Source organism: Mercurialis annua, linkage group LG5, assembly GCF_937616625.2.
Source record: "Mercurialis annua linkage group LG5, ddMerAnnu1.2, whole genome shotgun sequence".
In the NCBI taxonomy this organism is placed as follows: Eukaryota; Viridiplantae; Streptophyta; class Magnoliopsida; order Malpighiales; family Euphorbiaceae; genus Mercurialis; species Mercurialis annua.
The window spans coordinates 10,412,065-10,482,511 of NC_065574.1; the positions used below are offsets into that span (position 1 = coordinate 10,412,065).

The 70,447-nt window shown below is 33.0% G+C and overlaps 11 protein-coding genes across 14 annotated transcripts; 6 read left to right on the top strand and 5 right to left on the bottom strand.

Moving 5' to 3' along the window:
- The first annotated feature begins 936 nt into the window (after positions 1-936).
- Positions 937-3,673, top strand: LOC126680958 (mitochondrial arginine transporter BAC2). The gene is made up of 2 exons (XM_050376278.1): positions 937-1,718; positions 2,817-3,673. The coding sequence occupies exons 1-2, from the start codon at positions 1,482-1,484 to the stop codon at positions 3,507-3,509; spliced, it is 930 nt and encodes a 309-aa protein (XP_050232235.1). The 5' UTR covers positions 937-1,481; the 3' UTR covers positions 3,510-3,673.
- On the bottom strand, positions 3,624-4,843 carry LOC126680959 (pyridoxal 5'-phosphate synthase-like subunit PDX1.2). The gene has a single exon (XM_050376279.2). The coding sequence runs from the start codon at positions 4,608-4,610 to the stop codon at positions 3,708-3,710; it is 903 nt and encodes a 300-aa protein (XP_050232236.1). The 5' UTR covers positions 4,611-4,843; the 3' UTR covers positions 3,624-3,707.
- Positions 4,844-13,094: 8,251 nt separating this feature from the next.
- On the top strand, positions 13,095-18,066 carry LOC126680682 (kinesin-like protein KIN-13B). The gene is made up of 12 exons (XM_050375849.2): positions 13,095-13,482; positions 13,667-13,891; positions 14,320-14,514; positions 14,770-14,871; positions 15,129-15,206; positions 15,310-15,391; positions 15,884-16,043; positions 16,124-16,426; positions 16,599-16,817; positions 16,920-17,277; positions 17,365-17,430; positions 17,626-18,066. Exons 1-12 carry the CDS (start codon positions 13,285-13,287, stop codon positions 17,803-17,805), a joined length of 2,166 nt encoding a protein of 721 aa, XP_050231806.1. The 5' UTR covers positions 13,095-13,284; the 3' UTR covers positions 17,806-18,066.
- Positions 18,067-18,199: 133 nt separating this feature from the next.
- Positions 18,200-19,474, bottom strand: LOC126681443 (putative F-box/kelch-repeat protein At1g15680). The gene has a single exon (XM_050376984.1). It carries the CDS (start codon positions 19,472-19,474, stop codon positions 18,200-18,202), a length of 1,275 nt encoding a protein of 424 aa, XP_050232941.1.
- Positions 19,475-20,041: 567 nt separating this feature from the next.
- LOC126680685 (uncharacterized) lies at positions 20,042-20,952 on the top strand. Its single transcript, XM_050375851.2, has one exon. It carries the CDS (start codon positions 20,131-20,133, stop codon positions 20,878-20,880), a length of 750 nt encoding a protein of 249 aa, XP_050231808.1. The 5' UTR covers positions 20,042-20,130; the 3' UTR covers positions 20,881-20,952.
- Positions 20,953-36,280: 15,328 nt separating this feature from the next.
- Positions 36,281-37,543, top strand: LOC126681444 (putative F-box/kelch-repeat protein At3g22730). Its single transcript, XM_050376985.1, has one exon. The coding sequence runs from the start codon at positions 36,281-36,283 to the stop codon at positions 37,541-37,543; it is 1,263 nt and encodes a 420-aa protein (XP_050232942.1).
- A 6,358-nt stretch (positions 37,544-43,901) lies between these two features.
- Positions 43,902-46,381, top strand: LOC126680684 (putative Peroxidase 48). The gene is made up of 4 exons (XM_050375850.2): positions 43,902-44,451; positions 44,924-45,112; positions 45,191-45,356; positions 45,605-46,381. The coding sequence occupies exons 1-4, from the start codon at positions 44,125-44,127 to the stop codon at positions 46,219-46,221; spliced, it is 1,299 nt and encodes a 432-aa protein (XP_050231807.1). The 5' UTR covers positions 43,902-44,124; the 3' UTR covers positions 46,222-46,381.
- Positions 46,382-46,800: 419 nt separating this feature from the next.
- Positions 46,801-47,792, bottom strand: LOC126680686 (uncharacterized). Its single transcript, XM_050375852.2, has one exon. It carries the CDS (start codon positions 47,633-47,635, stop codon positions 46,976-46,978), a length of 660 nt encoding a protein of 219 aa, XP_050231809.1. The 5' UTR covers positions 47,636-47,792; the 3' UTR covers positions 46,801-46,975.
- A 1,351-nt stretch (positions 47,793-49,143) lies between these two features.
- LOC126680681 (uncharacterized) lies at positions 49,144-54,735 on the bottom strand. 3 transcript variants are annotated; one of them, XM_050375846.2, is made up of 10 exons: positions 54,479-54,732; positions 53,750-54,391; positions 53,575-53,663; positions 52,551-52,904; positions 52,005-52,187; positions 51,885-51,914; positions 51,532-51,777; positions 51,061-51,282; positions 50,161-50,731; positions 49,144-49,735 (listed from the first exon to the last, which is right to left on the bottom strand). In XM_050375846.2, exons 1-10 carry the CDS (start codon positions 54,624-54,626, stop codon positions 49,521-49,523), a joined length of 2,700 nt encoding a protein of 899 aa, XP_050231803.1. In that variant the 5' UTR covers positions 54,627-54,732; the 3' UTR covers positions 49,144-49,520. The 3 variants fall into 3 exon arrangements, 2 of the variants coding, with proteins under 2 accessions (XP_050231803.1, XP_050231802.1); XR_007641261.2 differs by adding an exon at positions 49,850-49,949 and having other exon boundaries at positions 49,647-49,735; positions 51,885-52,187; positions 54,479-54,735; XM_050375845.2 differs by having other exon boundaries at positions 51,885-52,187.
- Positions 54,736-54,909: 174 nt separating this feature from the next.
- Positions 54,910-55,954, top strand: LOC126680687 (60S ribosomal protein L37-3-like). The gene is made up of 4 exons (XM_050375853.2): positions 54,910-55,029; positions 55,122-55,257; positions 55,530-55,631; positions 55,716-55,954. The coding sequence occupies exons 1-4, from the start codon at positions 55,027-55,029 to the stop codon at positions 55,763-55,765; spliced, it is 291 nt and encodes a 96-aa protein (XP_050231810.1). The 5' UTR covers positions 54,910-55,026; the 3' UTR covers positions 55,766-55,954.
- A 2,740-nt stretch (positions 55,955-58,694) lies between these two features.
- Positions 58,695-69,646, bottom strand: LOC126680680 (uncharacterized). Of its 2 annotated transcripts, none has more exons than XM_050375844.2 (15): positions 69,254-69,646; positions 68,135-68,453; positions 67,868-68,042; positions 67,590-67,729; positions 66,292-67,504; positions 66,098-66,198; positions 65,776-65,920; positions 63,828-63,896; positions 62,331-62,376; positions 61,882-62,234; positions 61,556-61,635; positions 61,276-61,411; positions 60,039-60,273; positions 59,853-59,935; positions 58,695-59,053 (listed from the first exon to the last, which is right to left on the bottom strand). In XM_050375844.2, exons 1-15 carry the CDS (start codon positions 69,360-69,362, stop codon positions 58,919-58,921), a joined length of 3,339 nt encoding a protein of 1,112 aa, XP_050231801.1. In that variant the 5' UTR covers positions 69,363-69,646; the 3' UTR covers positions 58,695-58,918. The 2 variants fall into 2 exon arrangements, with proteins under 2 accessions (XP_050231801.1, XP_050231800.1); XM_050375843.2 differs by having other exon boundaries at positions 68,135-68,528.
- Between the last annotated feature and the right edge of the window lie 801 nt (positions 69,647-70,447).

Consider the following 70,447-nt stretch of genomic DNA (forward strand, 5'->3'; position numbering starts at 1 on the left):
CGGCACGTTTTCAGAGGCCAGCTCAATAATAACACAATGAATTGCTTCCACAACTTTCCTCAGGGCTTGGAAACTAGCTAAACAGATTACGTCGCATTTGCTTAACAAAGCAAAGCTGTATATTACGGTATATTGATGCCAAATTTATATTTTCTCATTTTTATCCTCAATCTAACTGCTTGATGTAAATGTAATGAAATAATATTAGTATACTACAACTAGGGATGTGTACAAAACTGAATTAACCAAAAATAATCGAATTGAACTGAAAATAATCGGTTTATATACTAATTCTTTTTAAAAGAAAAATTGGTTCAACTCAGCTTTAAATATTTTAAAACCAAACAATCTATTTATTTAGTAATTTTAAAAATGTAGTACTTTTTTCAAGAAATAATACTATTTTTTTTATGTATTTAAATGATAAATGATAAGATGCATAATGCGTAACAATCGATTCCGGCATTTTTACTTTCAAACCGAACAGGAAAACCGTTTGCACGCCCCTAATTACTACCCTTTCTTTAATCATTTAAACTTGAGTGCCATACAAAATGGATATTTCATTGATATAAAAATAAATAAACTGCCTTCACTTCAATGAAACTGATTCGATACCTGTGCTTAAGTCACCATTCACCAGACCAATGCTTAAGTCAGAATTCACCAGACCACCGATAAATCTATCAATGAAAAAGGATTGGGGGTAACGCTAGGCTGACAGGGATTATAGGTCAATTTTTATCTACACAACCCGCACACACATTATTTTATATCCAAACCATAAAAATATGCATATTTTACCATTTTAAACTACTTTTTTTTTTGCGGTACCATTTTAAACTACTTTTATAACTATAATATACATAGCACCAGATCTTTGACAAAAATAAAAAAATTTCCCATAATATTTTTATAGTTGTGACCACGTGGCAGGGTGCTATTGGGTACATGAAAAATGGACGTTGTCTGTTTCCTGTGCGGAACTTCACTTCCAACAAAATAGCAACCGGTGGCATTTGTTGTGTAGAGAACCGATTAATTCATCAATCAAAAAACGTGCTCTCTCCCCATTTCTTGCTATTACTTTCCTCTTCATTCATCCCTCTACTTTTCTTCTTCTCTACACAAATTCTTTTATCATATCATCTGCAAGTTTATTGAGTTGCAAGAAATTATAAACATAAAGATTTTTCTCTTTTAATCCGCTTTTTCCTCAGCAAGAATTCAAGATTTAGTGTCAGATAGTGATCTACAAAGAAATTTCATGACTGGTATTTTTTTTTTTTTATGATTCATATTATGCATGTGAAATTTAGAAAAAGCTGGCGGTGAATAAGGAAAAAAGTTTGTTTTGCTTGAATTAATCGATTTCATTGTTGGTTTTTTATATTAAGAAGATCAAGAATAGAGTAAACTTAGAAGAGATTCAAGATTTGTTGTGTTCATAGAGAATGAGAGCGTAAAAAAGGCGATAAGCAATGGATTTTTGGCCGGAGTTTCTTGCGAGTAGTTGGGGCAGAGAGTTTGTTGCGGGTGGTTTTGGTGGGATTGCAGGTATAGTTTCAGGTTATCCTCTTGATACTCTACGCATCAGGCTGCAGCAGAGTTCTAATTCCGGCTCCGCCTTGAGCATTCTTCGCCGTGTTGTCTCTACGGATGGGCCTTCTGCACTCTACCGAGGCATGGCTGCACCTCTTGCATCAGTCACCTTTCAGGTACTACAACAAATATCAACAGCTTTTTTTAAGAAATTTCAAGCTCGATAGATATTTTCTTGGTTATGTATTTTTGTTGTGGTTGAATTTAAACTTATCATTATTAGTCTTGTTATGATAATATTACTCATATAAGAGAAGAATTGTGTTTGGACTTTTGTTCTGTTTTTACTTTTTTCCAAAATGAGAATATCAAACTAGTTTTTGTTTATCTATATTTAGTTCTTAAATGTTCACTCTCACAAATAAATCCAATAATTCTACAATAATGGAGTTCTCGCAAACAAAAAATCCGATAAAAATCCCTTTGAACAGAGGTGTAGAGAGGCCGTGCTGAGGTGGGCAGCCGCCCCTCCTCCACGGCTTCCTACGACATATTGTTTGGCTCACAAATCTCCGGAAAAAATTGAGAGTTTGCCATAGCTTTTGAAATTGAAAGTGATGTTTGAGTGTGTTAGTAAAATACTTCACCTCGGCAGGATTGAGCTTGTGAGGACTAGAATATTGTATAAGTCTACGATAGTTGGGTTTGCTTTTTGGTCATGAAACACGTTTATGAGTTATAGTCTAAATTTTAATTTTTTTTTATCAAAGATGGTAATCGACTCTTTCGAGTCTCAATTGTTATTTGTTAGTTACGGAGGCGTGGTTCGAACTCACAAGCTCTTGATGCACTTAGAGGTGTCTTAGCTATAGACCCACATTGGCTAAATTTTAAATGATATCTCTAGTTTTGGTCTATATTTTAAACTTTATCTCTACTTATCTTTTGATATCATTATAGTATTATACAGATAGCTAGCAAATGTTATTATATGAAAAATATAGCCTATCAAGTTTCTGATGTGTTGTAGTCTTGGCCATTGTGGTCCACCTACTAGTGGATAACCTTTCTTGTTTAGTGTTTATAATTTTTATATTAAATTACAATCAGTAATCTTATCATCTCAGACTTACTATTACAGTTTCAAATTTTTATTAATTCGGACCCTAATTGAAATAATGATTGAATAATCTAAGGATACATTATTAGGGGTTAAGATTATTTTGCTAGGTTAAATGAGGTTATTGATGATATAACATGTTTGCTTGCTGCAGAATGCTATGGTTTTCCAGATATACGCTATCCTTTCGCGAGCATTCGACTCCTCTGTTTCAGCCAATGACCCTCCTTCTTACAAAGGTGTTGCTCTTGGAGGAATAGGCACCGGAGCTCTGCAGAGCATGATGCTTACTCCTGTCGAACTGGTGAAAATCCGCCTTCAGTTACATGACAAAAGTCGGACAAAACAACATCACTTAGATTGCCACAAAGGTCCAATAAGCGTTGCGAAAACCATATTCAGAACAGAAGGTTTACGAGGAATGTATCGAGGCCTAACAATCACTATCCTCAGAGATGCGCCCTCTCATGGCTTTTACTTCTGGACATACGAATACATGAGAGAACAGCTTCACCCTGGTGTCAGAAAAAATGGTCAAGAAAGCTTAAAAACAATGCTGGTAGCAGGCGGACTAGCAGGAGTGGCGAGTTGGGTCTGCTGTTATCCGTTGGACGTTATTAAAACTAGAATACAATCTCAAACTCCGTCTTCCTCCCCAAAGTACAACGGGATTGTAGATTGTTTTCGGAGAAGCGTTAGCGACGAGGGTTACAAGGTGCTGTGGCGCGGGTTGGGAACTGCTGTTGCAAGAGCTTTCGTTGTGAATGGAGCAATCTTTTCTGCTTATGAGATTGCTTTAAGATGTTTATTCAGTAATGGAAGCATTCAAACAGAGAACATAATCTAGGAGGTAGTAATTTTTCATCTGCAGCAATATATTCAAAACATATTCCAATTTAGATGCCCTTTTAAAGGGTTCAACCAATAAGTTGCTATTCAAAACACAAGGCTCAACATCAAATGAAGAACAAGTATAATTTTTATTAGTTTCATGCAAGTATTTCAACACAATGAGATGCTTTACACAGCATACAAGAACAAAACATTACGGTTCGATCCTGTCCTCTCCGAGGTTAAGTTCTGAAATCGACTCCTCCGACAATCCACAGCTACTCTCAACCAACACACGAGGATCATTATAATTCCTAACAGCCTGCACTAAACCCTTCACTCTCTTAAATGGATCAGAGCAATCAAAAACCTCACTCCCAACAAAAATTCCATCACACCCCAACTGCATCATCAATGCAGCATCAGCAGGAGTCACAATCCCACCAGCACCAAACTGCACAACAGGCAATCTCCCCATCTGCTTAGTCTGAGCAACAACATCATACGGTGCACCAATCTTTTTAGCAAAAGCAAACACCTCATCCTCATCCATATTACTCAAAACCCTAATCTCACTCATTACATTCCTCACATTTCTCACAAGTTCCGCAATATTTCCACTCCCTGATAACTCCCCTTGTATCCGTATCATCGCGGCGCCTTCTCTGACTCTCCGTAACGCCTCCCCGAGGCTCCTACACCCGCATATAAACGGCGTCCCGAAGTTATGCTTGTTGATAAAATTATCCTCATCAGCATAACTAAGCACCTCACTCTCGTCTATGTACTCGACATTAACAGCTTCGAGTATCTGGGCCTCGACGAAATGGCCGACACGGGCTCTGGCAACGACGGGAATGGAAACTGCGCGTTTAATCTGTTTGATAAGCGAAGGGTCGGGCATTCTTTGAATGCCATGACGGAGTGGTGCCTCTGATACTAGTACAGAACAAGCGCCGGCGTCTTCAGCTAGCTTTGCTTGGTGGGGATTTGTGACTTCAAGAATTGCTCCGCCGCGGAGTGTTTGAGCTAAGCCGAGCTTGATTGAGAATGGGTTCTGTTTAGAATCTGTAATGGCGGTGTTGTTGTAGACTGTCACGGTTCCTCCGTCTTCCATTTGTGAAAATGCCTCAATGAAATGGAGTAAAATATGCAGTGTGGAGAGTTTATTGTGGCTTGGGATTGGATTTTGGTTTTGGGTATCTCATCTTCTTTAAAATAGGAAGATCGGTAGGGGAAGAGAGTGGATTTGTTTGTTCGAGAAGAATCGAGATTGGTTGAGTCGGTGGGTGATGTGAAAATGTAGAAACTTCTCTTCTGATCATTCTTTTTCTTTTAAAACTAAAGTATGGACTATGGAGTCTACTTTTGTAATTCATATTATTGATCACTATCTAATTTCTCGATTTAATTGACAATTTGGCTCTTCAACTTATAAATAATAGACAATTAATATATAAATTAATTTTATAGACAAATTAGTCATGAATTTATTCATTATGGTAATTAACTCTATTTTAGCAATTTGCTCCCTTAACTTATAAACTAATTGTTATCCAAATTGGCAATTTACCTCCTCAACTTATAAACTAATTTACCTAGAATTAATTGCTCATAATCAAATTTGTGACTAGTTGGCCCATAAAATTAATTTATATATTAATTATCCATTGCTTATAAGTTGAGGGGACAAATTGCCACTTTAAATCCTAATTTCTCCGTGTCAAAACTTTTAAAAGTTTAAACTTGTAAAAAGTATAGAGAAAAATTTGAAATTTACTTTAATTATTGCATTCGATATTTTTTATATCTTAAACTAGTAACTTTTTCGGTGATTTATTAGTTTTAAATTTTTTATAAGATTGTCTTACTTTTTAAATTCTTTTATTCTTTTGTGTTCTAATATTTGAGATATACTAATTTCTTTTTAAAAAGAATAATATTTATTATTCTAGATATTTTTGTAGTTCTAAGTGTTTTTTTTAATTGTACCAACAGTATACACCGTATTTTTATAATTATTTTTTATTTTTTCGTATTTTTAAATCAACTGTGTATTTTTGTAAATAAAAAAAATCAACAAGTATTTTTTTAATTATTTTAATTTCTTTTCGATAAATGATGTAATTTCCTCTTCTGAAAAGTATATTTTCTATAAAGTTAATTATTGAAAAATTAGTATAAAGAAAATAAATATTTTCTTTACTTGCTTTACTTATTGATTTTACAAAAGTTATATTTTATTTTAATTAATTAATTAAAATTTAAAAATAATAGTATTTTCAATAATTAATTAGACTAATTAAATTAGAAGATATAATTATATTTATATTAATTTAATTAAGAAAGTAGAAGTTATCTAAATTTTTTAGTGAAATAGAATAAAAAAGTAAATCAAGCAAAAAATAAATGATACTTATTAGAGTTATACTTCATTAGTAAACTCAACCTAGTCAAGAGAGGCTTTAGTCTCCTACTAATTTTCTGATTGTAAATTTTTTGAATGAATAGAATTTTCCGCGTGCGCTCGCTCGTTGTTAAATATTAATGATATAAAAATTTATATATTATAAAAATTATAACTAAATTTCATGTCGAAATCTCCATATTATACCATTTTTATTTTAAAGTCTTTATATCCATTTTTGTTTAATAGGTATTTTTTAGACCCGCACTAACGGCAATTGAAACACATGCGATTATCGTCCATGAAAGGACTTAATAAATCAGTTGGGTTTAAGAGGTCTTTTTTGTTTGGTAATTTATTAGTTCTCAAATCTTGATACAATTGTCTTAATATTCTAATTCTTTTATATTATTTAGTGTTCTAATACAAATAGTCTTGAGATATACTAATTTCTTCTTAAGAAGAGTAATATAATTATATAATCATATACTCTTTTGAGTTCTTGTAATTAGGGGTTTAAAAGTAAACACAAGAGTAAATCTATCTATACTATATATAAAAGCACGGATGGGGGGGACAAGCACTTTTACTAAAACACCCTTTAAAATCTAGGCTTAATTACTTAAAAAACCCTCACCTTTAGTTTTGTTTTCGTTTATACCCTGACGTAGGAAAATTGGCACAAATACTCATGACCTTGTCTTTATGTTTCACCTCTACCCCAAATTTCAAAAAAAAAAGACGATTTATTAAAAACAACTAAATATAAGGGTTATTTTATATCCTTTTCTAATAAAAAAATTACAAACAAATACTTCATCTTTAAAAACGTTCAAATAAATCCTAAAATTAATTAATTTTTTTAATTTAAATAAAATAAAATAAATAAAATATATTTTTTAATTACAACCTACAATTATACTCCAATTTAAAAAACCGCTAATATTATTCCCTATTATTTATTAATAAAAAAAATTGATTTTCTAAACGGACGCAGGGAAAGGAAGAACAGCTGCTCTTCCATGGAAGGAGGACGACGGTTCCTCCTTCCACGGAAGGAGGATGGTGGCGGTGGGTGGAATTTTTTTTTTACTAAAAAAGAAGGACTATTTTAAATTTTTTTTTAAATGAAAAGAGGTAAATTTAATACCTCGATGGTAGAGGTGAAACATAAAGACAAGGTCATGAGTATATGTGACAATTTTCCTAGGTCAGGGTATAAACGAAAAAGAAGTTAAAGGTGAGGGTTTTTTAAGTAATTAAGCCTAAAATCTATTACTAATTGATGCTAAATTAAAGGTTATAAGGTCATTTACTATTTGATTATAAAATTATAATATTTATTTGAAAATACAATTGAAAGTTTAATTAAAGTAAACGACTACTCCTAAAATAAAGTAACTATTGTTTATGTAATTAAGGTAACTGTTACTATGCCTACTTCGCATACAAATACAATTCATGTGGATTGTTTACTTCTAAAAAGAGGTTTAAAAGAGTGGTTTGAGAAATTAAACTTCGTGAACAAATTTCCGTGACCAAAAATCTCAATAATTATTGTTATTTTTTCTTTACTTCTAAAACACCATGGTTCTTCCTTTTTAAACTAAAAACACATCAATGTGAAACAATTTGATAATTAAATATTTATCTCATTATTAAAATTAAAATATAGTTAGATTATCAAAATACATTAATCACCACTGCCACTTACATAATAATTTACTAAACACAATTAATTTTGTAATAATTGATATATTAAGTTAAAGTTTTATGACAATTTACAAATTAACCATAAATTAAATTATTTATTAACTATTAAAGATACGATACTATTGAGATAAGGAAGTTGTGAATTAATTTGATCTACATACGTAACTCATAAATTTCACATAATAATCAAATTAATAATTAATTTAAATATGTTTAAGTTTATTAATTAATTCTAATTTTTTTTTTGAGAATAATTAATTCTAAAATTAAAACATATATTATAGTCACTTATAATTATACTATTGAGATGAGAAAGTAGTGAATTTTAATCTAAATTAGTTGACGAGTCACGTTACGAGCCACGTGCGTAGCACGTAAAATAATACTAGTTATTATAAAACTCTCCATATATATTTTAATTAGCAGTTTAATATTTTTTTATTTGAAAATCCTATTTAATTGTCTCTAATTTTTATTTCTATTAACAATTAGAACTTTTTATTAATTTTAGATATCAAATTAGTAACATACTTGAAAGTTTACCAGTTTTTAAAAACTGAGATAGCAAATCGTTAACGAAATTGAAAGTGGAGTATTAAATTGTTTGAAAGTAAGCGTCAAAATTAACAGAATGACTTAAAAATTAATCATAGAAGGTTTGATTTAGATTATAAAAATATGCAAATGTTTCAATTTTTGAATTTAGACAATATTTTTTATTATGTGATTAAGTATTTACATGAGAGATTATTGTCCATATTTTTTTAATTATCTTAAATTGATGTATTTCTATATTCTCACATTTTATGGAATATATCTTCTTAATTAAAATAGTTAAATTCTACTTATTTATAGTCCCTTTTTAATATTTAGTACATTATTCATAACAATAAAATAGATCTTAATTAAAAATTTAGTTTTAAATAAAAATTGTGTAATATGTTCTTAACATTTATCTCTGATATAATTTTTTTTTTTAATATTTAATAATGTCTCTATAGAATGGAGCATGTAGTGATGTAGATGAATCGAACTGAGTCAAGTTTTGAGGCGTTCATGTTTGGCTCATTACATGAATGGGGTTCATGTTCGATTTATGTCCATGCGAACTTTATATAAAACGTTCATATTCAGTTCATTTAAATTTTATAGTGTTCACGTTTGATTCGTGTTGACTCATGTTCGTTCGTTAAACTGTTAAATGAAGAAGTTTGTGAACGAGCTCATGAACGAGCTCGTTTATTTAATAGCTAAACGAACAAAAACAAACATGAACCGAAACTAAATAATTTTATTGTTGTTTTTTCAAATGTTAGAAGCGCTGGGCAGTAAACTACTAGATCGTGAGTTCAAATCCTCCTACAGCCCCCCCCCCCCCCTCAATTATCAAAAAAATATATAGTTGTAACATATTAGAAAAATAAAGTATATTTAATTTAAATACGAGTAGCTAGTTCGCGAACTTTTATCAAATTTCTATACGAATCAGTTCATGAACTTTATATTGAGCTTTTATACGAGCTTGTTTGTGAACTTTTGATCAAGCTCGTTCACGAACATTTAAACGAGCTGTTCGTGAACGTAAACGAGCCGAAAACCACTATATTCATGTTCAACTCGTTTAAATAAATAAACATAAAATTAAGCGCAAACTCGGTTTGTTTATAATATGAACGAACACAAATTAAATTGTTATCGAGCCGAACGCCGAGTTGCTCGCGAGGAGCTCGGTTCGTTTACACCCCTAAAAGCATAAACACCGTTTTAAAGAGGGGGGGTAGGAATGAGTCATTGTTCAATATTGAAGGTGTACTAGAGATAAGAAAGACTTAATACATAGTTTGACCCCTGAACTTGTACCCTTTTACCCATCTAATCTCTAAACTTAACGTCTCACCTATCGAACCTCTGAACTTGTTAAATAATCCGATTTGACCCCTGAACTTGATAAATATGTAAATATTGAACCCTTCGTGTCCACCTGTCACTTGAAACATTCTAGAAGAAATTGTGTACGGAGGAGTTCAATGTTTACATATTTATCAAGTTCGAGGGTCAAATCGGGTTATTTAACAAGTTCAGGGGTTCAATAGGTGAGACGTTAAGTTTGGGGGTTAGATGGGTAAAAGGGTACAAGTTCAGGAGTCAAACTATGTATTAAGCCATAAGAAATTTATAATGGGCTTATGTATGTCATAAGGTAAACATTAAGCGCATATTTATAATTTTTTGTTTTTAAAGATGACATGGACATGGCACGTGTGTGCCGCTCAAAGCTATGACATCGCACGTGCATCGTACGTGGGTCCAATTATTGTTGTGACTTGTGTTGTGAGCCTTCAAACACTTTTATTCAAAATTTTCATCACATCAAAGCCGTCCATTCCACATGGTGGGGTCAAGTAATTATATTGTGTTTCGTTTAATTTGGAGAGTCTGATTTGAATTTCGTATACTAGAGGGATCTGCTTATATTGGTGAAACCTACGTAACGAGATCGTACGGCTGTATTTTAAAATGTCTTATACAACAAAGATCTCGAGCGTAGATTGTTTTTGTCACTTTGGTTTGAAAAAGTAGAAACAAAGGCAAATAAATGTGGTCCTTCCTGGAGCCGATTCATTTATATAAATTTGTTTGATTTTAGTTTGAAAAATACTTGCATATATTAGTGTATCACATGAAATTATCAAATTAAAAATAATTAAATATAGAACACATTACTGTGCAAGCACCCCATATAATTCACATTTTTCATTCTTAGATAAATATCTCTAATGAACTTTATAAAAGAATTAAACTCTTCAAATTAAAATAGTTCAATAATAAAATATAAATTTAATGGATTTTTTTATTATATGTATTTAGAGGAAAGCCAAAAAGTAAAATTTTATAATTTTAAGAATTAGATTTGCTAAGTAAGGAATTATAGAAAATCGACCGAAAATTAAAACAATCAAATTAATTATAAAAAATTGAATAGAATTGTAACGAAGTTATCAAATTGTATATTATTTATAGATTTAACTGTTTTAGATCAATTTACAAAAAGTCGAATCTTTTTAATTTTTTAGCATCATTACAACTTACAGTTGGTACGACAAATTCATTAGAGCATCCACAATAGAGTGCTACTTTTTATGCTAAATTTAGCATGAAAAAATGACAAAATACTAAATTTAGCATAATTTTTTAATTTTAACTCCAATGCAAAATTTTGAAATAAATGCTATAATTGCTTACTATGATAATTATTTATGTATTATTTTTATTATATTATAAAAATTTAATCATATGTTTTATAATTTTTTATAATATACTACGATCACGAACAGAAGTGATGCTCTTCGGCTTGGCAATATAGAACAAATAATAATTATTTTTTATTTGATATAATAATGAGTTATTTTAAATAGAATCGTTATGTGAATCAATAAATTAAAAATAAAATATTTATAATATGTTGGCGTGCGGTCTATAACTAAAAAATTTAATCAATCGAGATCGTAAAAATAAAAAAGATAGCATAAAATTTAAAATAAAAAAAAAACAACGCAAAAAATAATAATAGTAGAATCATACTTAAAAATGAATTTTGATTGTTTGTTCAACTTTAGCATATGCTATAATGAGTGCAAATTTTTTTTTTAGATAAAAATGAGTGCAAAATTTAACATGTAATATAGCATGTGCTAAATTTAGCATGTGCTAAATTTAGCATGTAGTATAACATTATATTGAAATGGAATTATATGTTTCAATGTTAAATTATAGCATTAACATGCTAATTTAGTATTGCATTGTGGATACTCTAATATAATATAACAATCGAAAGAATCTATTTTAAAACGTACAAAACAAAGTTAACCCCATGAATGGTCAGAACAATTATCATAACAACTTACAATTGGTAGTAAATCAATTTATAATTATGCTGTGAAAACAATAAATTTCTTAATGCAGAACTTCTATTAAGCTGTATTTTTTTAGATATTCTTTATTTTTATCACTCTACTCATTAGTAGAAAATGGAAACACAGATAAGAAAGAGTAAGATTTGAGGAGCATCTATATTTTATGCTAGAATTAGAAACCAGTGTTTAAACCGAATCAGATCGGCTGGTTTAATAGATTAACTATGAACTGAAGGACGGATCACACCGGCTCAATTATTGATTCGATTTCTAGCGTACTACTAGAAATAATAGTAAAAAGATATATTAATCAATAATAAAATATCTTGTTTTTTGATTATTTTTGTTTATGATCCAAATTTTAAAGTCATCAATTTTAGCTATATTTTCAATTTTTAGTTTAAAGTGTAACTATTTTTTTAAGGGCTAATCCTCTGAAAAATCCCTCACCTTTTAACCCCCTTTCGTTTGCACCCTCACCTTTTAAAATCGTCAATTGTATTCTAATTATCACCTTTTAATTTCAATTGCACCCTTAAAGTATTAAATTGACCTCTTTTTCACCCGAAAAAGTTCAAATCAATGCTTTATATTTCAATATATAATTTAAATAGTCCTCAATGTCAAATTCTCAACAATAAAACCATCTTCTTTAAAAAAAATTAATTAAACTAAATTTTTTAATAAAAAATAAAATTTTGCCCAAATCTAGGCTGTTTACAGCTCCGGCTGTTCTTCAGACCGCCGGAAGATTTTTCCGGCGGTCAGTTTGTGGTGGTCGATTTTTTTAAATTATTGAAGATGTTTTTTTTTAAATTTTAACATTGGGTATTATTTAAAATATTTGTTAAAATATAAAGTATTGATTTGAATGTTTTTCATTGAAAAGAGGCCAATTTAGTATTTCAAGGGTGCAATTGAAATTGAAAGGTTGTAATTAGGGTAAAATTGGCGATTTTGAAAGGTGAGTGTGCAAACGAAAAAGGGTTGAAAGGTGAGAGGTTTTTCAGAGGTTTAGCCTTTTTTTTAACTCAAAGTTGAAAATTCAAATAAACCCTTAATATTTGAATTCTTAATAGTAAAAAGAAAAAAACTAAATGTTTTGAGTTCAGTTCACAAAGGGGACAAAATGTTGGTGAATTTTGAAGGATTATGAAAAAGGCTTGGGAGATTATGAAAAAAACTTGAAGTTTATAAAGAAAAAGCTACAAGAGTCAGAAGTGTCAATTACGGTGTCATACCGTCACGATAACAGAACTGCACCCTATGTATTTAATATAAGCGCGCGTTGAAAACGTAAATGACGTAAATTTATAAATATATGTATATATTGATATATACGTCATATATCAGAAATGTAACAGATTTTTATCTTTAAAAAAAAGTCGGAAAGATAAGATATTTTTGGATGATTTATAATAAAATAAAATCCAATTTTTTTGAAGTTTCAAAGAAAAAAATGGAATTTCTTTTTGTCGTAAAAGAAAGAAAAAAAAGTCACTGCCGTAGAAAATACTTCGTTTCCTTAGTAGTAATTGTGAGTGGTTTAGATAGAAAGAGACAGAAAGAGGAGCTTCTAATTTTTGAATTTAGAAAAAGAGAGAGACTAATAAACTTTCAAAATTTATCAAAAATGTTGTTAACACAATTCAATTACAACCAACTAGCTGATTTACAGACACAGAACTAAAAAAGACTTCAACTTCACTTCATTCTCATCCTACATTACAGACCCACAAGCAAACATTTCATCTTCTATGAACGGTAGTATGGGCAGACAAGGCCAGAGATCTGCAGGCGGAGCAACGGCCACGGTCCATCATCAGAGACAATATTCCGACAACTTTTTAGAAACCTCTTCATCTTCTTCAAATGGTAGATGGCTTCAATCTGCAGGCCTTCAACATCTTCAGAACTTATCATCTTCTTCATCCTCTTCAATCCCCCCTCTCCAGGTTATCTAACTTTTTTAAAGCTTACATTTTCAGTAATGGGGTTCTTGAATTGTGTTCAGTAATGCGTTTTTGATAGTGGGTATGCTTTAGATCTGGTCATTGATGAGAAAAGATTATTTCTTTATCTTTTGTAGATCTGATACTGATATTTTGAAATGTTTGGTTGTGCATTGTTGTGGGCCAGGATTATAATTTCTATGGTGGTGGTGGAGGAGGGGGGCAGGGGATGAGAATGTATAGAACTGCCCAGAAGGGTTTTAATGGAGGAAATGAGTATTATGGAGAGCCTACTACGCCTCCCGTTAGTTCGCGCCAATCGAGTTTGCGAAAGAATGGGGACGACTCTCCTAATGAGTTTAGTCCTGGCCTTTTGGATCTTCATTCTTTTGATACCGAGCTGTTACCCGAGGTGGATCTTTTATCGTTTTAAATGTTTTGTTTCTAGGTATCTTAATTTGTGATTTTGAATGTGTTTATGTGGGCGTTATATCTGTATTCTCATTTTGATCGATTAATATTAATGGGAACATGAATGGTTGGACTTGGAACAAGTTTAAATATGCTTTTGGAGTCGTTGGTTGTGATTTTGAATGTATGTATGTGGGCGTTATATTTGCATCTTCATTTTGATCAATTGGTTTTAATGGGAACATGAATGGTTTGGGTTTGGAACAAGTTTAGATACACATTTGGAGTCGTTGGTTTTGAGAGTTGTTAATGCTATTGGTTGCGCCCCATGCTTTTGTTTATTCTTGACAGTGAAAATTTGAGAATTCACACTGGAATTGTGTGTGATGCTTATTTTTTTGTTATTGTTGGTTCTTTCTATTTGTATAGTTGCCTGTTCCTGGACTGTATGATGGTTCGTCTCTGTTTAATCCTGTTAGAGGGCGAAGCTTCGATGATTCTGAACCTTATATCTCGAACAACAAGCAAACTGCCAGAGCTCCTGTTTTTCCAGAAAGCAACCTTCTCAAGAGCTTTACTGCAGACAAAGAAAAAGCCAGTTCCGTGGCCAAAATCAAAGTTGTGGTATGTTCTTTTAATTTGATTGGTCTCAAATCGAGTCTATTTTATCTCTTTAGCTCTTATTGTTTCATTTTCTCCTTAAAATTAGACACAATCACAATTCCTACCTGATGGACATTCTTTGATAGCTGATGGATCAACTTGATGATTCTTGATGTATGAATGTTTATGATGCAGGCTGAGTCTTGCCTAATTGCATTGCATGTCTTGAAGTTGTCTTTTTGTTATTTCATGTACTAGTGATGCCTTTGGTTGCAGGTGCGAAAGAGACCATTGAACAAAAAAGAGCTAGCGAAAAATGAAGAAGATATAATAGACACACATTCCAGTTCCGTAACAGTCCATGAAACAAAGCTTAAGGTGAGTGTCAATGTATTTAATCTATTCTGACACCTTGAAATCGCCGGCGGAAATAAACTATAGTGAAATTTCCACAATTTTTTAATGTAAATGTTATTTTAAACCTATGTAAAATCCTTTATTTTCTGTCTTCCTTAGCTCGTTGTAATTAATTATGCTTTGCTTTTGGCTGTTTCTGATTTTAATTAATAATCTATCAGCTTCTGTTTTTATGCCTTTAGGTATTATTTTCTTATATATGTATCATTGTTCTGCAGGTTGACCTAACAGAATATGCTGAGAAGCATGAATTTGTCTTTGATGCAGTGCTGAATGAGGAAGTCTCAAATGACGAGGTTAGTTAGTACATTGCTGGAGTAACCAAAAAAGTGAAGATGCTAACTCTTTAGAAAAAGTGAGTTTTTCATTGGTATATGTTGATTACTATTGCTTTTCCAGGTTTATCGTGAAACGGTGGAGCCTATAGTGCCAATTATTTTTCAACGTACAAAAGCAACTTGCTTTGCATATGGGCAAACAGGTATATTATTAGTCCTGAAATACTAGGTAATTGTTCTTGGATTTAGGAAATGATGATCTAAGGTTTATTTTTCTCCGATGTTTCTTCTATTCCGATTTCATAGAATTATGAAATTTTCCTAAACTGTATATGCCTGGAAGCTTTATCTCCTCCTAATCATGTGATTTGTCAGTGAAGTAATTTTGCATTCTTCTTCTGATAGCTTAAGATACTTTACATTCTTTCTCCAAATTTATTTCTGATCGGTAGATGATCGGTTGCTGTTTTCTTGCACATAGTGCAGTTATTTTCTATATTGTGCGGTGAGGCAATAATAGCTTGCTCAAAATGTGATTTATCTTAACACCATTTAATAAACGAGCAACTCAGATGTATGTATTGATTAAAACCAAATAGTAGATGAATTATATTCCGCTAAGAAACACCCAGTTGTCAATTTTAATCACTTATTCCCAGGAAACCATCTTGTACTGATTCTGTTTTTCTTACCAGGAAGTGGAAAAACCTATACCATGAAACCATTACCCCTCAAGGCTTCACGGGATATCTTGAGGTTGATGCATCATACTTACAGGAATCAAGGGTTTCAGCTGTTTGTGAGCTTCTTCGAGATATATGGAGGAAAACTGTACGATCTTCTCAGTGATCGGAAGTAAGTGGCACAAAATTCCTTGTCTGCTTATATTGTTATGCCATTTGAATTTGCTGAGAATTGAGATTCGACTTATGCAGAAAACTTTGCATGAGAGAGGATGGCAAGCAGCAAGTTTGCATTGTTGGTTTACAAGAATACAAAGTATCAGATGTGGAGACAATTAAGGACCTCATCGAGAAAGGAAGTTCTACTAGAAGCACTGGCACTACGGGTGCAAATGAGGAATCCTCCCGCTCACATGCTATACTTCAACTTGCTATCAAGAGGTCTGTCGATGGCAGCGAATCAAAGCCTCCTCGTTTAGTTGGAAAGCTCTCCTTTATAGATCTTGCCGGAAGTGAACGTGGTGCAGATACCACAGATAATGATAAGCAGACGAGGTATAGTCCAATTTTTTTTTTTGTCAAAACGCTTCTGATTCTTACTACAGTATGCTATACTATCTGTTGTAGTATATAGTTTCTTATGTATAGGTATAGTTATCTTTATAATTGAGATATGTTTGTTTTGTTTAGATTAATTTAATTGATTGGCTATTTGTGAATGCTGCAGAATGGAAGGTGCAGAAATCAACAAGAGTTTACTTGCACTGAAAGAATGCATAAGGGCCCTGGATAACGACAAGAGTCATATTCCCTTCAGAGGCAGTAAATTGACTGAGGTTCTGAGGGATTCTTTTGTTGGCAATTCCCGGACTGTTATGATATCCTGTATTTCTCCAAGCTCAGGATCATGTGAACACACTCTTAACACCTTAAGATATGCTGATAGGTGATTGAAACTAATTTGAAGTATGAAATTATCTTGCAGTGACTTTTATTCTTGTAATGCGATATCTAAATTATACAATTTCTTTAAAAATTTACATTTCAGAGTGAAGAGCCTTTCGAAAGGAAACACCTCAAAGAAGGACATATTGTCTTCAACCTTAAATCTAAAAGAATCAACGGCAGTGCCCTTATCCTCAGTTTTACCTGCTTCATCTAACTTTGATGATGATGTAACTGATGCATGGGCTGAACAAGATGAAAAGGATGATTTTGATGCATCTGAAGACTCCTATGAACAAGAGAAACCAATATGGAAAGAGAATTTGAAGGTTGACTCATACAATCTATTAACTTCAGAGGATAAATTACAGAAACCCATTGGTCAGACAAAATGGAAGGATCGACCAAAATCTGATCTTAAGAACTCACATTCAGACGATGATTTGAATGCTCTGCTGCAGGTAACAGCTTGAACATGTATGAATGTATTATGAATATGCAGAAATTCAAGTTGTTACTATATTAATCATTCTGTTACATATATTCAGGAAGAGGAGGATCTTGTAAATGCTCATAGAAAACAAGTGGAGGATACAATGAACTTAGTTAGGGAGGTATATAATGCGGCCACATGTGCACTTTACCTTCATTTTCCCCTACATACTCCGTGTTATCCATTATCGTGGGGCTTTTTTTTTATGAAGTATTGGTGATAAATTTAGGATGATAACAGAATTTTGGAATTGAAAATGTTGATTATTTTAATGCAGACTAATACTTTGAACCTTATGTTCCTTTTGCATTTGCAGGAGATGAACCTATTGGTCGAAGCAGACCAACCTGGCAACCAACTAGATGATTATATTACCAGATTGAATGCCATTCTTTCTCAAAAGACTGCAGGGATACTACAATTACAAAACCGTTTGGCCCATTTCCAGAAGCGATTGAAGGAGCATAATGTTTTAATATCTTCTGTTGGCTATTGATCCTCATGGAACTGGAGACATCATACGTGATATGATCGATGTTTTACCTCTTATGCAACCATTTTTTAGAATGTAATGATTGTTACGGATGTAGTAGTTTGGTTTGAGATGTTGGAGATCGAATAAGGTCCATCTCTCTTTCAATCGTTATACTAGAAAGCTTATTTTTGAGTTCATGCCACATTCTGGCATGCTTTGTAAATTTGGTTTTAGCACTACAATATCATTCATTTAATGGATTCTTATTATAAATTGTTTTAATGGAATGTTTAGTGATTTACAATACCCAGATGTAGCTAGCTATGAGCATATGAGAATTTGATTAAACATACAGTAATGATATATTTTTAAACTTAAAAAACATGTGCATTAAATGGCTATGATTGGTACTATACTATTCCTTGATCATATCTAGGTGATGAATCTTTGGAAGGGATGTTGGCCAGCTCGGTGGCACAAATGCAAACACCATCATCTCCTCATATGCATATAAAGATTCTTGCGTATCTTTCCAATGATAAGGAAAATATACCGTTTCCACTCTTCCGGTCTTTATGTTGACCGAGATAATGCCAGGATCGCGACGAGGTTCATTATAATCCTCGGTATGGAAATACAATACATTTGGGTCAATGGGGTCTACAGCCAGCAAGTAACTGTTCATATTTGATGGAAGAATGCAATTTTCATCGACGATCAGTTCCAGGTCTTCGAGTCGAAAGGTATGTTCCAAGCACCATTCATCTTCTCCAGCTTCAGCTTCAATTAGTCTCCAAATTCTCCAACTATTTGACCGGTTCTCTATGTGCACTTGCACATGATATAGATGTTCACCCGAATGGCTTACTCCAGTGGCATACCAACCCGGACGACTATTTGTGTTTCCCAGCGCTTGTATCAGACGACATTTCTCCAGATTTGGATCAAATGCCATGATTTGAGAGGCGGTCGAACCTTGTTGACTGCTAACCCAGTGCAAGATCCCTTTGTATTCAACGGCCTTAGTGGGTTTCCAGAACAAAATAGTCTGCGGGATGGTTATTAAAGGTGAAACCTTCCAGAGATTAGTTCGAGAATCGAATGTCTCAGCATAGAACGAGCTTGTACATATGCAGGTAGCTGCATTAGTATAGGTACAAGAAGTGACCAGCCTCACCACCTTAAAGTGACGATCATAAGAAACTAGTCCTACTAATGCAAGACTAGTGCATATGGGCGGCGGAGGAAGAGTGAGCCAATGTTTCGTAACGGGGTTGCAAACATAGTAAATACATTTGCAGTCGTAACTCGTCGAGCACAATGCTAACCCGTTGCTGGTGCATAGAAGCCGAATGGCTGGCTCGGATTGCGGAAGGAAGCCGAAGGAAAGGGTGCGAGAGTCTTGGGACCATGATTTGTGGTGATCATCATAGCCATAGCCATAGGTAGAGTGTTTGAGAGGAAAAGGTGTGAGTTTTTTTGGGCTATACAGACAAACGTATAAGGTAGGGTTTGGTGGAGGCGTGATGAGTTTGGTTCGAAGCAGATATTGAGCAGCAAAACAAGGTTGAGAGATGAGAGATGACCAAAGCTTGCAAACACATTTGCATCTATGGATCAGATTTTGCGGAAGTTTGTAAAGGATTTGAAGCAGTGTATCACTCGGGAGCTCATTCAATGAACAACCCATATTCAGTATTATACGTATGCCACAGTTTTAAAGCACTTCAATGTCATTTATATAGACGTTACTATGGAATTCCGATTCCCAAACAAACTAGTATTCCCAATCCAAACCCTAATCCTATTTATTTTAATAAAAACATTATAAGTAGTTTTTTTTATATATTTTTTAAATTACCAAGGAATTACACTCATTTAAAATTTTGAATATGTTTTAGTAAATAATGGTATTTTTAAAGAAAAATAGTTTTTTTTAATAAAGTTTAATAAATATAAATATGTTATAAACAAATGAACTTTTTAAAACATTTCCGGTAAAACTTATGCTAGTTTATAACCGTGAACGTTTAGAAAAGTACTAAAATTTCCTAAAAGTTCAATTAAAGTTTAATTTTTCTAAATTATTTGTTACTATTTTTATTTAATCACGAGCTAATTTATTTATTATAAAAATAAATCAAATAACTAAAATTTATATTTTTATCATCACGTGGTCCCTTTTTGTTTTTTTAATATATTGATAAATGTAATAATTAATTTAATTTAATTTCTCATTCCTTGTAGGATTGGGACAAGGAACAACAACACCGCCCACCAAAACCTATATAAATACGCCCACCGAAACTTAAATTTCCCTTGGATTAATTCTTTGATTCTATAGCGATGGATTTAACAATAGAATACGAGTATAATTATAAAGTGTATCTCACAACGAATGTTGGCAGTCCAAACACAGTGGCGGTTGAATTCAACTTCTGCAAAGTTGTTCAGCCTTTTATTTACTACCCACCTCACCTGAACACAGATATTACGTTTCTCCCACGAGATGTATCGCTACTCGGAACGTTCCAAACCGATATTCCGACGAATCATTCGGCGAGTTCAAATAAAAATGCGGTAATGGAGCATGCCATGCAAGTCCTGAGCCTTGAGGAGCAGTTTCCAGGACTCACGCGAGACCGCATTGTGAGAAGACTTGGGTATATGGTTAGCATGATGGATTTGGATGATTTGGCTTTATGTGGGAATAAACTTACAGTTTTTGTTTATGAGATTAGCCGAGAAGGACGGGAAGCTAGCTATGACGACTACTACTACGAAGACGAAGATGAATACGAAGATGGATTAACAGCGGCACTGGTAGAGTCTATGGAAGATGGAGATGTTCGTAATTATAATACTGCTACGAAATCATCTATTGAAAAGTTGGAAAGGGTGGTGTTGAATGATATTGCGGATTCGTCGAGAAGCTGTACGATCTGTATAAAAGAGATGGAGGTGGGGATGGAAGTGATTCGGATGCCGTGTTTGCATTTGTATCATGAGGATTGCATTGTGGAGTGGCTGGAGAAGTATAGTCATTCTTGTCCGCTTTGCCGGTATGAGATGCCTGTAGAACAGGAGAGATTTTAGGTGTTTAATTTGGTAGTGATAAGTTGATGTAATTCTGATTTATGTTCCTTTTATTGTATGTTTGATTTATAATTAGTGATGATAACTTTTTGAAAGGTTAGACAGTTTTTGTCTTTTTAAGTTAACTTCAATTTTTTGTTTAAGATTTTTTATGACATTCTGATGACATAATGGTTCAGCATTCTGCTATTTGTTGTAGTATAACTAATGCAAATATTGCCAGCAAATTCATTTGCCTTAAAACAGTAAATAAAGTCCCCAACATTATACAACAACTATAACCATTACTTTTATGTTATCGGACAATTCATTGCTTCAAAGCTTTCAACGACCACCTTGGCGTTTTTTTTCCTGTGCAAAAATAATACAAACAGGTTGTGTTCATTGTATGAAACTCCAGTTTGAATGTCATTTTAATTGACTTATTGGTACTTTTCTATTTTTGTTTGTGGGTTACTTTACAGTATTAATAAGTTGTAACCTTGAAAAGGTCCATGAAATTAATAACGAGATGTGTAATGAGGGCAACTGTTTTCGGAATACAATAACATATCGCGCATTTCAGCTTTTGAAAAGTATGTCGTTTGTGTTAGATTCCATCTTAAAACCAATTGGTATTAAGTGGAGGTGTCCAACCAATATATAAACACATGTCCACTCACACACACAACTAATGTGAGATTTTCCACTTTAACACTCCCCCTCACGCGTAGCGTGTATGGGCCGAACAACAAAATCCGCCCTCATGTAAATCTCACGTGGGCGGGGCCAAACTCAAATTGTGTGAATGGACAAGACTCTGATACCATGTTAGATTCCATCTTAAAACCAATTACTATTAAGTGGAGGTGCCCAACCAATATATAAACACATGTTCACTCACACACACAACCAATGTGGGATTTTCCACTTTAACAGTTTGATGAAATAAAAGAAATGACTGCATCCCAATGCAAAAAATTTAGCCAAATGTCTTAAAAAGGCCAAACCTTTTATAAAAGTTTCACAAAAGTCCCGACATTTCAATTTTGTCGATTTTGGCCAAAAATAAATTATTTGGTTTTAATTGTGGCCAACTCTCAGATTGATTTCAATTTGCCTATGTGGCGGTTATGTGACGCCTATGTGGCATGCTAAATATTGAAAGGTCAGGACTTTTGTAAAACCAAATAATCCATTTTTGGCCAAAATCGACAAAATTGAAAGGTCAGGACTTTTGTGAAACCAAATAATCCATTTTTGGCCAAAATCGATAAAATTGAAAGGTCGGAACTTTTGTGAAACCAAATAATCAGTTTTTGGCCAAAATCAACAAAATTGAAAGGTCAGGACTTTTGTGAAACTTTTGTGAAAAGTCTGGCCTTTTTACAACATTTGGCCAAAAATTTATACAACCTTATCAGGAATATACTTTAAGTTGAATAAGGTTGATAAGGCTTTGGATGTGATCCAGGAGATGAAGGATAAGGGTTGTAATCTGACTGTCTTTACATACACAGAGTGGATCAAGGGGCTTGGAAAAGCCGGCAGAGAAGATGATGCTTACCGGGTATCTTGGATATGATAAATGATGGTTGCAAGCCTGATGTTGTGCTCATAAACAATGTGATTAACATTTGAACGCAAAGCTCCAGCTTCTGAGGCTGCTTTTTGATTTGATAAGATGAAAAGAAGTGGTATTTCCCCTGGCTCTCAATTCGTAATGATGGTTTTTGCAAAACAGAGTTGATCAGCTTTAGGGCTTTCCTCCATGTCCAGCTGCGTATTGCAGCTTGATCAATAGTCTTGGCAAGGCAAAACGATATGAAGCTGCAAACAAGTTATTTCTAGAGCTGAAAGAGAATTGTGGACGTACTAGTGCCCGTTTATATGCTATGATGATCAAATATTTTGGTCAATGCGGCCGTCTAAGTGAGGCTATAGATCTTTTTAATGAGATTAAGAAACTTGGGATCAAACCTGATGTTTATGCTTACAATGCACACATGTCAGAAATGGTAAGAGCCGACATGATAGATGAAGCTCATTCCTTGCTTACAACAATGGAAGAAAGTACGGGTCGCACTCCAGACTTGAACTCGCATAATATTATCCTAAATCTTTATAACTATTTTTAATTTTATACTTGTCTAAATGTAAATTGTTGCTTGTACAGTAAGTATAAAATGCATAGAATCACATTCAGGTAGTAGGATCTAATGTCTCATAGAAATGGTGGAGTGCACTAGGAAGAAGTTTAACATATATTTAGAAGAACCAAACATTTATGTATGCTAATTGTTATGTTATCTTAAATTTATGCCAAGCCCATATTATGTGAAACATTGCGTCGTATCCAAGTCCATGAATTATTTGCTTGTAGAGTAAGAACTTATCTTGGCCACACAACTTGACTTGGAGACCAAGAACTAATCCTAGCCATTTTTTCATACTTGGTGATCAAGTATATTTTGCTATATATAAGGTAGCAATTAGTGAAGACAAATGGGGAGGAGCTAAGAAACAAATAGCATAGCAATTGAAAAACACTTGAATAAGGTCTTTTTTTAGGTATTAGTAAAAAATATTTTTTTAGTCCTTAGAGTTATTTTACTAGTACAATTTGAGAGTTGCACAATTCTAGTGTATTTGAGTTTGGGTTAGTAATGATATTCTCCATTTGTACTCTTTATCTCATAATGGATTTTACTTCTGTTTCGCCCGTAGATTAGGCTTACGCCGAACTACATAAATCCTTTGTGTCTATTTTATTTATTTATTTTGTCGTTTATATTTCCGAATAAATATTCTTCCGCATCAATAATCCTAACACTAATGAATAATGATTTGTTAATAAAATAATATGGTTATAAATTATTATATCAAAGTAGTAATAATAGTTTATTTTAAGCAAAATAATTTTTATATCCACAATTTTAATAATTTTTCCAAATATATCCCGAAAAATGATGTAAACATTCTAATTCATTAATTTAACGAATTGGAGCAATTACATCCAACTCTCGATTTAAACTTATTTATGAGGATATAAATTCTTGATTTTAAACCCAAATGATTTTTTATAAAATAAATAAGAAATTAATTGTGTAAAATAAGCATTCATGGAATTAAAAATTTATAAGAATAAATTCCAAAGATAGGTTGTGGTAGGGTGAGCCTTTGGTCAGTTCGGTCAAAACTGAACCGAAAATCTCAAAACTGAATTGATCGATCGATAGAATGTTTAAAACCGAACCAATCAAATAAGAATCATATTTGAAACGAAATCAAATGAAACAAAAAACACAAAAAAAATTCAAAGTAGAACGACTGAATAGACCAGTTCAGTTAAGACGTATATAAAAAATAAAAATGAATTTTTCAATTTAATCGAACGGTTTGATTAATTTGAATTATCTAAATTTCAAACCGAATAGATAACTGAACCGTCATTATTTTTACCAAAACTAAAAACCTAAACTTATAAGCAAACTAAACCATTTTCCGTGAAAACCCCCTCCCCCTCTCATACAATCCTAGCTCTGCCGCTGCAGCCGAAAGTTATTGGTTTTGTTGATTAATTTGACGGGTCTGTATTTTTGACTTAATTTTATTAAATAATTAAAACTAAAATTTGTAAAATATTTTTTAAATAATCAAATGACCGTAAAATAAACTCCGAATAAAGGAAGAGAAGAATCAAAGGGCACAACTAACTTTAGATACATTTTGCGGACCCGTGTGTTTTAGACTTTTAGGAGAGGTAAAAGCCTCGTCATCATCTATTCATCTCACTTTCAAACTTCTTATATTAGTGTAGAATAGTTTTAATTTTATAAATGTTCTCCCATTTGTATTAGGAATTCCAAAACCTATTAGGAATCCTTTTTTTTTTTTTACCCTTGGCCTATTTAAGAACTACGCAACCAAAATTCTGATACGTTCATCACTTACTGCACTAATTCACTTCTTTTCTTCTTTCTCCATTTGATCCATCACCATGCGTAGACACTATGATGTTAATATTGCAGTCGACCCTCTCCCACCCGACACACAACTTGATGATTATTCATGTTTTAACATGCAAAATCCACAAATTTACTTCACCCTGACGTACCAACTCTGCCATGAAACCACCCTCCACGGCACAGATATCATTCTTGATTCCACTACTTATGAACCAACTTTTGCCGATCCTTTTTTCTTGGATGTTGATCAGTCCATGAATTACCAGGCTATGTACTACTTTCTTTCTCCCAGGTTTGCTCGTTTAGGATTATGTCGCCCGGATTCACCTTACTGTAAGTACTTTGTTGGAGGGGTTATACAACTACTTGCTACTAAGATTCCAAGAAAATTCAAGAACCGCAGTGCCGTCTTTGCCTTCAACATCAACATATTGAACTGTTGCAATCGTAGATATGGTGAAGAAGAAGCGATGGAGTCGGTTATGAGGCAGTCGCGTTTGGAATATGAATCGAGAGATTGCGTAATGGTGCCTACTGCTCCCAAGTCTAGGAGATTGAAGTGTGTCAAACTTGGGGGTCATGATGACGATCCTCTTGATGCTGATGCAGAAGATGGTAGACAACGAAAGAGAAGATGCGTCGGGAAAAAGGAAATATGCACGGTCTGCTTGGAGGAACTAGAGGATTTCGCTGCGGGAATGCCTTGTGGTCACCTGTTCCATGGGATTTGCATCAACAAGTGGTTGGAGAATAGCCACTACTGTCCTGTTTGCCGCTATGAGATGCCTACTGATCATGATAACTGATTTATTGTTCTTAATCGTTAGGTCCCGTAATTAGTTAATTGTATAGGAAATTGATTAGACCTGAAAAATGTTGTTTGATCCTTACTGTTGTATTATTCATGATTCAGAATTATTGTTTTTGAATTTGCAAAAAGGAATATTGATTGAATGTTTTCAGGTGCATGAGTTTAGTATTTTGTTTATGGTTGCACTTAAGTTTAGTTAATGTGACCATGCATGTTGATTTGGCAAGAATTAATTAGTTTAGATAAAATCAAATCTAATGAGGGCATTGTCAAAACAGAGGTACATAATTTCTGGAGAATCTAATGTTGCAGGCAATCCTCTGCACTACTGCAATTTATTCAACATATTATTCCTAATTCAGGATCCATACATACTCTGCATTCAGAAGAATCTAATGTTTTGCAGACAGCAGTAGTTCAAAATGGCATGACAAACCCTTAATTTGTTGCCTAATAAAAAAATAAGTAATAATTAAACGATTTTTTTTATCGTAAATGCTCATTGGTTGTTGTAAACATGACATGATACAACCGTTTCATAAGATAAACGCTCAACTGGTAATCCTCATCTTCTATGCTTTCACCAGTTTCAGCAAATGCAAACTCATTTTAAGTTAATTCTCTCGGTGACTATGCACTTAATTTTGTTTGTGTTATCAGACAACTCATTGCTTCAAAGCTTCTAACCACCACCTTTGCATTATTTTCTTCTGTGGAGCATTAATACAAACAGGTTGTGTTCATATTGTATGAAACTCCAATTTCAACAATTTGAATCTCATTTTAGTTCACTTATTGGTGCCCGTGTATATGCTGTGATGGTCAAACATTTTGGTCAGAGTGGCCGTATTAGTGAGGCTATAGAACTTTTTAATTAGAACAATGGAAGAAACGGGTTGCACTCCAGAGTTAAACTCACTTGATATTATAAAATTTATCATAATTTAGAATAATGGTAAGTATTATTAAAATAAATTAAATTTTATAATATTTAAAATTCCGCTAAACTTTAATAATACTTACCATTATTCTAAATTATGATAAATTTTATAATATTTAAAATTCCGCTAAACTTTAATAATACTTACCATTTTACGAACACTAAATAATAAATCAACAATTTTAACAATTACGGTTTTCTAACATTTTTAAACACTAAAATAAAATACTAAAATTTTAAGTTACGGTATTCTAACATTTTTAAACACTAAATTCTTTAAATTATAATAGTTTTTTTTATAACATTTTTACAACACACTAAATTTTTTAATAATATGAGAGTTTATAAATAAATTATTATCTAATTTGAAGTGTATTCAAAAGTATAATTCACATCTTTATGAATTCGTATATTCAATAATTGAATGATTTTTGCTAGGCTATATATAGTTTGGCATGATTTGATATTTTTTTAGTATATATTAGGGGTTTGGCTGGTAGTTTATATATATTAGGGTGATTAATCCCTTGATCACCAGATTAAGGGGATTTGCATGGAATCTGCAACTCAATGATGTGCAAAGGAACCATTTGCGAATCATGTTTTTTTAGGGAAATTGTTTAGGAAAAATCCGGTTTCTGACATTTTTGTGCCTCCTTACAAATAAAATTCTGAATTTATGCCTCTTTTAAAAAAAAAAATCGAATTTGTGCCTGGGCTCACGCAATCCGCTATATGAGATAGCGGGCTAGTCTTAATCTGGGTGATTAATACTAAGGGCTTTTTACACAATCAACCAACATTGGCTAAATCTTTACTTTTATACGGGTCATATTTTCAGCTATCTAAACTACCATGTGCGGACACAATTCTTACTTTTATACGGATTGTATATATTCAACCCTAATAATAGAGACATCATAATTTCACTTTTTTTCTCTCTCCTCATTATTCAATTCTCTCTTCCTCTCAACTCAATTTTCTCTCTCTTCACTCATATTTTTTTCTTTCACTCTCAGGTCACCTCTTTTTTACTGTTGTCCGCCGTCTTCCGCTGCGTCGTGTCCTCTGTTCCTCCGCTCCTCCGTCATCGTTCTCATCATCGTCTTCTTCGTCATCTTCGCCAACAATATCATCTCATCTACTCGTCGTCGTCATCTATTTGATTTCAGATCTACAATTTATTCATAATTCTTCTTCTTCTTTTTTATTTTCAGATCTATAATTTTTTACTGTTTTTTCACGATTAAACATGTATACAGATTATATTTAAAGAATATAATGCTGATTTCATGTTATGTAAAATAAATTTATGATTATATGGAATAATTTTTTGTTATTTCTTCATTTTATTTTTGTGTTTGGTTGTATTTCTATGTTTATTTATTCTGCAGCTCGTTTTTTTTATGATGGTTGATTACTGAATTATTATAATGTTACAGTGTTGTTGATTTGTTGTTGATTTTGTGTTGATAATTAGTTGGTATTCCTTGATTTTAACATTGGGGAAAAAAATTTAATTTTTTTTGGCAAATTAGATAACTTTATCCGCAAAATAAACTAAATAAAATAAAATTTAATAGAGACTAGATAATTATATGTTAGCATTATCATGTTGACATGTTGTTGATTTCTTGTTGATATTTTATCGATTGTCACAATTTTTTAAAAAGTTATGTTTTATTTTATTCCTTATGTTGATTCGTTGTTGATTTATTGTTGACATTATTTTGATATGTATTTCAACTTTTTTTTATTTTCAATTTTATGTTGACATGTTGTTGATATACTGTTGATAACATGTTGATTTTTCAATCATTGAAAGAAAAATAAAGTTAGTCTTAAATTGATGTATTAATGAACTATTGATATGTTTTTGATAATATGTTGATTCTTTTTGACTTAAATCAATCAATGTTCTCATTTTACAAACATCTTGACTAAATTAGCATTAATTGTTGATTCTTTGTTGATTTATTGTTGACATTATGTTGATAAGTATTTTAACTTTTTTTGATTTTCAATTTTATGTTGACATGTTGTTGATATACTGTTGATAACATGTTGATTTTTCAATCATTAAAAGAAAAGCAAAGTTAGTCTTAAATTGATGTATTGATGAGTTGTTGACATATTTTTGATAATATGTTGATTGTTTTTGGCTTAAATCAATCAATGTTCTCATTTTACAAACATTTTGACTATATTAGCATTAATTGTTGATATCATGTTGACATTATGTTGATAACTTGTTAATATGATAGTAGTAATTCTACTAAACAACAATAAAGGTACAAAATGTTTAAAATAAATGAATCAGATAAAGATGTTAGCAGAGTAAGTAATCAAAACAATATGAAAAAACAACAACAATAATTCAAATGAAAAAATAAAATTATTCTTACATATAAAAATAAAAAAATATTAAATATACACCAGCACAACAGTTCACAAATTAAAGAAATCTATTTCAAAATATATTTTTTCCTCAATTCTCTTTGCAGCTGCACAGTTTCTTCAAAATCACTTGTATAATTGTTTTGCATTCCACCTCTCATACCTAACTAAATTTCGAGAAAGACGGTTATGATACAGTTTCATTTTATCCAACGAAAGTTTATTTCACAGACAATATTATCTTATTTGTCAAAGTTAAAATAAAAAGAATCAGTAGATATCAACATAATATCAACATAAAGTCAACATGAAATCAACAACACTGCAACATTACAATAATTCAGCAATCAATCATCATCAACAAATCGTTCTGCAGAATAAAAAAACGCAGAAATACAACAAAACACAAAAAAATACAGAAATCACAAAATTTTATTATATAAAATCACAAAATTATTCTATATAACATGAAATAAGTATTAGATTCTTTAAAGATACTCTTTATACATGTTTAATGGTGAATCAACAGTAAAAGATAAACAAATTACAGATCTGAAAATAAAAAAAAGAACAAAAAATTTCAGATCTAAAATTAAAAAGATAAAAAAAAGATGGCGCGGCGAGACAAAGGCGGAACGACAGAGGCGAAACGGCGGAGGCGCAACAGCGGAGGCGGAACGGCGGAAGCGAAGGAGTAGAAATCGTGAATTTTTTTTCACAACTCAAAAGAATTTACTGTTATATAAGCAAGAACGGTTGAGATAATGATGAAATAGAGATGAAAATGAGAGAAGCAAGAGGAGTCATGCAGTAATGGAGATAACGCACAGCAAAATCGTGGAGAAGAGAAGCGAAAATGGCGGAGAAAAATGAAGAAACCGCCAATTGAGAAGGAAAATAAGAAAACGGTAAAAAAGAAAGAAATCCAAAAAAAAAGGTTAGGTTTCATAAAATTGATGGTGTGAAAAGTAAAGATATGGATTGGGCCGTATAAAAGTAAAGTCTAGCCCAAATCCTGTATTTTATATAAAAAGCCCTAATACTAATCACACAGATTAGACCAGCCCGCTATCTCATATAGCGGGCTGGTCCATCTGCCCCAATGATTGGACAATAATTGCCCAATCAGTTTAAAAAAAAAATTAAATATATATAATAAATTGTAATTCATGTTAGCTATTTTTGAACTAATTTCAGATACTTCCGAGCATTATTTTAAAAAAAAATTCTAAACAAATATTATTATGTTTTACTATTCGGTAATATTATAATAATTTATTCGATAGACTTGTATCAAATGACATGATAATTTTAGTTTATTTTGAGTAAAACTTGCATTGAAATTTATATCAATGAAAAAAATTGTTACTCAGGTACTACCATTTTATCTTTAAAAGAGCTTACTAACATTATCAGTTATTATTGCTATTTTTTAACGTATTGTTTTCTTTCATTATATATTTCATTTGTTTAGCAGTATAATTTATTAAATGTTTTATATTTGAAAATCCATATTCTGTATCCTTTATTTTATTAAGACATATTCCATCCGTCCTATTTTATTTGTCTACTATATTATATTTAGATGTTCCAAAATAATTGTCGCAATTGTATTATATATATACACATTTTTCATTTTTACTTTTAATGTTAATGGATATAATTTATAAAATAATGTGTATAATAAATACATATGTTTGACTATTTTATATTTTATTTATTCATAAACTTTCATTTGTATTGACATTTAATGTTATTGTTATTGTATTGATTTTTTTTTAATATAATAATTCTAAATTAACTCAATAACCAAAAAAGGTATAAAAGGAAGAATTGTTAGTATTTAGTGTTTTTTTAATATGTGTGAAAATAGAAAGTGGACAAATAAAATGGGACGAAGGAAGTATTTTTTTGATATTTTATTTTTAATTATTATTATGAGCCTACAACTCTATTTTTTTAGAATTGAACAATAAATGAAATTATATAAATTAATGATTTTAAAATGCACTTAATATTTAGTCTTATATTATATTTTGATAACAATATATATAAAATAATTAGTGTATACTAAAATTTTAAATTAAGATGAAACAAATACATCAGTACAATTGCACTTTGAGAATAGAATATTTTCTTTAAAATAAAAATAAAATAAGAGCTCAAGTATATTGCATTATCGTCTAAAGAGCTCAAATGTACAATTGCACTTTGAGAATAGAATACTCTCAATCACAATATTTGTTTAGAATTTTTTAAAAAAATAACGATCGGAAATGTCTGAAACTAGTCCGAAAATAGCTAACATAAATTACAATTTATTATATAAATTAAGTTTTTTTTTTTTAAAAAAAACTGATTGGGCAATTATTGCCTAATCATAGTCTGCCCCAATGATTGGGGAGAAAGTGAATTACTCTCTCCCCAATCATTGGGGCAGAGGGACTAGCCCGCTATATATAATCAGGGTGATTAGTATTAATCACCTAGATTAAGACCAGCGCGCTATCTCATATAGCGGGCTGCGTGGGCTCAGAAAAAAATCTGAATTTTTTTTAAAAGAGAAACAAAAATGTCAAAAATCCTAAATTGTATCTCCTACAGGAAGTGTAAAATGAATATTATCATTCTAGTTCCAATCGTCAATTCCACATCTTAATTGCTTAAGATTTGTAGGCAGTTCTTCCTCAGTGGAGCCAGAATGATAATAAAGCCTGGCCATCGCAGCAGGCCAATCACAAAGCTTATATGACAATCTAGACTTAGACTTCATTAGTTTCATCACAGAGCATGAGGTTGCTGACTCGGCTACCTTGTGCCTTAGGCACCACTCACCTAACATCGCGGAACTAAGCTGTTGGCCGTTTATAATGAGAAAAGGTGAGCTATATTCGTGCAATAGCTCACCTTGCATGTTCACCGAAATAAAAAGAAGTTTGTCTTCATATTTTTGCCTGAGCACACTGTGTCGGAATTCGCGCCTCATGGAATTCCGTATTCGTATCTCGTCGTCAGTAACAGAAGTATCTCTGAAAAGCAGTATCATTGAACTACTGGCCAATAGCACTCCCAACCCTATCCGTACGTATGTCTTATTACTATTATAAATCTAAAATATGGATTCGAAATATGACATAAGTACTTAGATACGTTAAATTAAAAGGAAACCAGTTTCGATTGATGTATATAGGGGGGTTAATATTGTAAGTACGTTAAAATTAGGCTTTTGTGTTGCATTAAAATAATGCGACTTTTGAACTCTCAAAAATTCTATCTAACAATGTACTTGGTATTAAATTAGCATAAAAGATACAATTGTTAATTTAACAAAAGGGTTTAATCAACACTATAAAGAGAATAATTCACTGACAAATGGAAAAGAGTTAATGTACATGATGTATCACTAATATAAGTTTCTAAATAAAAAATATTTTTTGTGTCTATTTTTCATTTTTTTTCCAAACGACTGAACTTCTCGTCTGTATATTCCTTATCTTCATGTTTCATATTTTTCTTTAGTGGCAAATGGGGCAGCAACAACAGTAGTTCAAAGCATTAGTCTCAGGGTTTCCGCAGGAGGAATGGGGCGGCCGAACTAATATGAGGGGGCGAGATACGCATTCGAAATGATATGCATGACAAGATACGCATCTGAAATAATATGAGGAGGCGATTTAGAGAGGGTTGTTATAAGTCAAAACCCAAAAAAGAAAGTGTTATCCCGTTCGATAACCCGGCGCGGTGAGCTATTGCACCAACACGGCTCATAATTTCTAGTTGGGGACAAGGACAAATTTAGTTGCTAGATGCTAAGTGAGTGGAGTCTGAGGCACAAGGTACCTGAAACATTATGGTTAGAGGCTGTTTGAGGCCTAAATAAGTTTAAGCCTAGATTTTCCGTTGTTGGTTAATGCAGTGAACTAGACTTGAATTTTTCAACAGATTTTATTGTATTATTGATTGTCTATTCCATGCACTCTTCTGTATCCATCAATTATTTACAATATATATATATATATATATATATATATATATATATATATATATATATATAAATATGTATGTACATTATTACAATACAAATTTTAGAATAAATGTATCATTAATGCATAATTAATAAAATTCTTATAGGGTTTGTTGTTAGGTACATTAAATATATGAAAAATAATATTGTAGTAGTAAAATTAAATTTATAAAACATCTCATAATATGATATGTAACTCAAATGTTAGCTTTATCTATATCTAGTTCATACAGATTCGGATTTTCTTACACCGACAATTATGGGCAATGTTGTTAAAACCAGACCGGACCGGCCGGTCGGACCGGGTTAACCGAGAACCGGTCGGATGTCTGGTCTGATTATGGATAAAAACCCTGCAGTTAAAAAATCGGTCAGAAACCGGATTAAACCAGAAAAATCCAGTTTCTGACCAAAACCGGATGAACCGGATTTTTTGAAAAGTGAGTGGAAAAGCTGCTTTTTTGTTTAATTTGTGGTCCCCTACACATGTGTCAATTTTTTAACCACACAATACATTTATTTTTCTCTCTCTTACACCACTTTCTTTTTCTCTCTCTTACATAATATTTTTTTCTCTCTCTTATCCACAACATATTTTTTCTCTCTCATACACAACACTTTTTTTTTATACACATTATTTATTCTATATTTTCTTAAAATATTTATTATTTTTAATAAATTTCACACTATAAAATTTAATATATATTTTTTTATTGAAATAAATTATCAAATTTTGATTTATTAAATTTGACTATTAAAATTGATAATTACTCTATTTTTAAAAAATTAACTATTTTATACAATAAAATTATTTTATACAATAAAATTATTTTATACACACTTAAATATTGATAAATAATAATTACACTTCACAAATTGAATAATTAGTTTTAATTAAATATACCATTGTATTTTTTATTTATAACTTTTAATTATATAATTTTAATTTATTTAACAATGAAAAAAATTTATTCTTTTTTCTCATAAAAAGTATTTATTCTATATATTTTTAAACATTGATCACTTATAATTATATTTTGCATAATAAAATTTTGAAAATAATTTTACATAAATATTTATCATTTTTTTATTTATAAAATTAAATATTTTTAATTTAAATTATTTATATTTATTAAAATTAAAAAATCCGATCCAATCCGGTTGAACCGGTCGAACCGTGAACCCCCAATAAAGCCGGTTCGCTTTTCGGTCCGGTTTTAAAAATATTGATTATGGGAGAAGGGAAGTTGGGGCGAGGTGCGGCGGCTGCCCCATTCCTGTTAAGGAAACCTGAGACTAATGCTTTGAACTACTGTCGTTGCCCCATTTGCCATTAAAGAAGATGATGAAATATGAAGAAAAATCATATATAGATGAGAAGTTTGGTCATTTGGAAAGAAGATTGTGAAAAATAGACACAAATTAATAATATTTATTAATTATTTAGAAACTTGTATTAGTTATATACATGTACATTAAGCCTTTATTATTTATTAGTTAATTACTCTCTTTATCGTGTTAGTTAAAACCTGTTGTTAAATTAATAGCTGTATTTTTTATGTTAATTTAATACCAGACACGCTGTTAGATATAGTTTTTGAAGAATTCAATAGTCGCATTACTTTAGTTTTGCAACCCAAAAGCCTAATTTTACCATACTGACAATATAAACCGCCTTATATACATCAATTGAAACTGGTTTCCTTTTAATTTAACGTATCTAAGTAACCATGTTATCTTTTCATCCATATTCTCATATTTTTTTGTTTTTTTTCTCCATTTTTTAAATTTGAATCAAACATGTTGTTTATCTTAAAAAAAAAATAGCTAAACGACACATAATTAATTTAATTATTTTCAAATATTCAAAAAATGTGTTTAAATTAAATTTTTCTAATATAAAAAACAGCCAAAAAATATGTCCTTGGGCTTGATTTTTTTTAAATAGCCGAATGATAAAAAATTTACCCACTATTTTCTTCTTGAAAAATAAATTTGTAAATCTAAATCAAATATTAAATAAAATATTTTGCTAATTAAGTCCGACAATTTATGATTTTTGTCAATTATATTCAAAGTACCAATTAAAAAAGAAAGGTCAAATTGATAAATAAACTAAAAATTAATTATTTGATTAATTTTTAAAATTGAGTAGTTAATCATTGAATAAAAATACATTTATCAATAATTTTAATAATTTCCCAAATTTTACACTTTTATAATTTTTCATAAGTTTTATAGTAAATATTTAAAAAATTCATACATTTATAAAATATTAAATACTTATTAAAATAAAAAATAAAAAGTCTATACTATACTAAAACAAACTCAAAATTAAGCATCATGAATATTCTCAAAAATGAAGTGACCACAAAGTGATAATTTTTATTTTAATTAAATTGATTTATTATCTTATTAAAACTTATTTTATTAATTAATATTAATAGTTAGTAAGTAGTATAATTTATGAAATTAAATGTTAAAACTTATAATCAACATGCCATGCCTGTAGAATCAAAGGATAATGTTTAGAGAGTGAGAGACTATGGAGAGGATGTGAATTGAATAGTTTTTTTTGTTTATTATTGAAAGGGTTTATCTTTTGGTGTGGGATTTGGAGTCCCCAAACAAAAAAATATAAACCGGAGAGGACCTGTGCTTGGTATTTTACTATTTTGTTTAATTACCGCTTTAAGGTAAATTTTTAATACTAAAAAAATGTTTTTTCTTGTCTTAAATTATAAAAATAGTATTATCCTATTTATACAATAGTGATGAATTTAATTTTAAAAATAGGGTTATTAAAATAAATTTTTAAAAGTTTTTATTTATATTTGTAAGTTACGGAATTTAAAGAGGTTTGTTATATTAGTAATATTCATTAACTATTCAACAATTTTTTTTAGTTATTTTTAAATTAATTACTTACATTCAAAATATATATAAGTTTATAAATATTAATTAATTAAAAAAATATGGGCTGAATAACTTGGTACCTAGAATGAGGATTTAAAAAAAAAATTCGTAGAATGAGAATTCAAATGTGTTTAGTTGAAGCCATGGCTATATAAATTTAATCGAATTATAATTGATACTATTTCAAGAGAAACACAATTCATTGAATTTAGTTATTCCTTGTCTCAGTCCTACAAGGAAAAGGAAATTCCTATAGGCCGCGGAGTCTTGATGGCTATATAAACTAATGACCAACTTAGTTCCATATTTTATGGAGAGGACCTCTGCTTGGTATTTTTATTATGAAGTACTTAAAAACTGTCGACATGGCTTGTTCAATCAATGAGCTCCCTAGTGATGTACTGCTTGAAATCCTTTACAAACTTCCGCTAAATCTGATCCATAGATGCAAATGTGTTTGCAAGCTCTGGTCGTCTCTCATCTCGCAACCATATTTTCCTGCTCAATATCTGCTCCGAACCAAACTCACGCCCCCACCAAACCCTACCTTATACTTTCATTTTTATATCCCAAAAAATTTCAGACCTTTTCCTCTCAAACACTCTACGTATAATGATCACCGCAAATCATGGTCCCAAGACTCTCCCACCCTTTCCTTCGGCTTCCTTCCGCAACCCGTTCGGCTTCTATGCACCAGCAACGGATTAGCATTGTGCACGACGAGTTACGACTGCGAGTGTATTTACTACGTTTGCAACCCCATTACGAAGCATTGGCTCACTCTTCCTCCGCCGCCCACGTGCACTAATTTTGCATTAGCGGGACTTGTTTCTTATAATCATCACTTCAAGGTGGTGAGGCTGGTCGCTCCTTTTACCTATACTAATGCAGCTACCCTCGAGTTTACCGAAATACAAACAAGCTCCTTCAATGCCGAGACATTCGATTCTCGGGCTAATCTCTGGAAGGTTTCGCCTTTAATAACCATCCCGCACTCTATTTCGTTCCTTAAACCCACTAAGGTCGTTGAATACAAAGGGAATTTGTACTGGGAAAGCAGCGAATATGGGCCAAAGGCCTCAAAATTTATGGCATTTGATCCGACTCTGGAGAAATGTCGTCTGATACAAGTGCTTGGAGACATATATAGTCGTCCGGGTATGTACGCCACGGGAGTGAGCGATTCAGGTGAACACTTGTACCATGCGCATATGGAGACAGAGATTAACATGTCAACTACTTGGAGAATCTGGAGACTTATTGAAGCTGAAGCTGGAGACGATGAATGGTGCTTGGAACATACATTTCAATTTAGAGACCTGAAGCTGATCACTGATGGCAATTGCATTCCTCCATCAGATTACGACTGTTACTTGCTGTCTATAGACCCCATTGACCCAAATGTCCTGTATTTCAGTACCAGGGGTAATCCTACATCTCGCGATCCAGGCATTGTCTCGCTCAACATCAAGACTGGAAAAGTTGAACCAGTGTATTCTCCTTATTATTGGAAAGATCCACAAGTGCCTTATTCTGCATATCAGGAGAACATAGCCTTTCCATTTGTGCCACCGAGCTGGCCTACATCCCTTCCAAAGATTCATCACCTGGATATGATCAAAGAATAGTATAGTACCAATCTTAACCATTTGATCTTCGTAATGACAATGTACAAGTTTTTTATGTTTATAAATTTAACATTAATGTATGTTTAATCAAATTCTCGTATGCTCATAGCTAGCTACATCTGGGTATTGCAAATTACTTAATAATTTATAATAAGAAAATATTGTAGTGCTGAAACAAAATTTACAAAGCATGCCAGAATGTAGCATGAATTCAAATGCTTTGATTTGGTTATATCTATTCCAAAGAAGATGAGGACAAATAAGCTTTCTAGTATAACAATTGAAACAGAGAGACTATACCTTGTCTGTTTATCATTATCTGTGGCATTCCGCACCACGTTCACTTCCGGCAAGATCTATAAAGGAGAGCTTTCCAACTAAACAATGAGGCTTCGACTAGCTGGCACCAATAGACCTCTTGATAGCAAGTTGAAGTGTAGCATGTGATCGGGAGGATTCCTCATTTGCACCCGTAATGCCGGTGCTTCTAGTAGAATTCCTTTCTCAATGAGGTCCTTAATTGTCTCCATATCTGATACTTTGTATTCTTGTAAACCAACAATGCAAACTTCCTCTCATGCAACGTTTTCTGCATAAGTAGACTCGTCAAATTGAGACCACATGCGATAACTATATAAGCAGACAGGGAATTTTGGTGCCACTTACTTCCAATCACTGCAAAGATCAGACAATTCTCCTCCATATATCTCAAAGAAGCTCACAAATAGCTGAAACCCTTGATTCCTGTAAGTGTGATGCATCAGCCTTGAGGGGTAATGGATTCATGATATAGGTTTTTCCATTTCCTGATAAGAAAAACAAATCAGTACAAAATGGTCTTCATATGTGTTGAATACAAAACTTTAATATTTGGAATAATCAATAATTCAGACATATGTGTTGCAGATTTATATAAATGGTGCTAATACAAATCATATCTTGAGCTAGTTATTATTTTCTCACCAAACAGAATAGAAGACAAGTAAAGTATGTGTATTAAAACAGTAATTGGTCGGCTACTGATCATAGCAATGAGCTAAGACAGACATAAACTGAAGGATTTCACACAGATCTAAAACAGCATTACGTTAAAATAATGTGGAAATTTCACTATATTTTCATTTCCATCAGCGATTTCCAGGCCCGGAGGGAACAAATCTGGGAACTTAAAACCAAGCAAACTGCAAATATGTTATCAAAGCAAGGGATTAAGAAAATATTATCTAAGGTGTCAGGATGAAGCAAGAAAATATTTTGTAACCTGAATTAGTGGTCAATGAATTTTGTTTCTCATTTTGACCAAAAGATGGAACAACAAAAATCAAAGATTGACTGCCATGATTTTGTTCTAGTAACTTTTGACTTCATTTTCCAACTGTTGTAATATTGAAAAAACCAGTGACATTTACCTTAAGCTTAGTTTCATGAATTGTCAAGGAATTGGAATGTTTGTCTAATCATGGAAACAGAGAGGAACCTTAGATGAAAATTTGTTTTTTGTCCATGTGTGTGTATAATAAGTGTTATCTTCGGTGTTTTTTTGTGTTTATTTAAAATAAAATAAAAAATTAAATTTAATAAATTATTAAATATTTCAGTATAATTATGAATTAATATTGTATTTTTAATTTATTTTTTCATCATTAATCTTAAAATTCATATTTTTTTTATTAAAATTAAACTCGTATTTAATTTTTCTAATATCAATGATAAGATGGGAATTAAAGTAGACATTTTATAAAAGTTAATAAAGTAGTTGAACAATCTTTTGTAGGGAACTTCTCGTATTCTTGAAAGGTGAGGGGAGAGCATAACAATGTGGAGCACCTAAGTCAAAGTATAAATTGCTCATGTTTAGCAAAAATAAGATGTGACGTGGAATATGTAAAACTTAATACTCCCTCCATTCTGAAATAGTTGTCGCTTTAGAGAGATTTTTTTGTTCCATAATACTTGTCACTTTAAAATACCAAGAAAGCATTTATTGCTATTTTTTCACATATATCCCTCATCAATTCGTTGAAAGAATACAAAAATACAAATAAAGAGTCATACTAATTAATGTTAACAAGTTTCAAGAAAGGCTAATTTAGTAAAGATACTTATAATTTTAGACATATTTATTGATTTCTTAATTTGTGTGAAAATGGCTAAAGCGACAACTATTTCAGAATGGAGGGAGTATAAGCATTCCCTTCATTAGACGAGTTCATTATAACAGAAAAGAATAAAGGGTCAATGCGCCCCCTAAACTTGTGACACGAGATCATCTAATCCAATTTATACTTTTTTGAGCAACTAACCCCAAAACTCTTCAATTTTAAATCAAATAACCCATAATTATATTTTTAAAATGTGTAAAATATAAATCGGAGGCGAGGGATGCAAAATAGTTATTAGATATTTTCCTAATTGTTGCGATATAATTATTCTAAATCTATTTTTTAAAATAAAAATATAAATTATGGGGTTATTTGACCCAAAAATGAAGAGTTTTGGGGTTAGTTGTTCAAAAAAATATAAATTGGGTTAAATGACCCCATGTTACAAGTTCAGGGGGCGCGTTAAACTTGTGAACTTTAATTCAATGTAACCCGACCGGCCATGGCGGTTATGAGAAATTTAGTGGCGCGACTTAACTACAGTACTAGCTTATGCAACTGTGTTGACTGTAATTAGACTTTGAAACCAGCTGCATCAATATTACTCTTATGATAAACCTAGCTAATCTGCAATGCAAATCATATTTTAAGGCATAACCAAATTTCGATTTACTTAGATTAAGATTGATATTCAACAATTACATGAGTGGAATTTGCTTCAAGCTTAAGTTGCTCACCTAGTTTATCATTGAAATCAAATTATTCTAATAAAAAAAATGAAAATGAAGATTATGAACCGACGACCTTGCAGTCATTATATACGATCAGATGGCTACAATATTAAACACGTCTATTGATCATACCGAGGTTGTGAATCTTTGGAAGGGATGTCGGCCAGCTAGGTGGCACAAACGGAAAGGCCATGACATGGCGATATTCAGTAAAAAATATTGATCGTAGCCAATAATAAGGAGAGTACACCAATTTCACTCTTCCGGTCTTTATGTTGAGCGAAATAATGCGAGGTTCATAAGGTTCATAATCATTCCTGGTATGCAAATACAAGACATTTGGGTCAATGGGGTCTATATATAGCCAGCACGTAGCTGTTGTAATCTAATGGAGGAATGCAATTGTGTTCTTATGACAGTCAATGACGGGAATCAAGCGGATTGAGCGAGTAATCTGCTAAACTTTTTAAATTTCTGATACATAATAATTCTCTAAAACGTAAGGTTTGAAGAGTTACTAAAATATATCTACTCACTTTGTTGAGGAAGTTAATGACAGGTTTGATCCATCAATAAGTGATGGCTCTTTTTGTGTTACATCGTAGTTGTTATCACCCGTACATATACATGGAATAAACTGGAATCCTACTTCCCTTTAAATCCTTATTCATGGCAAAATTATTAGAATAAGGATTCTAATAACCATAAAATTACTCTCGAGTAATTTTATCGTTATTAGAATTCCCTTTAAAATAATCTTTAAACACTTATAAAAGACTTAAACAGATAAATTAAAATAGAACATGACATAAGAAAATATTATTAAGATTATAGTTAGATTTTATTGAAGCACAAATGAGTATCCAAGGTGACAATTATTTTTAAAGAGAAAAACATCACATACATAATTATATATGCGGTTACTTCAAAAGTTCGCAAAATGGCTAAAGTTAAAATTAGAAAGAAATGATAGAAATATAGATTTTTTTCGGAGATATATAAGATAGAATTATTACATTTCTAACATATAACATATACATAAATATATACAAAATATTTACAAATTTTATACGTTGTTTACGTTTTCCACACCGCTCTCATGTTGAATACATCAATGCCGTAGGCGACGTAGCCTTTCTCTTTATAAACTTCATTTTTTTCCAGCCTTCTCTTGAATCGAGTCCAAAACCTCCGGTGTCTTGAACCTCCTTTCTGATCAACTGAGATAGGAGTTCATTGGTGATAAAAAATATAGATGAACATACTGGTTATGGAATTTCTTATTTTTGCCCAAAAACAGAAAGTACAGTGAAATTTTAACAATTGTTACTTGTAAAACAAATTACATAAAAACCAACATGAATTAAAGATTAAAAAATTAAAAAAAATAGAAATTTTAAACTTATATGTACATAGAAACAGGGGTAATTGATTTTGGAGGTCACTATACTTTTCAAAAATTGCAAAATGGTGACCGAACTTCAAAACGTAACATTTTAGTTATTATACTATTTGGTTATGTTATGATAGAAGGATTTTTGGTCACTGAAGAAAAATATTTCGAGTCGAATTTTTGTTGATTGTGTGTATATATAAAATATAAGGTATTATTTGTCATAAATAATCAAATTTTGATTACTACATATTTATAATTTGACCGTAAAACACTTAAAATTAAAACCCTCCAAAAATCACATATTTAAAAGTTTAGTAACCATTTTGTGACGTTTTAAAGTTCGGTCACCATTTTGCAATTCTTGAAAAGTGACCCTTAGAATCGATTACCCCAAAAACAGCAATCAAATGCTACATGCTTTTTTTTCTTGCTTTTGTAAAAAAATTAGGAAAAACTCATTTTCAGGTCCCTAAACTATACTACTTTTAATTATCTGGTCCTTAAACTAATTTTTGTCTTTTTCTAATCCCTAAACTCAGAAAAAACGTTTCTTTAAGTCCTTCGGTGTATGTCCGTTAAGAGCGTGGTCTCAAACTCTGTTAACAAACGTTAAAACATAAATTATTTTCCACATAGGAAAGAGAAATGCCTGGTAAAAGGTTCAAAAATAACCTTATAGGAACCTTTTGTACTCTTTTCCCTTTTATTTCCAATTTTGTGAAAGAACTTCAGTTGACCCATTGAAATCAACTAACTCATCTTCGTCTTCATCAAAATCTCAGATTATTAGAATTATTGTGATATCTTGCCATGGGAGCAAATTCTTTGACACAATGGAGGACCGTATAATTGTTGTTGTTAACAAACAAGTTTCAGCCTAGAGACTTACCGCTGTTGGAGAAGAAGACCTTGCTGCTACCGACGAGATGGAAGCCTTGACAACCGCCGCCGACGAACCAGCTTCTGCTGTCAAAAAGAGCAAGGATCTGACGAGTAGAAGGTCTTTACAGCTGCTTCCGTCGACGAACCAAATGTTGATGAAAAATTACGAGCCGCTACCTGTGACGGACGGACTATCGCGGGAGAAGGAAAATCAGTTGCTGCTGATGGAAAGACCGTCGCCGGAGAGAAACAGTTTGCTGTGTGTGTTTTTTGTGACCTGGTGACATAAACTATGTGTGTGTCAATAACAAAAGAAAATTCTTTGATAATTCATAGCTTGCACAAAGCACACCAAATGTTTGTTGAATTGCTTGAACCAATAGTTTCAGTGTTTTAAATCTTTGCATTGCAAATCCCCTATACAAAAGAAATAGATAAAAGAAAAGTTGACTGTGTATTCCAATTATTAGTGATTTCATGCTGATGTGTTCTTTGTTTAATTCGCATTCGGTTCGCTTTCGGATCTCACTACAAATTTTTCTCTCTGCGTTTTTCTTTTGGTTTTGTATGTTCTCCGCATTCTTCTCTTGTTAGGCGGTTGCCGTCGTCGGACGGCTGGACATCGGAGAAGAATGATCTGCCATTGTCGATAAATGAACCACCGCAGCTAGACCCGTCAATGGAGTTTCATGGATAATAGCTGCTGGAGTAGTAGTAATCATGATTACGACTACTGATATAAGTTATTGGATTTTACGAGTAAATTTCTGGAATTTAAAAGTTGGAAGATTTGCTTTTGATCTTTTGGAGTGTTGTGAAGAAAATAACGTGTTTGTTAGAGAAGAAAATGGAAAAAAGTATAAAAAGATTCTTAAAGTTACTTTTGATCTTTTTTAATATAGCTTATGTGGCATTTTTTAACAAGTTACTCTCCAATTTGAGAGAGTGATCTCACGCTCTTAACAGACATCTAACGAAGGATTTAAATATGCATTTTTTCTTAGTTTAGGGACCAGAAATAGACAAAAATTAGTTTAAGGACTAGATAATTAAAAGCGGTATAGTTTAAGGACCTGGAAATGAGTTTTTCCAAAAAATTAAACAAGTGTATGCAATCAAAGGGCATATTTTGATGGGTCATTACTTATTAGTCTATTAACAGAATCTCATCCAACGGTGCTGATGAGCCTTACGTTGACCTAAACTAAAAGTTTGCTAATTAACTCAAGGGCATTTTCATCACATCATAGAATTATTATACACACAAAACCTCCAACAAACTTTCGGTTATAAAGGGCAATTTAGTCATCCAGGAGCCCTAATCTTTCCCGCCCATTCCAAGAACTCCATTAAACCACCTGCAAAACCCACAAAGAAACCCCTAAATTAGGTCACTTGAATCCAAACACAGAACTCACACAAAACCCACAAAACTAAAGATCAGATAACCAATCTTTTTCAGTTCTGCAAATGGAAAACATGTTCAAAATGACCGTTTTTGTACTGATAATGTGTATCTTGATCTCTTTCAAGAACCAAACCTACAATAAAAATCATACCAGAGATTTAATCTTTGAAGAATTTGATCAGACTTGGGATACGTATCCATCTTTTTTCTTGTCTACAGAGCAAGACGAAGCCCATTCTCCAATAAGATCACTGGAATATGATTTTTATCGCAGCACTTGTCCTCAAGCTGAGAAAATTATTCAGAATGTTGTTCGGGAGTTGTACAAAGTCAAGTTCAGTGTCTCTCCTGCTCTCTTGAGGCTCGTTTTTCATGATTGTTTCGTTGCGGTAACTCGTTTTTCTTTCGTTCCTTTTCTTGTTTCTTGGTTTATTTGATCTGGGTTTTGGTTTAATTGATCTGGGTTTTGGTAAATTTGTGATCTTTAGTTGTTATTTAAGGGTTTTCTTTATTGTTCTTGTAATTTTTCTGTTTAATGTGAAATTAATATAGTTCTTCATGAAATGGGTGTTTGTGTTTTTGCCAGATTTGTGTTTGTTGTTGTTAATCTTCAAATGGGTATTCAATTTTCTAGGGTTTTGCCAGTGCTTTCTTTTAACATTTCCTTTATGATATTTGATTGATGATCTTGAAATAACAATTGCTGATAAGTTAGCATAGTAATTTTGTGAATGTTGATTGAATTTTGATCAGTGCTTTGTGAAGAACTCAAGTAGTTACAGACTTGCTCTGGAATTAAAGTCTAGTTCTTCTGAGTTCATTCCTAATTTGCATGATTTCTTGTTAATTGATCCTGTTTAGGGCTGTGATGCTTCTATTCTACTGGATGGTGTTGACGACAAAAAATCAGAGAAAGACTCTACCCCTAACCATAACTTGAAGGGATTTGATATAATTGACCTAATCAAGTCACAGGTTGAAGAAATTTGCCCTGGAATAGTTTCTTGTGCTGATATTGTTGTCTTGGCAGCGAGAGAAGGCGTTCTTCAGGTATAATTCTCCGCATTGATCCACCTTAAACTCTCTTTTTCACGATCAGGATCTAATTGTACTACTTGTGAATTTCAGGCAGGTGGTCCTTTCTATCCACTCTTCACTGGCAGAAGAGACAGTACTCAGTCTTTCTCAAATATGGCAGAGAATGAACTCCCGTCGCCCCATGCTGATCTATCCGACACCCTTGCATCTTTTGCATCTAGGGGCTTTGATGAAAGAGAAACTGTTAGTCTCTTAGGTACTACTTATCTCCTTTTCTTTTCGTACCTTGGTAGATTATTTTATGGAAACTTGCTGAGTCCTGTGCTTTGTTTTCGTTTCCATTTCCTGAAACTGATACTTCAAAACTTTCTGAAAGAATTGTTAGGCCAATTTCTGTTTCAGCATATTTCTGTTTCCTGTAGCATAGTCGATAGGAAGTCCTTAGAGCTTGTGTGAGTCTTCAGCTTCTGAATTTTCTTTTGTTTGGTTGAAAATGGCTCTCAGGTGGTCATAGCTTAGGAGTGGTCCACTGCAGATTCTTCGAAGACCGTCTCTATAATTTTAGCGGAACTAACAAGCCTGATCCCTCAGTGGATTCTCTATTCCTGAACTTTTTGAGGTCAAAATGCAACAGAAGTGATGCATCAGAGTCACCAACAGCATCATCTCCTTATGACAGCTCAGTGTCATCATCATATTCATCATCTACAAAAACACCAACCTCAAAACCCCTTAGCCCAATGGCATCATCAGCAGCACCATCACTTTCGTTCCGAGGATCATTGTCTTCTCCACCACCGCTTTGCCCTATACCATCAGTTCTCTACGAGAGTTCACTGCTTTCTGCACGTGAAGATACAGCAATCAATTTGGCTTACGAGGGACCTGGAATAGATTTCGGCACGCTGTACTACCGCAGTCTTCTGTATAATAGAGGAATCCTGTTTTCTGATCAGCAACTAATGGCTGCAGAAGAAACAGGAATTTGGGTCAGGGCATATGCTTCAGATGTGTACTTGTTCCGTAAGGACTTCGCCCAGACAATGATGAAGCTCTCTAATCTCCATGTCTTGACAGGCTCAGCAGGTCAGGTCAGGCGCAATTGTTCCAAGTTAGTATGACAAATGACTGACTATGAAAACTTTTGTTCACATATTCAAAACTATGGTTAATTTCTGTTTTTACCTTGTAAATGTAGTAGCAATAGTAAAAACAAACTGTCACATAAATGTTCAACAAATCTTATGAATACAAGAGAATTCTTCTTTCTTTAAAGTTTAATCACTCTGGCTGGTTGATGCTCTTATTCTGTGTTGCATGAAAATTTCTCGAGTTTAACATTTCGAAGTTTCATTTCCATTTTCGGCTGAAACTCCAGTACTGTTATTTATAGCCTATTTTTGTATAAACTATCATTTTGTTGTTACCCATTTCAGCGTTTCCGTTGCCATGCTTCATATATAGCTCTTATTTATTAGCATACACCTAAGGCTTTCAGTTTGGACCTTATGGAACAGTCCACTGTCTTTACCCTGAGACTTAATGAGCATTTGCATAGTAGATATTAAATACCATTATAATGTACTTGAGAACAGGCATTATAAATCTTGTGACTCCATTTATTGCATTAATTCAAGATAGAAACTATTATAGCAAACATTCCCCAATACAAAAGGCATGGTAATTTGAAAAATTTGTCGTTTTTAGAACACATTGTATGCATCTCACATTGGCAAAACATGATCAAGAACAGAAATCCAGGGAGAATATTTTGAAAGATGAATTTGCAGACTCATATTGCAAAATAAGGAACTATTAAAACAAGGAAACAATAGCATATACACACAGTAAAAACTCAGAAATATGGTAATCTACTTATAACCTAATCGAACTGAGTCTCCGCTTTGAACTGTTGATGCTAGCAGATGGCTGCGGAACAGAGAATTCTCTATGCATATCAGTGAAGAACTGATCGACAATGTCAAGATAAACCGGACTTCGAAGACGATTGTAGTAATGAAGCGCTTCTTCCACATCTAACACATGTTCTACATCATTTACATCCATCATTTCTAATTCTTTCATCTTTTTGGCAAGTGCATAGCCTCCTTCAATGTTCTTCTTTGCAAATTGTTTTTCTAGTTTTCTTGAGAGTGAAGTTTTCTTGTTTTTCTCTTCCTTAATTACCTCTTCTTTCTTCTTCAATGGACTCTTGGGAAGTTCAGCAGAATTTGCATTGCATTCATCTTTCTCTTCCTCTTTTTCTTCAAGCACAACTTCTTTCGAAACTACGAGACCGCTCTTCTTCTTCTTCCTCTTCATTGCCTTCTCAAGATCACACTCCCACTCATTGCAAAACTCAGTGTAGTACCCATCTGCCTGATGACTCTTTAGGCCACAATTGGCACATGAAAAGGGGTTGAAAGAAACTGATCTTGGTAGCTTTTGGTACCCTCCAAAGAAGAGGGACTTGAGATTTTTGAGAGTTTTGTGGAATAACAATTTGGACTTATCAATGGAGTCTCTTAGCTGCATTTCTAGGTTTGGTGTTTCAGTGTCTCTCTCTAACTACAAAACAGACACAACTCTTAATCTGGTTTGGCCTCTTGTTTCACTTCCAGATGTATACAGACAAGATAGATAGAGACAGTTGAAGAGTCTTAAAGTACTCCAGAGACAAAAGACAATTGAGTCATAAAAGCAATATTTGTTTTCTGCTTTAGCTTCTATCTCTTTTCTTTTGTCCATACCAGTATTTTAAAAACAGAACCCATGGCCGAATCGGTGTGGCTACCGGTTCAAGGCTCAGCCGGTTGAACCACTTAAATAAAACTAAATATATTTTTTAAATTTATACAATATAATATCTATACATTTAAAGTTCTAAAAAATATATATATAGGATATATAAGACTCTTAAAACAATAAAATAATATAATTAGACCTTATATAAGGAATTTTGTAAATTTTTTAAGGAAAAAAATAACTTGAAGATAATCAAATATATGAAAACCAACCGACTTTTATGGTTCATTCGGTTCAATGGTTCACTAGTTTGTTTTTTCGGTTCAAATAGGTTGAACCATATTTTCGGCTATTAAGAGGAACCGATTTTTGGTCAAACTGGTTGAACCGGCCGGTCCAGCCGGTTCATAAAACACTGGTCCTGACCCTTCACTTAGTCTTCCCTTCTTTAATGTGAAATTTCACAGCCCTTGGATTTGTATGGTCATAGATCAGAAGGCCAAGATTTAAAACATTGAGGATTTGCTTATCAAAAGGAAGTTTGTGTAGTTTTATAGGTAAGTGAACAGAAATCCAAATTTTGCCTTTATCATAAACAGAAAAAGGTGGCCCTATTTGTGCAAAAGTTGTTTAATAAAAGACAATTAGGGTATGGACTCAGGAATCAAATTCCAAACACCATGGTGTTTCATTTTATTTTTTTGACTCCTTGTTGTCTAAAGTGAAGTTATATCAATTAAGATGCAAAGCTAAAGCAAAAGGGTTGGTGAAAAAAAAGACTTATTTGATAATTCTTTCTGTTCAACTAAAATTAATCATACTAAATTTTGAATTTATGAAGCCATTAATTCAATATTCTACCAATTGCTTCATTAACAAGACTTTCTTATTAAGGATTACATTAGTTATCATTTTTCTTTAATATTTGATGATTTAGGGCTTTGATGCCACAGGAATTCTAGGTGAAGAGCCACCCCATTAGGTTTAATTTGCATTAAAATGGAAGAGATTGATGGACCCATATGGGTTTATGAGGTTGGGTCATAAAGAACAAAAATTAGTTAATATGAAGATAAGTTTCATTTAGATTTTTGTGTGGTGAAGTCACTTTCTCACAGTTGCCAATTCCAAGTGATGCCACTACCCTAACATTAATACCTTTAACATTTCATAATTATATAGCTTTCCATAGATTGTATGTAAGAATATGTAGTTTAAACTTTTTTTATGACCCTATTGCCTTTGTGAGTTGTGTCCCTAGAGGACCTTAATAATTACAAATCTCATACATGAATGAATTGGATCACAAAAAAACAAATTCCTATGAAATAATTATACATAATGTTACTAATTCTATCCAATCTGAATTTTCTGCTGTAATTGATCTATAACCTAAGGGAGTCCTATTCCATATAATACAGTTAAAGTGTGTTACTATAAGAGAATATGAGCTTTTATAACAATTACAGCAGACTCACAGACTTGGAATTAAATCAATACTAATCTCTTGTAGAAACTTGCCTTGGCCTGAGCTTATATCTTCTTGCAAAACTGGCTGAGACGCGCATCGAGAACTTGTTTTCCAGGATCTTTAATGGTGGCATCAGCAATTCAGCATACTGGACTGTATAATGTGTTGATACTTCAAATTCTGTACATAATCCAACAGCAGCTTCTACTGGGAATTTTTGTTCTTGTGCAATTTAAAGAACCGATGCAATAATCTGTGGACTTCCCCGTAGCTGCTGGTTGCAGATACCAAACTCTCTTGTATCCATCGTGGAAGCTTGTGAGTTGGATGGGAGAAACTTCTTTTTGAGGAATCAGATGCATAACGCATGTCAACTAACAAAATTGCTGCATAATCATTTATGTGTCGTATTGCTCTACCTGAAGTCAGAAAAAAACATTGTTTAAGACGGTCATCTAATGAATCAGTGTTCATACATCAGATTTCAAACTTAGCCAACTTAACAAAGGATAAGAGTCTACTATCGCTAATACATAGTGTATTTTGTGTTCATTGTGCTGTTATTGAGCTGACTGAGAGTTCTGAATTGCCAACTTAACTAACTCGACCCCTAGTCAACCAACAGCCTCATCCCTAAGCAGAAAATAAAGCAATGTATTACTTACAATCTATATTCAACCTTTTTATAAAGGTGATATACTTGAGCTTATTTAAAAAAATAACTGAGTGGGCAGTTGCCTAGTTTTGATTCTAATGCGTATAAAACATCACAGTAAGTACGTCAAATTCACTTCAGTTAATCAACTTGCCTTTTTATAAGGATGAAATAACATTGACTACTCACCAATGGATTGGTTCACAGCTTTCATGCAGAGGTTTTCATAGTATTCTTGTCCTCTGCGCTTGCAACTCCTTAAGATGCTGAATGCAGCCTGAACATCCCCACTAAAATACTGATCACCAGGTGAAATTTTGAGGCTTTTGGTAGAATTTGACTCTCCCAAACTTTCAATATACTTCACCCTCTCCATCAACTCAATGTCGGAAGGGCTTGGATAAGGAAGTCCCACCATAACTATGCATCGACCCATCCCATCACTAAAGTTGATGCCTTCTGAAATCTTTCCACCAACTACAGCTAGGATTATTGCACCATTGAAAGGCGAGATGTCTTCTTTTGAAGCTGAAGACAATGTTTCAATTGTTTCCTTGTATTCCTTGAGAACAATTTCCACATCAGAATTTCTTCTAGGCTCTCTGAAGACACGCTTTTTCTTCTTAATCCTTTCAAGAATGCCCGATGTTTTCCATGCATCATAAACTGTTCCTTCATATTCAAACGAGGAGAAGAATACAACGATACCTTCAGGAACAATCGCCACTAGATTGCAAAGCAAGAGCCCCAGCTCTTCTATCTATAAATTTGAGACCATGAATACAATTTAGTTAGCCATGGTTTCTAGGAAAAGAAATAGAGAAAATAGAAGGAAAATCAGTCCTTAAAATTGTTTTGATAAAATTTGAAGCAGTGTTTTTCAGTAAAGGCGACAACGTTAATTAGCACTACCAGGTAATAAGAGCCCATAGTTTAAAGACGCTCAATTAGAGTTCCATAGTCTAATTCCAAATGAATTATATAAATGTAATACACAATAAATGATAGCTTGCAAACCAATTTTATATAAAAGATTAATTGCAGTATAAGTCTAATAGATCACTAACTTGCAGTCTGCAAGACACTAACCGTTTTTAACGAGCTTCTAGAGCTATAGCTAAAATCAAAAGATTGACCAGACGGGCCATGGGAAACTGCAATTGGCAAAATATTCTCAGGTGGGACAATATGACTACAAGAAAAGAAATGCAGTTGATTTTGTGGGAGCCAAGGAAAGAGTTGCTCCCTTGTCTCTTCAATAGGTTGCAGAGTCCCTCCTGCCATTACAATAGCATGTGCTTCATCTACAATCTGCAATATTCAGAAGAAGAAAAAAATCATTCTCTTGATTAGATAACTGATAAAAGAGAAAAAAAGAAAAATAAACTAACTTCCTATTTGGTAAAACTTTAAATTTTATCCTCATCCTTCTGATACCTTATCTTCAAAGAATATGCTGACAAGAATCTATATTTAGAAACATGTTTTGTGCCCTAATCACTTGTATGCAATTTCTGAAAATCTAAAGGGAATCTAAGAAATTGTAAATTCTTGACAGACCTCTGAGAACATCTTTTCCCCTGTGAGCATGACATACTTCAGAAATCCTCCTTGTTTTCCAGAGGATGTTACTCTTGATTTTGAGATTATTATGCGTCCATCGCCATCATTATTTTCCAGTGATACCAACATGCCTAGCAATGAGCGGAAACTGGAAAGAGCGCTCCGCTCCTCATCCAATTCACCACTGTCATTAACAACCAGTTCTGTGTGCAAAGTTGCCATCTTTTCGCCGTATCCACTTACCTGGTAATACAATCATACTAAGCTTAAAATGGGATAATGATGATGATTATTATAGAATTGGTTGCCATTATTCTTTTACAAAAATAAAAAGTCGGAACAAGCTAAACCTTGTGGACAATGTTGCTGTCTTTTATATACTGGAGCAATTTGAAAAAATTAATGTTGTCTATATTAAGAGAAAATAGAAAATCATTAATGGACATAGAAGTATCAAAGGCAGCTTTTACTTCATCTGCTTTCTCTTCAGTTTGGCAAGTATTCACATGGCTGAAAACCTTCTCACTGCATAAAGTTTGCCGGAAAGCCCTTATAACAACCATCAGAGTTTGGATATATCTTCGATTACCAGGTCCCAACATATTGCAAAACCTTGCAAAGTACTTCTCTATGTTGGAATGCACATGATCCAACTGAGCAGAAAAAAAAAAACAAAACAAGCGTTACTGAATCCTGTTAGAATTATATTTTTGATATCAACATCAAATAAGTTTGTTATTGAATCTTTCCCATGCATATCGAGGTCATGAAATGTATCATTCAGTTTAACATAATGAAACTCGGACCAAGTTTAACAAGCTTCCAGAGCAGATGGATGACAATATCTTTACTGGTCAACTAGACTTCAGAAGAGCGCCCACAGACCTAGCCTACAGTAGGTGTATATCTCAGTTTGTAGAGCTCTCAAGTTCGACTCCGTTGTAAACAAAATACAGAAAAGCAAGACTTCAAAGGAACAATGCAGAAGAGGCAAATCCAGAAGAAAGTTTACATACCTCTGACAATGTAATTTTTGCATCATGCATACTGATCAGGGAGTCAGCCAGATTATGCGCCTCATCTATTATAACAATACTCTTCTTCAAGTTCAGTCCAAGCATTTCTCGTGATGATTTTGATAGGAGAGATTGATATGGGAGAACCACAAGGTCAGCTGTTAGGATCATGCTTCGGGAGCCATAATATGGACAAGTTCCAATACTTCTTCCTACTCGAACAAGATCTTCAATATCCAGAGCTCCTTCATGAGAAATCTCATCCCTAAATTGCCTTTGGAGCTTATGTTTTCTAAGCATTGGACAACCAGGAGTAACTTTGGACCGGCGTGCTCTTCCCTCCATACTTATGCTCTGAAATCATCACCTAAATAGAATTAGTTAAGAAAGATCTTCATTCCAGAAGCATAGATATCATTTACATCAAAATGAATAGGTTGAGTTCAATAGCTTATACAGCATTGTGCCAAAAACCGTGAACCAAGAAGTTGATAGTTATTTTCTTTCAGCAATGTGCAAAATGACAATATGAATGGTCTTGTGAAGATTTTTCTAAATTTCAAGCCACTTTTTTGTTAAAAATGAGTTCACTATAGAAACGGAAGAGCAAGTCTGCAAAGAGGATGAGTTCTGAAACTTGCAAACCAACCATAATTCAGCTAACTATATATCCAGAAATTACATGCAGTATAGAGCTATTTAGAGTAAAATCCGCCATTTCACATGGAGTCCGTATTTATGTATATGAACTTCTCACATTATTCTCGTATGGCATTCACTAATCTAGAATCAAAGAGCTAATTGGCCTCAGAAATTAATTTCCAAAACTTAAACAAGTGCTTCTAAACTATTTCAGAAGTCAATAACTAAGATTCCAAAAGGACAATAAAAAAATCAGGAACTTAAACAATTTTCATATATAGTTTTACAGCATTTCTGTATGCGGAATTAAAAAGATCCTGATATTCTAAAACCCTCATATCCACAAATTTGAACATAAGGACTGACACAAGAATCTCCATACCTTGATTTTAGGGACATCGGTTTTCTTTTTGTTTTGAAGCTCTAAGCATCGTTCATTAATTCGTGTAGCATTTCCAAGTTTCAAAACCTCTGAAACACCAAAAGCAGAAATTAACCATACAAATACAGACACAACACCACAATGAAATCAAATCACATAGTACAAACACACATACCTTCATTAATACACATATTCTTCCTAGACCCCAAACACACAACCGTTATCTCATTAGCAAAGCTAGTCTTTCTCAACTCCTTAATAAACTGCGAAAGTTGTGAATGCGTCCGACTACAAAAATAAACCCTAAAATCCTTCGCCTCCTCTTCATTATCATACCCGTCTTTTTCCTTTTCCTCATCACTCGATGAACTAACTAAACCCCCACCTTTCCTCTTCAATCTCCCCGTCCCAGTTGTCCCCCCTTCACCATCATCACTTTCATATTCCTCCAACAAAAAGTCCTCATCGCTCAACTCCACCTCACCCTTTGTCTTTAGCAAACTCGCATTTCCTTTCTTCACATTACACTCCCCCTCCTTGAAAACACGAGAAAACGTTTCTCTATAGCCTTCCCTAGTCTTCCTAAACCCTAATTTCTCCGTCTTCGCATTTTTCTTTTCTCTTTTATCATCATCAATACTAGCAACAACAAAATCTCTCATCCAATCAGGCTCATCCTCATCACCACCGCCATCATCATCTAACTTCCGACTCTTATCAAATTCAAGTTCCGATTTCGACTTCGATTTCTCCTTTTGGTTTTGATCATGAACCCATTGCAAAACACTACATATGATAGATAAAGTTTTTCCAGTACCTAAATTAATTATAACAACAACAATAATTTAACATTTGAAATAAAACAAAATTGAAATCAAATATAAAAAAATTAACTTAATTTGACCTGTAGGGCTTTCAAGCATGGAAATGCCGCCTTTATCTAAAAATTGATAAAGGGACTTCATAAAATCGATCTGAATCGAGTACGGATTGTACGGAAATCCTGGGAATTTTGGTTCATTTTCTGCTTCTTCTTCGATTTTGATTCCCATTTTTTTGTGGAATCTTCAAGCTGATAATTTCGTTTTTGGTTTAAGCTTAATTATGTCTTTGATAATTTTCCCGCCAAAACTATGAGCAAAGGGGATTTTTTGTGTTTCTGTTTGGCTGTAGTGATTAGTCTGTTCTGGCTGAGAATTAGTACATATTTGGATCTTAAGGCCCAGTAATAGCTAATGACCGACCCATTAAATTATAATTTCTTTCCAATTATAACTTGACACGCAATTCATTACCATAGAGTCGTACACACGTGATCGAAACTCCCCTTTCCTCCCTTACAACCCTAAAAACCCTAATTTGTATAAATCTCAGCAAAAACGCCGCGTTCCCTCTTCAACAACCCTAGAACTCAACTCCTCCGTCAGCTAGGGTTTCTCCGCATCCACCGCAATGGTAGTAATCCAATCGATCAACTCTCATTTCTTTCAATCTGTATAAAAATTATGAATTCTCGTTACTGATTCAACTTTGTAAATGAATCGCAGGGTAAGGGAACAGGAAGTTTCGGTAAGAGAAGGAACAAGACTCACACGCTCTGTGTGAGGTGCGGCCGCCGTAGTTTCCACCTCCAGAAGAGCCGCTGCTCCGCTTGTGCTTACCCCGCTGCTCGCCTGAGAAAGTGTACGCAACTCTAATTATTACTTATAAATATTCCAATATAGTAAATGCCTGATTCATTTGTTGCTTGAATGAGGTGGCACAACCATTTGAGTTGTATAATGATACTTGAATTATTTATTTATAGATATGTATGATTGATCTTCGGAATTGGCTTTGTATTTTATATGATAATTAAATTAACTGTGCAAGAGTGGGGTGGCCTGTATATTCAGTATTCTTTGTGTATGATACTTGAGTTTGCAAGGTTTCTTATGTTATTTTGCGGTATTTAGACAATTGGAGCGAGAAGGCTCTCCGGAGAAAGACAACCGGAACAGGAAGAATGAAGTACCTACGCAACTTGCCTCGTAGGTTCAAGAGTGGTTTCAGAGAAGGTAAAAAGGATACATTTTGTTTAATCTTTTATTCATTTTGTTTGTATATGTTATTCTGAGCTGTCTCTGGTTTTAATTGTATAGGTACTCAAGCTGCACCAAGGAAGAAGACCGCAGCTGCAGCATCTTCGTAAGGTGTTAGAAGGGTTGTTTTGGAAGTGCCGATTATAGATTTAGTGAGCAATTATATGTTGGTGCAACTTTTGTGAGGAAACTTTTGTGACGGTATTTAATCAATTTTAGCTTTTGCTTTTGATTTTGTAAGAGGATTTACAGTTGCTATTTCTTTGACCATTTAATTACTTTATGTTTCTAAGTGTTAATGCTGGTCGACTTCCTAATAGCGTATCACTGTCTTTAATATTGAATTAAAGATGAAACACTTTATGCAATCTATGCCTGCATATTAGTGTGGTAGTTCTGTCTTAGTATTATCTGCACTGTTATTTGCGTTGGCTGAGTCAGGTTTCACTGTTCAGAGAGGTGTTTTGATTGTTCGATGAAGTAACGGTGAACGATATTGTAAATTTCTGTTTTCATGAGTTGTGACCTAAAATGCATTGCTGTAGAAGCAGTCCTTGTTTAGGAAAATTTAGTAGCAATTGAATTTGGCGGATATGCTCAGACACACTGGGTGATGATCTTTCACATATCTCGTTTGTGTTTTAACTTGCTTATTTGTTCCTTTTATACCGCTGCTTCAAGTGGAGTTTTGCTACCTCTCTGCACTAACTGATTTGTATTAACACTTGGAATTTCCCTATGGCTCTAAATGAACTGGCATTGATGCTCATTTTTTCGTGTTCAACTTGCTTGCTGCTTCAAGTTGAGTATAAATTTGTTTTTATGCTTTTTGATTTCCATTAGAACCCTTATATTTCTTAGGTTTAAAAATGAACTGAGCTTCTCATGAGCTACTTGGAGTTTGGTTTGAGCTTGTTTATTAATCAAAATGTTATGAGCTTGAATTTATTTGTAATAGCTTGTTTATTAATCTAACAAATCTGAGCTATGTAACTTTTTGTTTATTTAGTAGCATCATAAACAAGCTGAGATTGAATTTAGTTGGTGGCTTTAGTTTGTGCGTATTTAATTATGAATTTATGATGCGACCTGTTTATGATTAATGAATATCATAACATGATTGAATGAACAATTTTAATAAGTTTATTTATTAAAAAAATTAGCACTTCTATTGGTATATAAACATCCGAATTTTTAAAAAACCATGTACAAGATTTGAGCTTGAAATTGACTTATTTGGCACAAATGAATAAAATACTAGTCGAGTTCAAAGATTATAATTTAAATCAGGTCAATTTCAGTCATGAAAACTTTAGTCCAGACTAGAACTCGATCCAGTTTGAATACTCTTAATATTGTTTAATATTTAGCACTTTCATCGACTTGCAAACGTGCTAATTTTAGAAGAAAAATAGATTGTTCGGTCTGACTCCTTAGTATTACAAGCTGTTCGCTTTTGATATTGAATATTTGATATTCTGGTAATAATATACAGGAACACACAATTTTTGCACCAAAACATGTATTTATATGCTCTTTTAGTACAAAATAACAAAAAACATACTAATATATCCCTCCAATAAGTCTATTGGAATTGGCTCTGTATCAATGGAATCTCATCATCCATACATAGTTATGAAAAAAATAGTTAATTTTCGGTATGGAACAAAATTTTTGGCAACGAAAGACTCGACTTTTGAATTAAAAAAAATTATTTTCGATTTTTAAAAACCACTCCATGTCTTGAATTTCTTTTTTTTTTCTTTTTGATAATTGGAAAGGAAACGTATTGGTGGAAAAAATTGAACCAACAGCTGAACAGAATATTGTTTATACTATTTGAGTTATTCCTTATGCAATTTATACACTTAATAGTGAATAAATTTTTGTTTTAGAGCAAATTACTTTAAGGTGTCTCACGTTTGTCATAATTCACAGTTTGGTACTCTTTATTTGAAAATCAAACGATTTGATACTTCAGTTTTGATTTTATAAAGTATAAGAGTCTTCTGTCAATTCCGTTAATAATTTGAAATTTACTTCCAAACGATTTGGTATCTCAATTTTAATTATATAAACGACTTGGTAACTCAGTTTTAATTATATAAACGACTTGATACCTCATTTTCAAACGATTTGTTATCTCACATTTCATTTAGTTAATGATTTAGTACCTATATTTAACAGAAGTGTGTTATAGTTTACAAAATTAAAACTGAGATATCCAATTATTTGATTTTCAAATAAAAGGTAGCAAACTGTAAATTATAAAATACACTTTAGAATTATTTGCTCTTATTTTTATCCGAAATCTCTTTTTCTTTGTCTTTTTTACTGCTTTGTCAATCTTCACGTGTTTTTAAATCATTACTGTTAATTAGTTTTTTTTCTATATATTTATTTACCTTATATTACATGTGTAAGTCAGACAGATTCTCTCTTTATATTACATATATAACTTTCTCTAGTGAGTGCTATCATTACTCCTATGTATATTTATGTGTAACTCTCTCTTGTAATTGTTAAAATCTTATAATTTAAATTTTCGATTCTAAATTGGAAAAATTCTTAGGTAGAATTGATTTGAGTTACCAAAGATTGTCTGGTCGTCTAACACATCGTTTCACATGAATGTCGTTTTTTTTTAACTTTAATGTAAAGTATAATATGACCAGAACAGAAAATAAAGATACTAAAACAATAAAATAGCTCTCCAACTGTTACTAAACGTTTGACTTTCTCTATCTTGCAAGCAAACTTTTCCTCTAAATTATGGAAAATTCTTACCTAGACTTGATCCATAAATTTTCCAGCACCTATCCAATAAGGTGTTAGAAAATATAACACAATTTTCTCTTTATTCTCGTTATTTTTTTTCTTCTTATTTCTCTAACACCTCATTGGATAGATCCGTGAATTTTTCATTGACCGGGTCTAGGTAAAAAATTTCCATTAATTACATCAGGATAACATTTAATTACATTATCAGAAAGAAGACAGTGAGGAATTTGGGGAAGAAAAACAGGTAGTAAACTATGATTTAAGGTAAGAAACCTTTTCATTTCATTTTCTTTTCTTTACTCTCACATTTACATACAACTTCCTCAAAATTCCAACTCAATCAAAAACTAATGGTGTCAATTGATCATCTTTGACACCATTAACCAATTTAGCTTTTCCAATACCACAAGAGTAACAAATTGTGAGCAACACACACTTTCACTATACATCAAAAATTGTACCGGATGGAATTTCCGTCGCTACTAGTTCGTCTTAAATTCACCGAATTTATGTTTTTCTTCATGCAACTGCCTGAAGACGTTATCTAGTTCTGGAAATGCAGACAAAAGTAGAAGCTCGACTAGCTCAAAAGCGAGCTGCTTCATACAAACTGACGACTGCATGAAAAAAAAAATTGCAACTTGGTTAAAGTAGCTCCAACTGGATAAGAAAATCATTAATAAGTGATAACTTGTAAACCGTGAATTATTAAAACAATTTTGGGGAAGAATTTGATCCTTTCATTATATGAATGAGAGCAGCCTTTTCCGATCATTGGGAGTAAGAATTGCACAAACTACGATGAATGTTCACAACCAGATAAGAAATATGAAGTCGTTGCAGTTATTTTATAAGACACTAGTTTTAAAGACATTCCTATAAAAATAAAGGATCACAGAGATGCAGGTTGCTAAGCAGGAAGCAACCGGGATAAGTGAACGAGGGGACAAAAATAATAGGAGAGCACCTGGACCTTAAAAAGCTCCCAGGAAAACTGGGAAGAGAAAAGTAAGGAATCTACACCAAAACACTAAAAGAATATATCAGAAAATCCAGCGACTGCTTTCTCTTTGAGGAATCTTATATATCTACGAGAGGCTTACTGGGAAAATTGAAAAACTTAAGATTTCGGAAGAAGAATATAGGCCCTCGACCATCAGACCAGAAAAAACAGATCAAGAAAATTCATGGACTATTTTCTCTCAAGTTTCAAGTAAAAGATGACTAACGCCACAAATATCAAAATTTATGTTTCTCTTTCATCTTGAAAAAGCCACAGTGATGAATTGAAATTGTAAAGAGTGACTTGTTCCGCACTGCTCAATAAATGTTATAATAAAATATCAATGATCATCTACTAGTACTAATGTTTTCTAGAAAGATATATCTAGATTCAACTTTATAAGAAATGCATACCTGCAGAAAGAAATACAGATCTTTTGCACATTGTTCGTACTCCTTTCGACCAACAAGACTAACTATACCGGCTGGTGCATTATCTGCAATACAAATTAGGGTTCATTGGCACCATAAATATGAGAATCCGGTACTAGAAAACAGTGATACTGGACATTAAAAAATACATCAGAAAAAAGATATTACCAATCATTAGCTCATATACAAATTTGGCACGTCGATCTGCTTCCTGTTCTACCTGGTTGTCACTCAGTCTAGGTGAAGATTCTTCTGAAGGTTGCTGAGCAAGAGGTGAACTCAACTTAGGTGAAGATACACCCATGGCATGCTGGCCATGAGGTGAATTACAGGATGCATTAGTGGTGGCTGATTGTCTTCTCTTTGGATGTTTTGTAATAAATATCCCATCAGGCCACAAAATCTATTTAAACAAGCAGTTCTCCATTAATTAGATAAATGAACATAACTTTACTTCCCACAGGCGACATATAGAAAGACGATTCAAAAATTTAAAAACAGCATTGTTAGCAAAATATAATGCACATCAACTTTATAACCAAACGCTTGGGGCTGAAATGGCGCAGCCAACAAGCTGTAGGAAAAACAAAACCAAGAAAACAAATCAAATGGTATCTATGAATCCAATTAATGAATTTGCAACTTGTAATTCTGGTCATTGTCCAGTATCCTATTCATGCCACCCAGAAAAACTTCAAAATTCAACCACAGGTTAACCTAATTTACAAGGCCATGTACTTTAAAGCTCTTTCATTGGTGATTTCAGCCATATGAATGACGACATTCAACCAAAATTCCCTTTTAAGTCAATTTCTAAGTGCAATAGAGAGGTATCTGAAATCATGTGGGTTGTAACAAATACATACTGCAAACTGAATTAAAATATGGTCTTCGATATACTGTAACAGAAAGGAAAAGCAACAACAGGACTTCTATTCTTGAATCTTCTTATTATCATCATCTTGCATATTTGAAATTGCTACTCACATCCCTTCCTTATTCAGAAGGTTGTTATACAACAGAGGTGCACTTTATCTCTAGGGTCCATTCCCCTCTCACCACCCTTTCATTAACCTTGATAAACTCAAAAGGAGTTAGGAAGCTGGAAAACTAGAAAGACAGACCACGGGTGAACAGTATTCGAGCATGTAACATAAGCTCTCCATTTTCACCTATATATGTTAGTTGCATCATTTCGAGGGTATATATGTAGTCCAGTTTATTCCATATATGCACAGGTGATAAACAGAAAAGATTTAACACAAAAAGAGCCATCGGTCACTGGTCTATTAAAACTGTCACTAACTTCCTTGACAAACTAAGTTTATATATTTTATCAACTCTTCAAGCCTTAGTAATAAGAAAATTATTAAATATCACAATTAAAAAGAGCACAATAAATTACTTGCTCGACCCGTTTGATCCCTGAAGCAACCACTGACCCTGTGCGCAGAAGCTGAATTTTCTCTATCAACCAATCATCTAAAGCATCACCCATTCCTAATTGTAAGATCTGTTTGGCCACCCAAAATGCTTGCCTCCTGCAGTACAAAAATAAATTAGTAATTAACCGCACAATCCATCTATCATACTAGAGTTCGACTATATTAATCATACACATCAAAAGTATTGAAAAATGAAAAAATAAAATAGCATATATCTAAACAATGCAATATTTCGATTACCTGATCCATCCACCATCCTGTAGCTGGAAAATGACATCTACCAGATCTAATATAGGGGCACTTATATGTGGCGGCACCCACTGCAAGGAGAAAAAGAAAACCTGATAAGAACGCTACCTTCTTACTTTTCAATAATTCTTCAGTTAGGATATTGCCTTCACCAATCCTACCCAGTTCTAAACCCTTGAGAGATTTATGTACTGGGTACACAAATGATGCGTAATCCTTATCAAGTGACAAAAAACTTCAAACCCATTCAAAAAAGTATGGCGGAGTCAAAGAAGATCCTTAATTATATTATTTATCATAATACGTCCATAACTTGCCTCTGCAGGAAGGGTAGAATCTGTAGAAGCATCATCAAAAGACTCTGATGACTGTGCTACACCATCAGCAAGTCGTGCTTTTAGAGTATTCCCTATATTCCCCACTGACGAGTTCTTTTGAGTATCTGAATCTCTGGGTACAGACTCTTTACCGATCTTTCCAACTGTGGAATGGGAAATGTTTTTTGGACTCATCCTAACACTATCTGCAACAAGATTACGTTTCATCTCTGCTGCAGATTGCTTGTGTTCTGTGCCTAACTGCTCCCTCTTGGTGGTTAAGGAAGTGACATCGGCCCCGGAGAAATTTGAAACCTTTCGACTCTTATCAGACGGCTTGTCACCAAGGTCAACTAAAAAATTTCAAGCAAATTAAAAGGGCAGGAATAAAGAAAAGAAAGAAAATAGAATCAGAAAAAGAGTAACGTTCAACAAAGAACAGGCTTCACCTGATATTGTTTCAATGATAGAAAATGAATTTGAGAAGACATACGTCTGCATTGTGAAATTAATAAAAATGAGAAATAACAACAAAACAACATGAGTAGTAATTCAAAGTAAAATTTTATCAACTTTAATCCGAATTAAAAAACTGGGTTTAATTATAGCAATGTCAAATAATCAATTGACCCAAAAGTTCAACCTCTTAGGTGAGACTCCAGCAATGGCTTTATTATCTCTAACACTCCCGCACGCGGATACTCATTCGACTTGCAATGTGAACAAGCACATACCTTACTGAAATATTTAATTAATCAAATGGAACTTACAAGAATCGAACTCTAAGCCATTCTATCATAGAGAATCTAATACCATATCGTGTAACCAATTCACCTAAAAACTCAACATGTTAGGTAAGACTCTGCTTTATATTTAACAAATAGCAAAATCTGAGTGAGGAGAGTGTCTTATTTACTAATATGGCTGCTATGTTGGATCATTTTACGTAGACGTGACATCCATTTGGATTTTATCCTATGTGTAAAGAATTTTGAAGAGCAAAAAGGTTACAAAATAAAAAAAAAGCATCATATGTTATTTGTTTATTAAATTTTCTACATCATTGAACTATAACTCGGTATTGTATTCTAACATGACAGTCATGTAAGCAAAATATACACAACACGGCATCAATATAAGTAAAAAAAGATACATATCTCATCTCCATTTTTATAACTGAACTATAATTGAACTGAAGCTCTATAAATTAGCTAAAATTGACAAAATCAAAAAGTCTTTGTCATATTTAATAAAATTCACAAAATTGTAAATTTTCTTAATCATTGCACCAAACTATACATTCTTGAATAACTCCCCTCACCCTCAAATAGGGGTGAGCATTGGTTAGTTCGGTTATCGAATCAATGAATTACCCCAAACCCAAACCATTCACTTTGTTTAAAAAATTAAAGTCAACCCGAATCAAACTAATAAAAAAAGCAATTCAGTTCGGTTAAAACCCATTGATTACCACATTATTAAGTTTTACACATTTTGCAGAAGAATGACAGGAAAGCCTTGGTGGTGAGCGGTCAAGTAATTGTCCCTTATGCTCAGGGTTTGATTCTAAACTTGTACAAAATACTTCTTTTGAAAGAAAAAAAAATTGTAATTAAAACAAGAAAAAAATGTATAAACATTCTGGGTTCAGAAAATGACCCACAACAACTAATATAAGCATTTAACCACTGATACAAAAAAAAAATTAGTTAGTATATTATATATATATATATATATATATATATATATATATATATATATATATGAATTTCAGTCGGTTTGGTTAAACTGAACTTTCCAATTGCTATAACCAAAATTGAACTGAATTTTAAAAATTTTGTTTCGATTGGAATCAGCCGGTCAATTTAATTTTGACCAAATACTGCACAGCCCTACTCCCACATATGAATAAAAACATAACATACAATAGGATAGCAGAATGTAACCTGAGAATCAACACTAAGAAAGTCCCAGACTTCAATAGATCCTGAAATTGTAGGAAGTTGCAGGAGCTTCTGAAAAATAAGTACGAAAAAATTTATTGAAAAATTGGAAGCAAGGTAGAAAAGAATATAGACAAGGCATATGGTATAAACTAGGCTTAATGTCATAAAAATTCACCAACTTTACACGTTTTCTCAATTTAATCACGTTCTTTAAAACTTCTCATAACAATACACTAACTTTCATTTTTTCTCAAATTCATACACGGTGTTGACGTGTCACTCATTCATTGGTTAAAAATGACTTACACCTCAGCAAATTGCACCAATGAATGAGTGCCACGTCAGCACCGTGTATGAATTTGGAAAAAAATAAAAGTTGATGTATTTTTATGAGAACTCAGTGTTGTTTAAGGCGCAAGGCGCTTCAAGGCGAGATAGCCATATATCGCCCGAGGCGAGAAGCGCTAAAAAATCGCTCGCCTTATCGAAGTAAGGCGCCAACACCTAAAAATATTAAATATATATATTTATATATATATTTAATAAAAAATCATAAATCATAAATATAAAACTCTTAAATTTCTAAATTTAAACCATAATCATAAAGCTAATAGATCTATAATAGTAGTCCTAACCCTAAATACTTATCATCCAATACCAAAATCAAAACGAGTTTCAATTTTCAACAAAAGACGATCTTACAACTAATCAGAATAAGGAATTAAAGTCAATCACTAAAATATCCATCAACATTTTCATCAAATTCAGCTCCACCACCACTCTCATATCCTTCAATTTCATCCACATCTGAATCAATTTCATTGTTGATCATATGGGATTGTGAGGCACTTGAACTTGCTCTTAACAAAGATGATTTTGCTTGACTTCTTGTGTTCCTAATCATTTCTCCAATTCCAGCTGCATTAGCTACATCACTCCATGTCAAACCATTAGTGCCTTCATCATCAAGTAGTTGTATTTCCATCCTGGATCCTTCTTTTCAGTGGGTGTTGAACCATCAGTGCATGGTTGAGGTTGGCTATCCATGGCGTGAGAAAAAAGAATAAAAGGCTCTGCTCTTTTTTTCTACTGAACGTATATTTTAATTTGAAGTTATTGTGTTTTACTTAAACTTAAACACTTAAATAGAGACTTGAATAGACTTTTAGACTTCCTAAAAGACTTTTAAATTTCCTAAGTTAAATCCATTTAAAGCATTAATTAAGGCATTAATTAAGGCTATCAAATAGGAATGTCTAGAGTAGAGTAAAAGTCACCTAAAAAACGTAAAAAAACAAAAATTCAATAAAGCGTGCTTTTTCCATCTTCCAAGGCGAGCCAAGGCGAGCGCTTAAGCAAATAAAGCGCTCGCCTTACTGAAGGCGCCTCGACTGGAAGGTCTGGAGGCGCCATCAGTCTGTGGCGCCTCGCCTGAGCGCTTTAGGCGCTCAGGCGAGCGCTTTTAATAACACTGTGAGAACTTTTAAAGAACGTGATTAAATTGAGAAAACATGTAAAGTTGGTGAATTTTTATGAAATTGAGAAAACATGTAAAGTTGGTGAATTTTTATGACATTGCCCCTTTAAACTAATATGATGGTGTGCTCATATGTAGCAGATGTACAATATGAAATGCATACATGCATATCTAGTGTCAGAAAGCAAGCCTAAAGTTGAGATCCTTTAACCATAGATTTAAAAAAATGAAAAAATAAAATAGAAACAAAATATGATTTCCAAATGGCACACTGCACTTTTGGTAGGTCAAGTAAACAGCTAGGAACTGCAAAAGATTATCAAAAGCTCACACTGAGTCAAGAAACTAGCATAAAGAATCTGAAGAAGATTCAAGTCAAAACCCCGAAAGTTGACAAATTTACAGCATAATTTAAAGCTCAAATTGATATGCACTTCTATCAAAAACATGTAAAATTAATTAATGTTTTACCTTTAGATATCTGTCCAGTAATATACACCGTTCTTGAATGACATGCATGTCTAGACCAGTTGAGAGAAAATGCTTTGGTGGAAGATGAAGATTATACTCTGGATACTCTTTGAGACGCCGGTGCAACTCCTCAAAATGTCGAAACCTGTTGGCAGTAAAACTCAGTTACAAAAGATTTAACTAAGGGATAATATTCATATGTAACATCTGTCCTCCATATCATTAAAATCAAACAAGTGACAATATACGAAATGATTCTCATACAGAACAAAACAAAGAACATGTGATTCAAAGAAAAAGTTGACCAAAAAATCCATAGGACCTTCGTTTGATTGACCAACTGTTATTATTTACATCTGTGACAGAAATGGAATAAACAGCAAAAGTTCTAGAGGAACTCTTCACAATATTTGCACCCAGTACCTGCACATGAGATTGTATCCTTTAGATATATCTATAAAGCCAGAGGATAAGTTTATCAAGATGAAGGAAGTACTGTGCTTTCAAGGTAAGTACCTCGCATCTCAACTTAAAAAATGACTCCACCACCAATGGATTTTTGACTGAGGTACCATTTGAAATATAATTTTCTGGAATTGAAATAGAAACTGCAGATGAACAGGCTGTTGCTCCACTATAAACTCTATCCAAACCTTCAACCTCAGAATCATCAGTATAATCATCAGCTTTTCCATGGCCTTTGGAGCCAAGTATATCTTGTCCATCTCCAGACAAGAAGCTAGTCCTCTCAATCTCCTTCCAAGTATGCGCCTTTTGAGTGCTTGATCTTAACCTTTTTCTGCCAGACTGAGACCTTGGCATTCTTTCATTGTGAGCTTGCGCTCTAATGATCTTCTTTGTACCATGGTGTTGTGCATTTTCAAGTGGATGATGGATAGGGGAAACAACCAGATTCCTATTTGTTTTGCGATCCCAAACTTTTGTTACAGGATCATCAAGACCTGTGACACTGCTAGGATCTTCTTCTTCGGAAGTACAAAGACTAGCATTTCCTGATTCAGCCTGATCCACATGCATGAAACCTTCCACATCATCTTCACCGTATGAACCCCATACAGATTGGTCCAACGAGTTCTGATCTGTGTGATGGTGTGAGTTACGTACATTATCGTTGTCGGGACGTAAAATCTGACCATTGTGCGCAAGGGTAGCATCACATTTGTTTAGGCCATATGTTTCCTTGGGTTTTGACACTTTTAAGTTATCCACTGGAACAGTCTTATGCCCAAGCAAATTATTTGGGACATGCTCAGTTGACTGATTTTGTCCATCTTTGTTTTTGTAATTTCTTCCTTTTGCCCACATGTTCTCAAAATTTTCTGGGGCAAGGGCTGCAGTCTTTCTCTTAGAAAACACGTCCAGCCTCTCACCCCATTCTCCTGAACAATGTCGTTGAATCTCTTCTTCATCATTACTTTGGGAGTTTGTCGGCAATGAGCTCCATGAACGGGTGGAACGAGTGTCAATGGATAGCAATGGATCTTTTGATTTATAACTTCGATTTCCATTATCCATTTTAGGTTCAGATTGATTAGTTTTTAATTGCATAAGTTCAACACCAATAGCAGTAGGATCTAAAATTCTACAGAATTGATCGGATGAAATCTTAGAAGACCCATTGGGCTTAGATTTTGATGCCTCTTGTGCAGCAGCAACACCTTTGTTAGCCTTTGAAAGAACCAAAATTTCAATCCTTTCATTTATGAATCTATAAAAAAAACATGGGGAACAAAATGACACCAGCAATAATAAGCAACAAAAACATGATCACAAACATAAGGAATAATAACTACCGTGGACTGGCTAAGTTTAAGACCGGCCGCATTACAGCACAAGCGAGAAGTTCCCTCACTATAAAACGAAAGAAATAGCACTTCAAATCTTCTGGTCTGAAAGAAAAAGAAATGAGGCCATCCATCACATGCTGCAAAACCTGCGAATAGACAGAAGACATCATCAAAACTCAAAAGTAATGTAGACAAAATTGAGGGATGAATCTTTGGACTTGCAATCGACAGCACAGATTGCCCGCCTTCTGTTCAATTTGAAGATCAAAAGTGAATTCAAAAACCTTGTGCTCTGCTTCAGCAGAAAATAAAGCAGGGTGCAATCTATTCTCAGCAGCCAAGACAGCTCTCAGTTCCTTGTCTCGCTGTTCAATATACAGTAATTCAGGAGGCTTTTTGATCTTTGCTTGACTAGCTCGAAAAAGCTCCAAATGGGTGCAGACAAGATTAATAAGGTCCCTGCCATCCTAGGAAATTAGTTCCCATGTAAATAACATAGGGAATAAAAAATAAAATAACCAAAAAGGCAGTGGCTGAGAAAGAATAAAAACCTTGTCAAAAGATCAATAAGATTAATATTCCTCATGCGACTTGAAAGTTCCCCAAAAACACCATTTACGATCAGTACCAGCTCCTCAGGTCCTTCTTTATCAGGTGTCAAACGGGAGTACCATAAATCTGTCACCCACTCTGAAATCAAATGTCTAGTAAAATGATCAATTGCATCCTCAGCAACAGGACAATTCACTTTTTTCCTCCAGGTAGACGTATCACGAACTCTAGTATGCTCTGAAGTATTGTTTTGAGACACAAGATTCTCCGAGGAAGATTTGATGTTGTATGTGGCAGCTTTCCTTTTCATTTCATAATCTAGAGAGAAATAACGAAGAAGTACTATTAAAGAGGCAGCAGCAGGCAAGTTGACCCAAACAGAGGAGCTTGTCACTGAAGGAAGAGAAAAACTAAAAATGAGTTGCAATTGAGGGCCAGCGAAGAACAAGGACATTACAACGCAAACAAGAACAGAACTACATAGCTCAGTGAGCGTAAATCTCGATAGCCAACTTTGAAAGGTCAAAAATTCAATAAGGGTCACCAAACAAAACAAAATTTTCATCTACATATAAATATCCATGTTGCTGTATCCATTCGATTACTGATAAATCCAAGGCGAAGTAGGGACACTATAGTTACCGGAAATGAAAATGATATTAACTTGTTAAGAAAGCAAGAATCAAACTCATATCTTAAATTCAATATTTCTTTTTATAAATGACTTAATTCCATTCTTAAAAGTCTAAAAATGCAAGGAATCAATTCAATTAAATTCTAATTAGTAAACACTCATGGCTAGAAATGATTGCTAGCATTCAATTTTTCAACTAAAAAGAAAGAAATAATGGCATTACTAATTAAACTTCAAAAAGAAACATTCTGAATAGTTGACATGAATTTGAACAATCCAATTTGCTCAGAATTATTCTGCACAGTGCTAATAACTTAATCAGTACGAAATGCACGGGGAACTAACAAACTTAAGCAAGATTTAAGCTATTAAAAAGCTACAATATCAATAAAAATACTCACAATATAAAAATTAACTCATTCTAAGCTAAAAAAACATGAAATTCAAAATTAAATTAAACTGAATTAAGAAGAAAGGAACTTACAAGACAAAAGATATGACAATCCAATAACGCAAATAATCAAGAACACAATCCGTTTCTTTGCTTCGTCGACTAGGTCACGAACTGTGACCTGCTGCCTTTGCGAGCTCATTTTAGCATTCACACACTTATTCTTGTAGATTAAAACCACCAAATCATAATCTTAATCTGAAATTTTTGGCCGATCGATCTCAGATAGAGTTCAAAATTGAAAGGTGCAAATTGAAGTTTAGAGAGAGAATTGACAAAAAAATAGCGTTTTGAATTGAATGAAACGGAAGAAATTCAACGTAGAGAGCGTTAGGTTTTGGTGTTGGCGTCAGAGATTACATTACTTGATCCTTCTTTCTTTGGGCGTATCACTCACTTTCTTTCTTTACTGGCTTTCTTTCTAAAAAATGGTTGGGATTTAATTTTGGGTTAATGTCAAAACAAATCACGAACTTTACACGTTTTCTTATTTTGATCATATAGTTTCAATTTTTTTATTTTCATGTATTAACTACAATTTTTTCTCAAATTCATACAAGGTGTTGAGGTGGCACTCATTTATTGGTGTAAAATAAACTCCACCTCAGCGAATTACACCAATGGAACCGTTACACCTCAGCACCGTGTACAAATTTGAGAAAAAGTGGTAGTCCGTGCATGAAAATGAGAAAATTTAAACTACGTGATTAAAATGAGAAAACGTGTAAAGTTGGTGAATTTTTATGACTTTAATCCTTTAATTTTTTTTAATATACATATATATAAAAACTTATTTGTATTTTAAAGATTAAATATTTAAAAAAACACAGGTGGAGTTTCATTGATAATATAGCGACGTTAAATATCTAAGTACTAAACTAAGGGTGAGAAAGAACCGAACCAAACCGAACCGAACCGAACTTCGTAGTTTGGTTCGATTTTTCGGTGAAAACGGTTTGATTCGATTTCTACTTTAGGTGAAGTTTGGTGTTCGGTTTGGTTTGGGCGTTTTCAAAACCGAACCGACCAAAAAACCGAATTAACCGAACTTTAATATAATATATATATATATATTTTTTAAAAATAATATACATATATACTTATATTTATATGTTTTTTGTTTTTATATCTTAATTATTGTTGATATATGAGTTTATAATTGTTATTTAAACATATATGGAAATTTATTAGACTCTAATTATTTAATATTTCAATTGATTTTAATAT

Bases quoted from the DNA above. Each gene is read 5' to 3' on its own strand.
- LOC126680958 (XM_050376278.1), top strand. From the start codon at position 1,482: ATGGATTTTTGGCCGGAGTTTCTTGCGAGTAGTTGGGGCAGAGAGTTT. The intron at 1,719-2,816 runs GTACTACAACAA...TGCTTGCTGCAG, and splicing joins TTGCATCAGTCACCTTTCAG to AATGCTATGGTTTTCCAGAT.
- LOC126680959 (XM_050376279.2), bottom strand. From the start codon at position 4,610: ATGGAAGACGGAGGAACCGTGACAGTCTACAACAACACCGCCATTACA.
- LOC126680682 (XM_050375849.2), top strand. From the start codon at position 13,285: ATGAACGGTAGTATGGGCAGACAAGGCCAGAGATCTGCAGGCGGAGCA. The intron at 14,872-15,128 runs GTGAGTGTCAAT...ATTGTTCTGCAG, and splicing joins TCCATGAAACAAAGCTTAAG to GTTGACCTAACAGAATATGC. The intron at 16,044-16,123 runs GTAAGTGGCACA...CGACTTATGCAG, and splicing joins GATCTTCTCAGTGATCGGAA to AAAACTTTGCATGAGAGAGG.
- LOC126681443 (XM_050376984.1), bottom strand. From the start codon at position 19,474: ATGGGTTGTTCATTGAATGAGCTCCCGAGTGATACACTGCTTCAAATC.
- LOC126680685 (XM_050375851.2), top strand. From the start codon at position 20,131: ATGGATTTAACAATAGAATACGAGTATAATTATAAAGTGTATCTCACA.
- LOC126681444 (XM_050376985.1), top strand. From the start codon at position 36,281: ATGGCTTGTTCAATCAATGAGCTCCCTAGTGATGTACTGCTTGAAATC.
- LOC126680684 (XM_050375850.2), top strand. From the start codon at position 44,125: ATGGAAAACATGTTCAAAATGACCGTTTTTGTACTGATAATGTGTATC. The intron at 44,452-44,923 runs GTAACTCGTTTT...GATCCTGTTTAG, and splicing joins TTCATGATTGTTTCGTTGCG to GGCTGTGATGCTTCTATTCT. The intron at 45,357-45,604 runs GTACTACTTATC...AATGGCTCTCAG, and splicing joins AGAAACTGTTAGTCTCTTAG to GTGGTCATAGCTTAGGAGTG.
- LOC126680686 (XM_050375852.2), bottom strand. From the start codon at position 47,635: ATGCAGCTAAGAGACTCCATTGATAAGTCCAAATTGTTATTCCACAAA.
- LOC126680681 (XM_050375845.2), bottom strand. From the start codon at position 54,626: ATGGGAATCAAAATCGAAGAAGAAGCAGAAAATGAACCAAAATTCCCA. The intron at 51,778-51,884 runs GTTTAGCTTGTT...TTGTATTACCAG, and splicing joins ACAGCAACATTGTCCACAAG to GTAAGTGGATACGGCGAAAA. The intron at 49,736-50,160 runs GTGAGTAGTCAA...TTCTGACTTCAG, and splicing joins AGCTGTGAACCAATCCATTG to GTAGAGCAATACGACACATA.
- LOC126680687 (XM_050375853.2), top strand. The intron at 55,258-55,529 runs GTACGCAACTCT...TGCGGTATTTAG, and splicing joins CGCTGCTCGCCTGAGAAAGT to ACAATTGGAGCGAGAAGGCT. The intron at 55,632-55,715 runs GTAAAAAGGATA...TTAATTGTATAG, and splicing joins CAAGAGTGGTTTCAGAGAAG to GTACTCAAGCTGCACCAAGG.
- LOC126680680 (XM_050375843.2), bottom strand. From the start codon at position 69,362: ATGAGCTCGCAAAGGCAGCAGGTCACAGTTCGTGACCTAGTCGACGAA. The intron at 66,199-66,291 runs GTACTTACCTTG...TCTCATGTGCAG, and splicing joins TTTTTAAGTTGAGATGCGAG to GTACTGGGTGCAAATATTGT. The intron at 65,921-66,097 runs GTCCTATGGATT...TACTGCCAACAG, and splicing joins AGTTGGTCAATCAAACGAAG to GTTTCGACATTTTGAGGAGT.